The sequence below is a fragment of the Hyperolius riggenbachi genome, chromosome 5 (assembly GCF_040937935.1).
Source record: "Hyperolius riggenbachi isolate aHypRig1 chromosome 5, aHypRig1.pri, whole genome shotgun sequence".
Lineage (NCBI taxonomy): Eukaryota > Metazoa > Chordata > Amphibia > Anura > Hyperoliidae > Hyperolius > Hyperolius riggenbachi.
The window spans coordinates 73,369,554-73,439,553 of NC_090650.1; the positions used below are offsets into that span (position 1 = coordinate 73,369,554).

Here is a 70,000-nt window from a genome sequence, read left to right on the forward strand (position 1 = left end):
TTTTTTTCAGTGTGTTATTTAAACCCCCTCCGTTTTGCATTGTGCAGATATCCGCTGAATTAAATCCCCCATGGCAGCCGCCTGTCCTATTTCTGGCCCTGCTGCAGGATTAGGCAGTGAAATATTTAGGGCGCCTGGTGACTGTCAGGCCGGGTGAGGTCTCAGGACTCTCTGTACGCCCTAATGATCTCATGTAAATGCTCCTCAGTCAGTCAGTGGGATTCTGCTGACCCGCACTCTGCTGCTCGCCTTGTTACAGAGGGGGAGAGAGCGGCACTAAAAACTCACCCAACCCTCCCCACTGGAGGCTACAGCACTGCAGTCCTGTTCTGGCCAGCCTGGGAGAGGATCTGAAGGGAACTCGCTTCCAGTTAGATGCTGTAACGGGCAGTTAAGTTATGATGGACTCACCGTTTGGGAATGGTTAGCATAGATGGTGACTATAGATAACTGATAATAATACTCAGATTCCACAAAGATTAATGTAACTAATATAAAGAAAGAGAAAAGACAGATAGGACAACCTTCCAGGGACTACAAAACTTTCTTCTCTAGTGCTTTTAGTAGATGGCTAAAATCTTGGTCCTAAATAGCTATCGTGGACAGAGAGGTCTTTCTGGTTGTATTTTATACATCCACACATCTATCAATCCAATATCTATCTATCTATCTATCTATCTATCTATCTATCTATCTATCTATCTATCTATCTATCGCCTTATATATCTATATAATGAATCTTTTAGTGAACAATTCTATACAAAAATGCTATAGAGACAGACTGTCCTTGATATTCTTCAGTAATAGGTTTTGCAAGGCTAGCAGGCTATACAGGAATATACAACGTATTGTTAAAGTCTATCCTTGAGCAACAAGTAGCATAGGATGCTTCTTCCATAGAATCTGCGCTGCACTTACTTATTGGCTTATGTCCTTGCCCCATGGAGCTGGACGCTTTCCCACAGAGCCTGAAGAGGTCCCTTGGTGGCCGGCTCCGTCCCCTTTCCCCTCCCCAGCTCTGCTCATTAGGAGATTGCTTTCACGCTGCTGACTTTTTGCTGCTATCTGCTGCTGGACTGTAAAGGTCGCAGAAAGACCTCTCATACTTATCAGCCTTGCACGGGTCAGTAACTGGGAGCTGGGCTGCCCTGGCTGAAGCTCAGACACAGCATCACTCACAGCTCACTCTATTAGGACACTTTCACTTCCCTGGATTTACAGCCGGGATTTTCACAAGTACTGCAAACTGGCAATTTAAAACTTTGGATAAAAAAAGAAATCCCACACACATAAATGGCACCCACAGAAAATACTCCTCCTGGCCATTCAGGATGAGTGACTGGAGAGAGCAGGGGATGCTGGTGTCCTGGGAGAGCAGGGCAGAAATCACAGTGGCACAAGGACTGCTAGAGAATGTTGTTAATTAAGGCAAATGCCCTCATTATATTTTTGGTACATTTGCAGTTTTCCCAGTGTATTGATGCAAAATAGTACTTATCCACACTACTTTTACTTTATTTTTTTTGCAACCTAAGTCTTTCCAGATAGTATGAAACTCTACATCATCTATGCTGGCAGGAAATTCTGGGTCTTGTAGTTCATTAATTGTAAAAGACTTAGGCCACGCTCACAGTGTAACGTTGTGTTGCAGTGGCTGCTCTGTAATGCAGCTTACCACACTGCAATGCACCACCTATGGGTCTTTCACATTGCGGCGGGTGCGTTGAGGTAAAACAGGTTGCTAGCCGTGCTGCTCGACCCAGGCAAACCAAGCGGCCGCTAGGGGCCTCACCCACAGCAGGGGCCTCCCTTAGTGCCAGGGTCAGCCTGTCTGTGTGGCCGCTGCTGCCTCTCAGTCACTCGACACAGATCTCAGATCAGCAGCAAGGTGAACAGAGTGGGGAGCAGCACAGTGACCACGGAGTACACTACAGATAAGGAAGTGATGTAATTGCTTACTTCCTGCATCTGAAGTATGGCGCACAGTGTGCGCTGCTCTCCTCTTTTTGGGTAGTTGCTAATCTGCAGGTCTCTAAATGTTTGTGATAGCAACATTCAGAGACCTACAACTGCTCTTTATGTTGAAGGGGGCACATGTGGCTAACTATACAGGTGTGATCTATCGTGGGGGACACCTTGACTACTTATACTGGGGATGGCTCCTTTGGCTACCTATTATTATGGGAGAAAGGGCCTCTGACTGGGGAGGTGGATTCAAACAATATGCTGCTTGGGTTCACAAAAACCTTAGCGGCACCCCTGCAGGTTTCGCTATGGTAACGCACTGGATGTACTGCGTTACAGGCAAATTTGCATGCAGTAGAAGTGAAGCATACTTTTGACTGACTGTATGCTTCACTGTACCGGACGCAATGCAACGGATCGGGGCAGCGCTGCTGCAAGTTATGCTGTCACAGGGTATGCAATGCAAGGGCCACTGTGGATGTGACCTATTGCAAAGGTGTAAAAGAGATTTCATTTTATCATTCAGTAAGGTTAAAAAGAATTCAAGGGCTGACTGGTTGCTATGGGCACCAGCGCAATGTTTTGGTTCATCAGTTTAGATAGATTAGGCCAACTAAACCTTGAGCACAGGGTAAATCCACCAAATATTGATATTTCTACTGATGATGAAAACATACAAATGACGTAAAATCAACCTATGAATCTCTTAGGAACTGGGAAAGTGAACATTTATTATAAACTATGATTTTTTTTTAATCAGTACATTGTGCGTGGGTGTTGAGAGCTGTTGTGCAGGGTGCAGAGATGTCAGAGGTGATCAGAACTGCTAGACTAATGCTAACACTAGTCTTCAACTCACTCTGACAGCAAAGGCTGGATTTACCATAAGCACTGTAGGCACGTGCCTACAGGCGCCTGATGATGGAAAGGCGGCTCACTCCTCTCCTCGAGTGTGTCCTTCCTTACCATCCAAGTAGACCATAAATGAGTGGTTATTCATCCATCTCTCTGCATTCCACCTTCAAGCTCTCCCTTCAGTTGGGGGCACTTCTAGCTACCTAATACCTGGGGGCACCTCTAGCCAGAGCCGGATTAAGGCTATATGGGGCCCTAAGCAAAGTAACTGATTTGGGCCCCCCATCATGTCGTAATAGAATCAGAAGATGCAGCTGCACAGCAACATGCCGCACACACCGGGGCAGCCGAGCAACTGGTTGCTATGTGCAACAGCCCGCTTTCCTCCGTGGGTGCACAATGCAGAAAATAGCAGCGGCAAAATGCAGAGTGAGAAATGAATGACAGGGACATTTGCACTCAGGGGCAGTGCAGGGACAAGGTCCTCCAGCACCCAAGGCTGAGACACCAAAGTGCGCCCCTCCATCCCTCCCACCCCAGCCGTCACACACTGACTGCTATTAGACTAAGAGGGCCACAGGGCCCACAACTTCCCCAACACCTTAATATCTAGTTATCTGGCTTGCAGTCACTGCTATGTATCCCCTTTTCTTATTTCTTTCTGCTTCATACACAATTAGGAATGACAGCTGAATGAATTGTGCGCCCCCTCCTACACTGCGCCCTGAGGCTGGAGCCTCTCCAGCCTATGCCTCGGCCCGGCCCTGCTCAGGGGCTGGGGCACCCCTGTGAAGAGGGCGCCAGATATCACAGCAGCAGCACTTTCCCCCTGCATCTCCAGCCTGGCAATAGCAGAAAGCTCTGGACACCGCCAAACCGGAAGCCGTTCCCCAGACAGAATTACATAACCCCCGCCCCAGCGAACAACCGATTTCCTCCCAAATTAGACAGCCACCATGCAGCCTCCATCCCAGTGAATACGATAGTCCAGCAGAGAAGGCAGCCGCAGCGGGGGAGAATGACAGCACGAGATGACTCACATTCACCTATTGCGATCCAAAAGCAATAGAGGTCCCGTCATCCGGAGCCCACCTGTCTCCTCTAGACTGCTGCCGCTCTGTTACTACTACTATTACTACTTCCTACTTCATCTGAGAATCAGGAAGTTCAGAGTGAGCGGCTGCACTGTAGAAGAGACAGATGGGTTTCAGATAATGGGATCTCTATCGCTTGGATCATGGATAGGTGAGTGAGCGTTTGCCATCTGCTGCTATTATTCTTGCTGCAGCTGTGGTTCTCTGTGGGAAGGGAGGGCGGAGTGGGCAGCGGCAGAGTGCACAGTAGCAGGAGGGGGACCTAGGAGGAGAGCCTGGCTCTGAAGACAATCAGCAGCGCACGGCATCATTTGACAAGACAAGACAAATAACATTTATATCGCGCTTTTCTCCTGGCGGACTCAAAGCGCCAGAGCTGCAGCCACTAGGACGCGCCCTATAAGCAGTAGCAGTGTTAGAGAGACTTGCCTAAGGTCTCCTATTGAATAGGTGCTGGCTTACTGAACAGGCAGAGCCGAGATTCGAACCCTGGTCTCCTGTGTCAGAGGCAGAGCCCTTAAAGGGACTCCGAGCAGTGCCTGTGGGTATGCCTTTAAAGAGACACTGAAGCGAATAAAAAATGATGATATTATGATTTGTATGTGTAGTACAGCTAAGAAATAAAACATTAAGATCAGATACATCAGTCTAATTGTTTCCAGTACAGGAAGAGTTGAGAAACTCCAGTTGTTATCTCTATGCAAACAAGCCATTAAGCTCTACGACTAAGTTAGTCGTGGAGAGGGCTGTTATCTGACTTTTATTATCTCAACTGTAAGTGAACTGTTTACTTTTTCTCTGCTAGAGGAGAGGTCATTACTTCACAGACTGCTCTGAAAGACTCATTTTGAATGCTGAGTGTTGTGTAATCTGCACATATTAGAGAATGATGCAATGTTAGAAAAACACTATATACCTGAAAATAAAAGTATGAGAATATTTTCTTTGCTGCTAATCTTCTAGTAATTATTCATAGTACACAACCAATTCACTATATCATATTTTTTTTTCGCTTCAGTGTCTCTTTAAGCATAGCCACAACTAATTAATTACATCCTCACACCTACCAGCATGATGTTTGTAATTATATCCCCCTGGGTTCCTTATATTTCATTGCATTGTGCTGAATCGAGCTGCCGACTTTGGAGAAAAGTGGTCCTGTGGCCGCGATTTCGATCGCGAAAATAGCGAAATGTAAAAGGCATAGGGCGGCCGTTTATATATCATTGGAAAGAGGAGAAAGAGAGCTTTAAAATGATATGCATCTTTCCATAGTTACTGCACTGCTCAGAGTCTCTTTAACCATTATACCATTCAGCCACCGCTGACAGGATGGCGAAGGCTGGTTTATGTGCTGATGGGGCCCCTTTGACTCTGACTGGGGCCCCAAGTGACTGCTTTTGTTGCCTGGTCGGTAATCCGTCCCTGCCTCTAGCTACCTAATACCTGGGGGCACCTCTAGCTACCTAGTACCTGGAGATACCTTTAGCTACTTAATACTAGGTAGCCAGAGGTACACTCAGTATTGTAGGACACCTGTGGCTACATACCCCAGGCAGGGGAACTAAGGGAGAAGTGACAGCAGGGCCAGACAGCACACTTGTGGTGTGGTTTGGTGGGGGTTTGTAGGTTCATGGAAGGTGAAAGGTAGGGTGCAGGAACATCTGTGCCTATAGGCTCCTGTAATGTAAATCTGGGCCTGCTGACAGCTGTACGTTTAGCACACAGTTTAGCCTGTGATCTACTGGCCATTTAGTGTCATGTGACTGCAATGTAATGCAGCTGAATGGTATCGCTTGACACATGGTGAGGGTTCACGGTAGCAAAGAACCATGTCATGTCTCAGATGTGTCTGCATGAAATGGAGGCCCTCCTTCCCAACTGCCCATACAGAGTACTTCCCAGCGACCAGTGGGTGCAACAGAGCAGATTAGAAATAGTGAGTATACCGCCTGGAACTGCCCATGTGAAATAGGCCTAATTGTATGCTCACCTGAGCACTTCACACTAACGCTATGTACAGGTGCTAGATTTTCCTTGCCCGAGGAAATAATTTAAGATCGTCTTGGGTGAAAATCTAGCATAAGTAGATTTGTACTCATATAGGGACCTGCTGTGATGGTCCGGATCACAAAATGACCACCATGAATCATTGTTATAGTAAACATTGCCTGCTCATCTTACACTCCTCATTCTCATCTCCAGCAGTCCTTTCTGAAGCTGATACCCCAAACTATCACCAAGCAACTACTGTTGGGTATCTGTGTGGGCCTGTAATGCCTTCCAGCATGGACGTTAGTGTTCATTGGCTAAAACAGGAGTTTGTGAATGTTTCAGTCCTTTGACAGTTGTGCATGTTTGACTCATGTGAGTTGCATGTCATGTTCTATGGTAGACACTTCTGAATTTATACTTTTTGTGCCCCTAGGCCAAGTATGTTGTGTCTCCCCCTTTCTTGTGCAGCAGTGCCCCTCCCATTCCATGTGCAGCCCCCTTTTCCATGTGCATCCTCAGTGGCATAACTAAGGAACTTGGGGCCCTGGTGTGAGTTTTACATGGAAGCCCAAGCACTCTATTGATATAGAGCCCCAAAACCTGCGAAGGACAGCTGCAGTGTCAGGGAGGTGTAATTAGAGTAAGGAAGGATTACCACTATATAATGTACATATAGAGGTGTTTATTATCAGCATAGCACCAATGAAAAGCAAATAAGATGAATGAAGGAGGGCCCCTCTAGTCCAGGGGCCCCGGTGCAGTCTCAACCTCTGCATCCCCTATTGCTACACCACTGTGTATCATCCATGCACAGCAACCCCTTTCTTTCATTAACAGCTCACTTGAGCATCAGTTTCCCTTTTTCATGTTCATGCTCTCCATTTTCAGCCTCCTCTTTCATATGTAGCAACCCCACTCATGTCCAGGTACCCCATTGGGCTGCAGCTGCTCAAGGTCCGGGCCTTTGTGGCCTTTCCAGAAATCCAGCCTTAGGGTAGGTGTAGGAGAAGAGATGCAGGAGGCTTCCTTCTGCGTGAGAACCGATACATTGGGCGACCACCCATGCTGGATACTTGTAGCCGCCGGGAAGTGCCTTGCAGATAAACTGCACCACTGTCACCCTTCCAGGCGAAAGAACCCTTCGGTCTATGCCTGGCAGGGCCGGGCCGAGGCAGAGGCTGGCGAGGCTCCAGCCTCAGGGCGCAGTGTAGGAGGGGACGCACAATTCATTCAGCTGTCATTCCTAATTGTGTATGAAGCAGAAAGAAATAAGAAAAGGGGATACATGACAGTGACTGCAAGCCAGATAATTAGAGATTAAGGTGTTGGGGAGGTTGGGGGCCCTGGGGCACCTATTAGTCTAATAGCAATCAGCGTGTGATGGCTGGGGTGGGAGGGATGGAGGGGCGCACTTTGCTGTCGCAGCCTTCAGCACGAAGGACCTTGTCCCGGCTCTGATGCCTGGAGATGGGTTTTAATAGCCGCCAATCTGGATACAAAATTAACAGGTAGGCTTTCTTTATACCAAGATCTTATCAAGAAGATTTTGCTCTTTTTGAATTCTCTTATGGTGCATCCACACATGTATAGCAAATTCCACAACACAAAAAGATGAAAGCTCTGCCCTTGTAAGCTTACAATCTAAAACCCATCTGCAACCCATCTTGCCAAAAAATCCAGTACCCCACCTTCAAAGTATCTATGTGGGAAATACTTCTTCTCAGGTAAAGTCTCCTCTGTCAGTTCCAGCACTCAGTCTACAGCATAAACACCCAAAGGGGAGCCGAATAATGGATATAACCTAACACCATGACTTGACTTCAAGAAAATTGGTCAAGATGATATCTCAAATGTTCTCTTAAACCAGAAAAACTGTTAATTAAGATGTAATACCTGATACTTAATAAGGGCCTGCCATAGACCACAATGCAATTTGTGGCTATGGCGGAGCAGAGTGAGTAGATTCAATGCCAGCCAGGATACCGGCAGGGCATGCGGCGGGGGTGTGTAGTCAGCACACAGACATTGGCAATCACAGATGCAGGTGTTATAGCTGTACAACAGATTGGCTGCAGTGCTCGGCTGTAGCAGCTGGAGTTAGGCATAGGTAGGGAGAAGTCAGTGATAGGCGTAGGTTCAAGGGTTAGTGTTAAAGGGGCACTATGGCGAAAAAAATTTAAAATTTTAAAATATGTGCAAACATACAAATAAGAAGTACGTTTTTTCCAAAGTAAAATGAGCCATAAATTACTTTTCTCCTATGTTGCTGTCACTTACAGTAGGTAGTAGAAATCTGACAGAAGCGACTAGTCCATCTCTTCATAGGGGATTCTCAGGGATTTATTTAGCTTCTTTGTGACCTAATCTACACTGCCTACTAATTACTGAAAAGTGTCATGCTGTATGGAGAATCCTTTTCAAAATTGGCATGCTAACATTCAAATCCCTACATTACCTAGGCCCTGGATACCTGAAGGATTTGTTGCAACTGCGTCACACCTCCCACAAACTCAAATCAAAAGATAACTGATAACTTGACCACCCCCAGTGTCCAGCTAAAAACTTTTGGAGCCAAAGCTTTTGTCATGCTGCCCCTGCCCTGTGGAATGCCTTGCCAAACTTAATCAAGACAGCTCCAAACCTGGATACATTTAAAGCAATACTGAAAAGCCACCTGTTTATTCTGGTATTTGTGATCACATAACGTTTTCTGCTGTACACATCACTATGTACTGATCTGATACAAGCTTAAGCAGTTTGGGTCCTACAGGAGAAAAGCGCTTTACAAATGTTTAGTTGTTGTTGTTATATGATATTATAGGATTAGTGCTATAATAAGCATTTTACCAATATTGTTGTTGATACTTACATTGACATAAATGTTCAGCTCACTTAAAGGGGCACTACAGCGACAAATTGTAACATTTAAAATATGTGCAAACATATACAAATAAGTACACTTTTTCCAGAGTAAAATGAGCCATAAATTACTTTCTCCTATGTTGCTGTCACTTACAGTAGGTTGTAGAAATCTGATAGAGGCGACAGGTTTTGGACTAGTCCATCTCTTCATAGGGGATTCTCAGGGATATATTTATTTTCAAAAGCACTTAGTGAATGGCAGTTGCTCTGTCCAACTGCCAAAAAACTGTGTAAGGAGCAGGAAAGCTGGCCAGCATTATTGTTTAAATCCTTTTTAGGGAATATCTTTATAAAGAATAAAAGCCTTGGTGAGAATCCCCTATGAAGAGATGGACTAGTCCAAAACCTGTCACTTCTGTCAGATTTCTACTGCCTACTGTAAGTGACAGCAACATAGGAGAAAAGTAATTTATGGCTCATTTTTTTACTCTGGAGAAAACGTACTTCTTATTTGTTTATGTTTGCACATATTTTAACCACTTCGCTGCCCGGGTACAGTATATCTACGCTCCTTTGAACTTCAGTTCCCCGCCGGCGCGTAGATATACACGCCCCCCGACGCTGCCGCCACTGTCCACGCTCCCGCTCTCTTGGTGGGGAGAAAAGGGGGGGGGGATCACTTGTATGCTGTGCTGTGCGGCCCTGCAGCTGGGCCTTAAAGCTGCAGTGGCCAATTACACAAAACACAGCCTGGTCTTTAGGGGGGTTTACCACTGTGGTCCTCAAGTGGTTAAACTTTGCAAAAGAAACAAAAAGAGGGACACAGAGAGCCCAATACAGTGTAGTATGCACTGGTAAATTAAGGTGCGTGGAAAGAGTATGTGCAATATACTCACAAGTCAGGGTTATTGCATAGGCAACCACTGTATAGGCAGGTGGGGAGATTAGACCTGTCCCCACACAGGATTAAGAAGTCGCTCTCTGTAGATCAAGGAAAAAAGGGGTAACAGCCCTCCACCAAGGGTGGATATGTATAATGTAGTATGGATACAGAGGCGCCAGAAGGATAAAAAGATCGACTCCAGTAAAATACAACGCGTTTCGCGTATACAAAAACAGGTGTTTTTTACTGGAGTATGTAAAGAAATTGTTTTGCTGAAAATTGATCGGTATCTTCTTGCGTCTGCCCGGAGGAGATAAGTCCACCACTACCTCCTCACTTTTAAACGTTTAAGATCTTTTTATCCTTCTGGCGCCTCTGTATCCATACTACGCTAATTTAAACGTTCTTATCTATGCCTAACATGAAAGTACCCCATCTACACCTAGTGTTAACCTGTAGCCGCTAATGGTAGTCAGCTAGACCTGCATCACAGCCAATCTTCGGCTTTATAATAGCCAAACTCTGGCACCAAAATCTAGAGTTTAGCTGTTTAATATAATAGCTAAACAGCCAACCCCAGAACCGATTATAAATTCCCGCCGCCTGCGGCATCAGTAGCCAGACTTCGGCTAGTAACTGTTAGTAACTGCTAGTGCCCAATTTCCTCAGTGGTCACCACCATAACAGCAAACATACATTGCAGTCTATGGCGACTCCTAATTTAATGAATGACAAAGAGGTGCCCAAGGATATATGAAACGGTGTTAAAAATAATTAAATTAGAAAAGAGGAGGTGGCTTACCTCAAAATAAAACAATTAAAATATAATATAGGAATATGGGAGACTCTTGCCTACTGTACAGAGGTTAGCCCAACTAGTGAAGGATGAAAGGGGTTCTCTCTCCTTACATATGAATGTTTAGGGTTATATTCCATTAAAACATACTTGAAGGGAAGGTCCAAGCAAAATAAAAAAATGAGTTTCACTTACCTGGGGCTTCTACCAGCCCCATGCAGCCATCCTGAGCCCTCGTAGTCACTCACTGCTGCTCCAGTCCCCCGCTGACAGCTTGCCAACCTCGGAGGTCGGCGGGCCGCATTGCGTACATTTTTACGCATTCCCGCTAGTGCAGGAACAATAACACATACGTTTTTACGCATTACTGGTTCAATGCGTAAAAATGTACGTATTGAACCAGTAACGCGTAAAAATGTATGTGTTATTGTTCCTGCACTAGCGGGAATGCGTAAAAATGTACGCAATGCGGCCCGCCGACCTCCGAGGTCGGCAAGCTGCCAGCGGGGGACTGGAGCAGCAGTGAGTGACTACGAGGGCACAGGATGGCTGCATGGGGCTAGTAGAAGCCCCAGGTAAGTGAAACTCATTTTTTTATTTTGCTTGGACCTTCCCTTTAAAGGACATCCAAAGTGAAAATAAACTGATGAGCTTTTTTTTTTTTAGATATCCCACAGTTTTATTTTATATTTAAATAAAGTTTTTAAGTTGCTGTTCAAGGTTGTCTCTGCTCAACGACACCTTCATTAAAGTATGCTAGAGCTCAAATCTATGAATCATTGACCCTTTTAATCTCTTTCTTGCTCCAAGAAGCCATGTACTGACAGGAAAGTGTTTAATGGTTGTAAATACTTATCAGTGAGGGTTATACTATAGTCTGACCCAGTCCAACCCGGTCCCGACCCGGACAGAAACTGTCACTTGCATACCTGATGTTGAACTCTTTCATGCTGAGAAAGAAAAAAAGGAACACAGCCTAGTTATTTGTGTGCTTGGCACTGTACATACACATGTCTATCCCATCATGTCACATGTCACTTCAGTTTTCCTTTAAAGCCTTTAAATCTATTCTGCATATTCAATTGGAAGAAATCAGTACCTTGTGAAATGAATGATTTTTATACATGCTACAATAATATTTTCTCACTAACTCGATTATCTATCATACAGAAGGTAAGAAGTTTTTATAATCATTTTTAGGCCTCTTTCACAGTAGGACGTTGTGTTTTGATGCAACGTTAAAGTCGCAACGCAAATTACAACGCAATGCCCCAAAAAAGTTGCAGCGCATCTTAATGCCCCGTTATGGTCGCATACAGTAGAGCATACAGGCAATGAAAAGTATGTTTCCAAGTCATTACTGAGCATGTGCAAACAGTCAAACGCAGCTAATAACGTGTATAATGCACAGCATGCAGTACTTTCACTTAACGTGCAGCGTTAGACACCAACGCAACGTGTGCACTGTGAATGGGGCATTGATTTTTTATTGCAGTGAGTTATTCTGCGTTAAATGTTGTTTTAACGTGCAACTTTAATGTCGCACTGTGAAATGGGTACTTCTTCCAAACAGCCCACAAAGTTGTATGTCAATCATTGTCTCTGAGGGTGTTACAGGAATACAGGTCCCAGTCTATCCAAAGAAAAATAAGGAAGGGCTGGTTCATACGGACGTCTGCGTGGCATCGCGTTTGGGGGCGTTGCGGCGGCTGCGTGGTCAGGCTTTCAGTAGCCTTCGCGTCGCGTTCCGATGCGGTCGCGTTTTTCCTTCCCCTAGGGGGACATTAGCCGTCGCGGTTGGCCGCCCCCTGGAAGCTACATGTCGCTTCCAGGGGCAGCTCGAACGCTACCAAAAATCGTGACCTGAACGCCGCGAAGCTCGGTGTAAACGCTCCCATTCACTTGAATGGGAGCGTTTACCGCGATGTTCCGAACGCTTGCGGTAAACGCTCCGCAAAAGTCCGTCTGAACCAGCCCAAAGTTGTGACTCAACATCTTTTTTTTTTTTTAAATGTGAAGTTTTTCATTACTAGGCTGTAAACACACTATGAGCACTTTCTGAGAGCTTTTCTGACCATCAGAGCTTTCTGAGCATTTTTAAAAAAATGCTCCCATTGATTTGCATTAAAATCGCGGTAAAATTGAGGTAAAAATCGTGAGTGAGGCAATTTTACCTTGGTTTTAATGCAAATTAATGGCAGCATTTTAAAAAAAACGCTCAGAAAGCTCATGGTCAGAAAAGCTCTGAGAAAGCGCTTGTAGTGTGTCTACACAGCCTAAAATGACTTCATCTGTCTAAACCAGGTGAAGAGAATGCTTCAGATATTTAAAATGATGAATAATTTGCTTACCTCAGGCAACAAAGAGTCTAGCCTACTTGACACTCATTAGGCAGATGTTAAAGCATACCTGAACTGACATGTGATATAATGACATAAACCGGTACAACCAGTCCTAGTAAAAACTTAAACTGAACTAAGGTTTTGTGGGATGTCCCAGGGCTCCGAGGATACCAGAAAAAAAACAAAGGGAGTGCAAACTGTAAATAACACCATAGGGTGGGGGTTAGGTGTTATACTCATGTCCCCCCCCCCCCCACTCCTCTTGGTGGTTGCTCTCCAGATGATTAGGCTCCTCGATGTAGGGAGAAAGTACAGACAGACTCTCAAACAGGGGGAGAAACTAAACAATGCAACCTTAACTACTTAAAGACCGCCCCACGCCAATGGGCGAGGTTGCGGCGGCAGCCCCAGGACCGCCTAACGCCAATTGGTGTCAAGTCCTGGGGCTGGGATTTGCAGGAAATCGCGCGCAGACTGTGTGCACATCTCCTGCTTGAGGGGCGGAGCTCCGCCCTGACTTCAGTCTGTTAGACGGCGAAACCGCCGTCTTTACACATTGTACAGCACTGCGAGCAGCAGCAGCGCTGTACTGGGGACAGCCGTGTGACACAGCTGTCCCCTCCTGACTGTCGGCGGTGATCGGCTGTCATAGGCTGAAGCCTATGACAGCTGATCACATGGATTGGCCAGCGGGGAAAGGGAGAGAGTGGGGAATATAAACAAATAAAAAAATAGCAAAATGTATTTAAAAAACAAACATTTATTGAAAAATAAATAAACAAATAAATATCCGGGGGCGATCTGACCCCACCAACAGAGAGTTCTGTTGGTGGTGAGAAAAGGTGAGGGAAATCACTTGTGGGCTGTGTTGTGCGCCCCTGCAGCTCAGCCTTAAAGCTGTAGTGGCCATTTTCACAAAAATTATCCTGGTCTTTAGGGGGGTTTTCCACTGTGGTCCTCAAGTGGTTAAAGAGGAACTTCACCCATATACAAACATACTGTCATTAAGATACATTAGGTATGTTAATTAAAATAGATAATATAATCTCTTACCAACCCTGTTTTAAAAGAACAGGCAAATGTTTGATTTCATGAGGGCAGCCATCTTTTTGGTTGAAAGGAGGTGACAGGGAGTATGAGACACAGTTCCAACTGTCCTGTGTCCTCCCAGCTGCTAGGCAATGTGAATGAGACACAGTTCCAACTGTCCTGTGTCCTCCCAGCTGCTAGGCAATGTGAATAACAACATAGGAAATCCCATCATGCTTTGCACAGCATCAGAGAAAAAAAGCCCGGGCAGTTTTCTTTGATGGGTGGAGCTTACCTAAAAATGCAGCTAATAATAATGCTTTGGTAAGAAAAACAAAGTTCTGATGCTGTGAAACTGTTAAAGAAACACCAAGCCTTTTCAGTTCTGCTGAGTAGATTTTTAGTCCGGAGGTTCACTTTAAGACTAAGGTGTAGATTACATCTACGTTTGGGTGGAGGCCCACAAAGAAAGATAATACATTAAAAAAAATAGAGAGTAATAGGTTGGCCTACCTCTCTAGAAGAATGCGCCTCTTGGGTGCATGTTGGTATAAACAAATAAGTTTATTGAAACATTTAAAAATGACAATTTTCAAAACATCATATAACACTACAAAAAACCCCAATACTCAAAAACTGTGTAATGGGAAATATATTTATTGTTCCGGAGAAGAGAATGCATTACGTAGGTTGACCGTGCTACCTTAAAGAGACACTGAAGCAAAACAAAATGATGATATAATGAATTGGTTGTGTAGTACGGATAATTACTAGAAGATTAGTAGCAAAGAAAATATTAGATATTAGATAGTGTTTTTTAAATAAAACTGCATCATTCTCTAATATTTGTAGTTTACACACTACTCAGCATTTTACATGTTTTTACAGAGCAGTCTTGTGAACTATTGACCTGTCCTCTGGAGAGAAAAACAAATTACAATGACTGACAGTTGAGATAACAAGCTTCAGAAGACAGAGCCCTCTGCGACCTGAACGTCGTGGGGCTCAATGGCTTTTTTGCACAGATAAGAAATTGAGTTTTTTAACTCTTCCTGTACTGGAAACAATATTAGACTTATGTCTCTGCTCCTAATGTTTTATTTCTTAGCTGTACTACACATGTAAATCATTATATCATATTTTTTTCTGATTCAGTGTCTCTTTAAGTGAGTAAAAATTTGTGACTAATAATTCAATGGTAAAATATCCATACCTTATAAGCTGGCCTATATTTTTCTCATAACACACCACCTTAATTGATACAATCTTTTCCAAATATTCACATACTTCAAAAACAAACATATTAAAATAGGATATTAGAATTAAAAAATAAATATTACAACTATTACCGAGACTCTTATGAGTCTAAAACTATTATTTTACGTATTTTATTGTTCTGCATGTCTTCTCCCAAAAGTTGCTGAACAGAGCTATACTTTCCTTCACCCATAATTTCCTGACCTGCTATGAGGTATCAGACCTCTGAAACAGTTCCCAGAAGCCTCTGTTGTCTGGAAATGACAGTTCATGCAGTAGTGTGGCAGCTTCTACCTCCTTTCTACTAAAGTTTCCTCCTAACTAGACGCCATTTGGAGTTGGGAAGGATTTTATTTCCCTTTTGGAGCTAATTGGACCCTTGTAAGGCTTTTTCGCCTTCCTCTTTATCAACATGGATATTTGAGGGAGCAGGCTGGTGTTGTACTTTATTTTCTGGTTGTTGAACTCGATGGACATATGTCTTTTTTCAACCCAAATAACAATGTCAGATGGAGTATGTACAAATGACCAAACAGATTTCCCTGTTCTCACTAAAATATGGTACATTTATAACATACATGAGCTGCCATGTAGCAAGGTGAGATAAAATTGGGTCTATAGTAATGAACCTTTTTAATATTTCCCTGCTTTCTCATTTTTTATTGGCTGCGATGATTGATAACCCAGTGTTATAAATACAATCTTGGTGCAGTTCTGTATTAAAAAGTCTTAAAACATGAAGACATGTGACTGTGACAAGGAATCCCAATGACAAGGAGGGGAAAGATTTCCTGTACTCATCATGTATAGGACCTCAATATTCTCTCTACTCCCACTGCACGCGATTATCATGCGATCAAAGTGGGTTTCCCTGTAGAAGAGAAATGTTCAATCAAATCTGGTAAACTATTTCAAAATGGAAGATCACAAGAAACTTGCATAGCACTGCTTTCGCTAAGCGATATTTGTGTACTCCCATTGATTTAACTCAAATACAAATTCAGAAAAAATGTTGCATGAACTGTTTGCATTTGGTTAAAAATCAGATTGGACCAGTAGAAAAAGAGCACGGCAATTACTAACTTAAACATGGTGCACTTGTGATTAGAGCTGAAAGACGGATCAAAGCACAGCCGGTAGAAAAGGGTGCTAAGCAAAGAGTAGCAGTGGACGAGACAGGTAATTATGGTGCACACTCGTGCCTGGTAATTTTGGAAGCCGATAGAATTATATAGTGGTGCCAGCTGTGCCATTATGGAGCACGGTACTTAGTAGTGGCAGTGGTGCCAGCGGGATTCATCAGCGAACGGACCAAATTATTGGTTTCAAAAGTGGTGCACTGGGGGTTTGTTTTAGGTGTAGGTGGGTGGGTAGCGTTAGTTGTTGGTAAAGGGGTTAGTGTTAGGTGTAGGTGGGGGAGTAGTGTTAGGCATTGGTAGAGTGGTTAGTGGTAGATGTAGGTGAGCGAGTAGTGTTAGTTGTAGGTAGAGGGGTTAGTGTTAGGTGTAGGTGAGTAGGTAGTGTTAGTTGTAGGTAGAAGGATCAGTGTTAGGTGTAGGTGAGCGGGAAGTGTTAGTTGTAGGTAGAGGTGTAAGTGTTAGGTGTAGGTGAGCAGGTAGTGTTAGTTGTTGGTAAAGGGGTTAGTGTTAGGTGAAGGTGAGTGGGTAGTGTTAGTTGTAGGTAGAGGGACTAGTGTTAGGTGTAGGTTAGCAGGTAGTGTTAGTTGTAGGTAGAAGGGTTAGTGTTAGCTGTAGGTGAGCGGGTAGTGTTAGTTGTAGGTAGAGGGGTTAGTGTTAGGTGTAGGTGAGCGGGAAGTGTTAGTTGTAGGCAGAGGGGTTAGTGTTCTGTGTAGGTGAGTGGGTAGTGTTAGTTGTTGGTAAATAGGTTAATGTTAGGTGTAGGTGAGCGGGAAGTGTTAGTTGTAGGTAAAGGGGTTAGGGTTAGGTGTAGGTGAGCGGGTAGTGTTACTGGTTGGTAGAGGGGTTAGTGTTAGGTGTTTAGTTGGGGGGATAGTGTTAGGCGTTGGTTGGGGGTTACAGTTAGGGTACGCTAGCTGATAGAAGACTATTGGTAAAATCTGCTATTGTATTCATCCAGCAATAGTTCATCCGACACAAAAAAAATTAATTTTGGCTTTACTGAACGCTAAAATTACCAAGCGCTTGTTATTGCAGGTATGCACAGTGGATGCCAATGGCAAAGTCTAAAGGCTCATAGAAACGCGGGAAATTCTCAGCCAACACGCTCATTCTAGGAAGTCTTGCCTGAGAATCTAGCACTTGTACAGGTGTCCGATTGTTAAGAGCAACACCATGTGTACAGGCCAGGGCTATATATTCAATTCTAGAATAAAATCATAATAACAATGTATGATTTCAGGAAAGCTATATTTAGAACTATCACTATAGATACACATATTTATCTCATCATGCTATTTTCAGTTCATGTTTACTTCAACCGGTTCTCAGAGAGCAACAGATAAAACGTACTACTATTCCTTAGGCGCAAATGTGAGTATTGCATTATTTACGATCTCCCTGGACATGCCTGAGGACACGGTCCTTGTGGATGCATGTAGTTCAGTTTGCACATGATGACACCAAGATTTCTGCTAAAGCAGGCTCTAATTTCTGTGTTTAAGGTATTTTTTTTCTAAACTGAACTAATTTACTTACTATATCTCTTCCTCACACCCAGTATCAAGCCTGCAAACATTTGCTAACACATTTTTTGACCTGAAAACCTGCTCATAATAATATAACATAAAACTAATAGTTTTCTTCCTTTTAAGAAGTTAACATATAAATACAGATGCTGTACTCAACTCCCTTCCCCCAAAAAATAAATAAATAAAAGAAAATAAAGATGTAATGTTATGGCATGATAAACAATACAGTCCCAAGCCTAAAAAGCACTAGACTACATTTCCTTTTTCTCAGTGTGAGGGTTAATAATTCGGGCGCAGATTTCAATTAGCCGCTGCTGCGCGCATCCGCCGTTCCCGTCGCTGCGATTTCGCCGCTGAATCCTGACGTCTCTTGCCTGCCGCTCACTTGCTCTGCCTGTCTCTATGACGGCAGAGCCCTGTGAGCGGTTCTGGAGACGATTTCATTGGCTCCTGGCCCTGTCTTTCAATGTAAGCCGCTCTCATTGGCTTACATTGAAAGATAGGGTCAGGAGCCAATGAAAGCGGCTCCTGACCGGCTCACAGGAACTCTGCTGTCATAAACACGGCAGAGTGGGTGGCCCAGGTTCCCGACGTGCGACGGTGACTGCGGTTGCGGCGGGTAAGTTTGGCAATTTATCGTTTTCCATCAGGATTCCGACGTTTATGTACCAGCGGTCTCTGGTCCTTAAGGGGGCAGAGACCGCTGGTACTTAAGTGGTTAAAATCTAATGTCAAAATTATCCTGAGTATTTTTGTTTTTTGCCTGTTGCTGCCTTAAAAGGTATTTTATTGATAAAGTGTAAAAATATCACCAAGGATAAAACCTAGAAGAAAAAAGGAATTGCATTAGTGCCATTTTCTATACAGGTAGGGCTATAGCAACTCTCAGTGATAAATAATTGTAAGCCATAAAGCTCCTGCCTGGCAATGAACTGATCCTGAGTACAGGGAACAGACTAAAAAAAAAAGGTGAAGATTGTAGCTGCGGAGCATAAAAAGACTATCATTCAGCTGAGGCAATTCAAGTATTAACCTTACTTTTTTAACTTTTGAGTGCAAGATAAAACTGGGGGATTCTAGGAAAGTCCTATTTATGAAAAAGACTATAGATAAGTGATAGAGCTAGAGGTGCAGCTAGTAGGTAAGCAATGCCTGTTACTCAGACCTCCCCAATGGCACACTTTATCATGAACTTCACCTAATGGGGAAGCTCATTTTATATTTTTTCATGTACAGGTCCCTTTAAGCACTCCCTTAAAACTCAACAAGGATATGCCCTAACTTAGGCCATTCCCCTCTATCCTCTGGCCAAGTTGTGCTCCTTACTAAATATAAACTAAAAATACTCCGTCTCTAAGTATACATATTGTCTATTAACCCACCTAAGTTTCTCTCTATTCCTTCAGAATGTAAGGTCACAAGGGCACGGCTCTCTCACCCTTTTGTGTCTTGGAATTTGTTATATATTTTGATCATCATGTCACATTTGTCACTGTGGCTACTATGTCTACCATTTCTATACTATGTGCAAATGTCTATATTCATGTTTGTTTGTTACTCTGTACAGTGCCATGGAATATGTTGGCACTTCATAAACTAATAATAATAATAATAATAAGGCAAGCTGGAATCTGCACTGTCTTTGTGGATTGCGGACTCCCTACAAACCTCTCATCTTGCTGCAGGAGTACCTAGCGGCACAGAGTAGGAGCTTGTTACTCATTTTCCACACCTGTACTAATCCACTGATCATCAACGAACTTTAACACTCCCATTCCAGAGTTTCTGTTAGGAACCTGTTAGCTTAAAGAGAACCAGAGATGAAGCACCCTCTTGTATTTTACCTTATAAATCAGTGGGAACATGACAGTAAACACCTATTCTGCCCTTTGTTTCATTGTTCTCTGTGTAATCTGACTGTTATCACCTCTGATAAGAACCCCCGACTGAGAAGTCAGGCTGATCTGTCTAGCTTTGCTACAGAAAGATTATAGCTAAGTCTGTCTTCTGTGGTGTTATTTCAAGCCCAAGCCTGCCCCCTTGTGGCTTTGCTATAATGACTCAGCAATAATCATTCCCAGCAAAGCCAGATTTAATTGCTCAGTCTGGGATTCTTGTGACTGCTGATAACAGACACTTTTAGCAGTGAGGACGAAACAGACAGCATGGTAAGTGTTTTCTCTAATGTTCTTACTGATATACATGGTAAAATACACAAGGGTGCTTCCTCTCTGGTTCCCTTTAAGCACTGCCTTTCTGTTAGTAATAGTAAAGTTTCACTTTTACAAGTGAGTAGGAAAAAAAATGTAGTTTTCAACTTGTAGAGTCCGCTGATGTAGAGGTCTACTGGACTCTTTTTCAATGCATTGTGGTTTTCCAAAAATGAAAGAGACCACATTCTCCTTTCTCAGGTGTTCATCTCTCCTTCACCCAGTTTTAGGTTGTTTTTTTTTTTCAACAGACCCATCAATCAATACTGCCCAGAGTTAAACCATGCGATGTAAACATGGGAGTGACCCATTCATGAGAAAATAATTACTTCCTATATTTATGGAGAAAATAGAGATTATGCAAGCGAATCACTGTGAGCAGCTGCAACCTTGTCTGACATATTCTGTATTAGTAGTACCTACAAATCATTGAACCCATAGCAGAATTTTGATGGGACAATCAAACCTTAAAGAGACTCTGTAATGGAGGGATACTTACCTCGGGAGCGGGAAGCCTCAGGGTCCCAATGAGGCTTCCCCCTCCTCTGTAGCTTTGGGAAATCCAGCGCTGGCTCCCTCAAAAGGCCCTCGACAAGGCTTGACAAGAGAGCGCAGGCACGGGCAATATTTACCTATCCTGCTTAGGCGCACTAGCCGCTCTTTATTCGGGTTAAGGCAGAAATAGCCAAACCCGATCAGCCGCTGAAGAAGCAGGTCACATACCTGCGAAACAGCTGTCAGGCAACCCCCTTCCCCCCACTGCTAACCACTCTGTAACCCGGCCACAATAAAAGGACTTTTATGCAGCAGTGCCCATTTCTCCTTCTCCCGATCAGATCCGGGTTCCGCCTTAGACCCGAACAAAGAGCCGCTAGTGCACCTGCTTAGGATTGCCTCGCTGCTATTCGAGGGGTCTCTGCACTGGATTGCCAGGACACCGGAGGAAGGGGGAATCCTCATTACGAACCAGAGGCTTACCCACAGGGGCTCTTTTTTTGATACAGGTTTTTTTAAAGGACATGTATCATGAAAAATTGTAAAATTTTAAATATATATATATATATATATATATATATATATATATATATATATATATATATATATATATATATATATATATACACATTTCTCTTAGAGTAAAATGCACTATAAATTACCTTTTTCTCTATGTCATTTTTACTTACAGTAGGTAGTGAAAATTATCAGGTTTTGGACTAGTCCACCTTTTAATGGAAGATTCTCATTTTTTTTTTTGTTTTTTTTTACAAAAGCACTTACTTAAAGTGGACCCAAATTAAAAATACAAGATTTCAGAAATAAAATCTATTTTCTAAATTATAATAATAAATAGCAGCCTTTTTTCAGCTGCATGATGACAAATATAAAATATTTTACATTTATTGGAGGAACCCCTCCCTTCCTTTCAAATTGTCGGGATTTTTCCGGCAAACTGGTGGAGTAGAAGGTGTCCGGCAATGGAGGAATTGCTAATGGCTGCCCCCAGTATAACCCTAGCTATGAAAAGAGAAGCGTGAAAAGCATGCACTGAAATGATCATAGGTTTGAAGGAGTGTTTATTTATCTTTGTATGTGTCAGAGTGGTGCAACTAAATATTTTTAATTAAAAAAATGTTTGGTTTGGGTCCGCTTTAACTGCAGTTGCCCAGTCCAACTGCCAGAATACTATGAGTAGGGAAGCTGGTTGACATCTTAGTATACAAGTGAGATGCGAAAGTTTGGGCAACCTTGTTAATTGTCATGATTTTCCTGTATAAATAGTTGGTTGTTAAGATAAAAAATGTCAGTTAAAGAGAACCAGAGACGAAACACCCTCATGTATTTTATTACATTTATCAGTGGGAACATGACAGTAAACACCTACCCTGCTTTTAGTTTTATTCTTCTCAGTCTAATCTATCTGTTATCAACTGTTATAAGAATCCACCGACTATTCAGTTGAGGTTTGACCTGGAATCATTATAGCTGAGTCACTCTTCTGTGGAGTCTTTTCAAGCCCAAGCCTGCCACCTCCTGGATCAGATTTCATACTCAGAGCTGTTGACATTGGAGGGGCTGCTGCTGCCGAGAAAGAAGCTCTGAAACAGTGTATCTGTGTGCAGTGTGCAGCCTGTCATTATCTACTGTATGCAGTTTCATTTCTATGAGAGACACTTCCTACAGGCAGCCACACAGCATACCAGAATAATAGTTGAAAGCAGACAGATGAAAGGCTGCAGCAGCAGCAGCCCTGCTTGTCTATAGTCTCATAGAGGATAGACAGCACATCCAGAACAACGTATAACCCGGAAGCAGAACAGGTATGAGCCGGCGGCCATATTGGATATTTCCTGGCGCAATAATGGATAAAAAAAACACTCAAAAAGGCACACCAGAGTGGCGAAATTATCAGGTAGAGCTTTTTTTCTTTACAAGCTATCAACTGATATGTTTATTTTGTGTGAATCGTTCATCTCTGGTTCCCTTTAAATATATCATATAGGAGACACACACAGTGATATTTAAGAAGTGAAATGAAGTTCATTGGATTTACAAAAAGTGTGCAATAATTGTTTAAACAAAATTAGGCAGGTGCATAAATTTGGGCACCACAAAAAAGAAATGAAATCAATATTTAGTAGATCCTCCTTTTGCAGAAATTACAGCCTCTAGATGCTTCCTGTAGGTTCCAATGAGAGTCTGGATTCTGGTTGAAGGTATTTTGGACCATTCCTCTTTACAAAACATCTCTAGTTCATTCAGGTTAGATGGCTTCCGAGCATGGACAGCTTTCTTTAACTCACACCACAGATTTTCAATTATATTCAGATCTGGGGACTGAGATGGCCATTCTAGAACGTTGTACTTGTTCCTCTGCATGAATGCCTTAGTGTATTTTGAGCAGTGTTTAGGGTCATTGTCTTGTTGAAAGATCCAGCCTCGGTGCAGCTTCAGCTTTGTCACAGATTCCTGGACATTGGTCTCCAGAATCTGCTGATACTGAGTGGAATCCATGCTTTCCTCAACTTTGACAAGATTCCCAGTCCCTGCACTGGCCACACAGCCCCCCAGCATGATGGAACCACCACCATATTTTACTGTAGGTAGCAGGTGTTTTTCTTGGAATGTTGTGTTTGTTTTCCACCATGCATAATGCTCCTTGTTATGCCCAAATAATACATTTTAGTTTCATCAGTCCACAGCACCTTATTCCAAAATAAAGCTGCCTTGTCCAAATGTGTCTTTAGCATACCTCAAGTGGCTTTGTTTGTGCTGTGGGCGGAGAAAAGGCTTCCTCTCCATCACTCTCGCATAGAGCATCGCCTTGTGTAAAGTGCGCCAAATGGTTGAATGATGCACAGTGACTCCATCTGCAGCAAGATGATGTTGTAGGTCTTTGGTGCTGGTCTATGGGTTGACTTTGACTGTTCTCTCCATTCGTTGCTTCTGTCTATCTGAGATTTTTTTTTTGGTCTGCCACTTCGAGCCTTAACTTGAACTGAGCCTGTGGTCTTCCATTTCCTCAATAACTGTGGAAACAGACAGGTGAAATCTCTGAGACAGCTTTCTGTATCCTTCCCCTACACCATGATGGTAAACAATCTTTGTCTTCAGGTCAGGTCAGGTGTTTTGAGACCTCCATGTTGCTACTTTTCAGAGAAAATTAAAAGAGGAGGGAAACTTACAATTGACCCCCTTAAATACTCTTTCTCATAATTGTATTCAATAATTATTTCTAAAGGTTTTGGAGTCAATAAAATGACAAATGCACCTACCTAATTTTATTTAAACAATTATTGCGCACTTTCTTTAAATCCAATAAACTTTATTTCACTTCTCAAATATCACTGTGTGTGTCTCCTATATGATATAATTAACTGACATTTTTTATCATAACAACCAATGATTTTTACAGGAAAATCATGACGATTACCAAGGTTGCCAAAAATTTCACATCCCACTGTAGATCCTTTGCTGGGAGTACTTTTGTAAACAATTAAGTTAATATGGAGAATCTCCAATGAGGAGATGGACTAGTCCAAAATCTGTCATCTTTTTACTGTCTACTGTAAGCGACCACAACACAGGTAAAAGTAATTTATAGTGCATTTTACTCTGGGAAAAAGTTACATTTTATTTGTCTGTATTAACCACTTAAGCCCAACTGGACGAACATTCTCGTCCAGTTGGGCTGCACGCACTCCCATGGGCCGTGCGCACTCCCACCGCCGGCCGTTAGCCCGGCGATCAATGAATGGGATTATAGATCCCATTCATTGATCGAAGTCCCCTGCATAAAACCAACAGCCTCTAATCAGAGGCTGCGTTTTTTCTGAGTTACAAAAAGTTCCCCGTCTTCATTCTTCTTCCTGGAAGTGTACGACCACGCTTCCAGGACTTTTTCACTGTGGCCATCTTGTGGCCAAATAGTAAAACTACACACACATCCATTTTTTTTTATAAATTTATAAATTAATACTTTTTTTTACATTTAAAATTAGCTGTTTACCTCCCACACCAAAAATTACCCACATACAATTTTTAATACGAAAAAAATACCATTAAAAAAAAAACATAAATAGTTACCTAAGGGTCTGAACTTTTAAAATATGCATGTCAAAGGAGTATATTAATATATTTTTTAAAATGATGGGCTTGTAAATAGTGATGGACGCAAATTGAAAAAATGCACCTTTATTTCCAAATAAAATATCGTTGCCATACATTGTGATAGGGACATAATTTAAATGGTGTAATAAGTGGGACAAATGGGCAAATAAAATACATGGGTTTTAATTACGGTAGCATGTATTAATTTCAAACTATAATGGCCAAAAGCTGAGAAATAATGATTTTTTCCATTTCTTTCTTAATATTTCTGGAAAAAAGGATTTAGAATAAAATAATTCTTCGCAAAATGTATCACCCAAAGAAAGCCTAATTGGTGGTGGAAAAAACAAGATATAGACCAATTCATTGTGATGAGTAGTGATAAAGTTATTGGCAAATGAATGGGAGGTGAAAGTTGCTCAGATGCAAAAAATAAACAACCCTTCGGGCTTAAAGTGACTCTGTAACAAAAATTACAACGTTTTTTCTACCATGCTACAAGTTCCTAAACCTATTCTAATCTGTTCTGGCTCACTGCAGCACTTTGTACTATCACCGTCTCTGTAATAAATCAATGTATCTTTCCCCTGTCAGACTTGTCGGCCTGTGTCTGGAAGGCTACCAACTCTTCCATGCTGGTCTGTTCCTCTATGCACACTCCAGTGTGTGTTTTATTTACATAAGCCAGCAGCTTCTCTGCTATCTTATCAGTGATAGAAGAGAGCTGGATAAAAATCCTCCTATGTTAGGCTGTGAAAGTAGCTGGCTGACACATACTGAGGAATTACAAACACAGGCAGAGCTGTCTGCAGGAAGCCTGTAATGTTCAGTGCATGAGAGAAGAAGGGGACAGAAGGTAAACACACAAATGATCTTTTGAGATTCAAAAGGAAAGCTGTATACAGCCTGCTTGTGTATGGATGTATTTTCTATGTGTGGACATATTGTACATCAATCTACTTCCTGTTTTGGTGGCCATTTTGTTTGTTTATAAACAAACTTTTTAAAACTGTTTTTGACTACTTTTAATGCGGCGGGGAGCGGCGAAATTGTGACAGAGGGTAATAGGAGATGTCCCCTAACACACTGGTATGTTTACTTTTGTGCGATTTTAACAATACAGATTCTCTTTAAGTGGTTAAAAATTCTGCAATTTTTCACGATGGTGGTCCATTAACCACTTGCCGACTGCCCACAGCCAATGGGCGGCGGCAAAGTGGACGCCGAAAGGACCGCAATACGCCCAAGGGCATTGCGTCCTTTGGGCATGCCGAGGGAGCGATCGCGTCATTGATGATGCACGCTTCCCCCGGCAACTGGCTCCGCCCACCCGTGACGACAAACCGCCGGCCGTTCGGAAGCACTGGCGGGTTGTTAACCCCACGATCACTGCTACAAAGTGTATAATACACTTTATAATGTATACAAAGTGTATTATACATGCTGCCTCCTGCCCTGGAGGTCCCAGTAACCGAGGGATCACCAGGGCAGGCTGCAGCCACCCTAGTCTGCACCCAAACACACTGATCTGCCCCCCCTGCCCCCTGATCGCCCACAGCACCCCTCAGACCCCCCCTGCCCACCGCCCAGACCACTGTTTGCACCCAATCACCCCCCTATTCACCCATCAATCGCTCCCTGTCACTATCTGTCAATGCTATTTTTTTTATTCCCTAAACTGCCCCCTGGGGACTCCTGATCACCCCCACCCCTCAGATTCTCCACAGACCCCCCCCCTGTGTACTGTAAGCATCTATCCCCCCTGATCACCTGTCAATCACCTGTCAATCACCCTTCAATCACCTGTTAATCACCCATCAATCACCCCCTGTCACTGCCACCCATCCATCAGACTCTAACCTGCCCCTTGCGGGCAATCTGATCATCCACCCACACCATCAGATCGCCTGCAGACCCGACGTCAGATCACCTCCCAAGTGCATTGTTTACATCTGTTCTCTCCCACTAATTACCCATCAATCACCCCCTATCACCACCTGTCACTGTTACCCAACAGATTAGACCCTAATCTGCCCTTTGCGTGCACCCAATCACCCGCCCACACGCTCAGATTGCCCTCAGACCCCCCCTTATCAATTCGCCAGTGCATTTTTTACATCTGTTCTTCCCTGTAATAACCCACTGATCACCTGTCAATCACCTATCAATCACCCATCAATCACCCCGTCACTGCCACCCATCAATCACCCCCTGTCACTGTCACCCATCCATCAGCCCCTAACCTGCCCCTTGCAGGCAATCAGATCACCCACCCACACCATCAGATCGCCTGCAGACCCGCGTCAGATCACCTCCCAAGTGCATTGTTTACATCTGTTCTCTCCTCTAAACACCCACTAATTACCCATCAATCACCCCCTATCACCACCTGTCACTGTTACCCATCAGATCAGACCCTAGTCTGCCCCTTGCGGGCACCTAATCACCCGCCCACACGCTCAGATTGCCCTCAGACCCCCCCTTATCAATTCGCCAGTGCATTATTTACATCTGTTCTTCCCTGTAATAACCCACTGATCACCTGTCAATCACCTATCAATCACCAATCAATCACCCCCTGTCACTGCCACCCATAAATCGCTCCCTGTCACTGCCACCCATCAATCACCTCCTGTCACTGCCACCCATCAATCACCCCCTGTCACTGCCACCCATCAATCAGCCCCTAACCTGCCCCTTGCGGGCAATCTGATCACCCACCCACACCATCAGATCGCCTACAGACCCACCGTCAGATCACCTCCCAAGTGCATTGTTTACATCTATTCTCTTCTCTAAACAAGCACTAATTACCCATCAATCACCCCCTGTCACCACCTGTCACTGCTACCCATCAGATTAGACCCATATCTGCCCCTAGGGCACCCAATCACCCACCCACACCCTCAGAATGCAATCAGGCCCCAGCCCTGATCACCTCGCCAGTGCATTGCTTGCATCTATTCCCCCCACTAATCACACCTTGAGACACCCATCAATCACCTCCTGTCACCACCTGTCACCCCCTAGCACACCTGCCCATCAGATCAGGCCCTAATTTGCCCCGTGTGGGCTCCTGATCACTCGGCCAAACCCTCAGATCCCCCTGAGACCCCCTTCCGATCACCTCCCCAGTGCATTGATTGCATCTATTTTCCCCTCTAACCACCCCCTGAGACACCCATCATTGATGGGCCATCAATCACCTCCTGTCACCCCCCTGGCACTCCTATCTATCAGATCAGGCCCTATACAACCTGTCATCTTAAAGGTAACCCTGCTTATGACCGGTTCCACAAAATTTGCTCCCTCATAGACCACCTGTCATCAAAATTGGCAGATGCTTATACCCCTGAACAGTCATTATGAGACATTTGGTTTCCAGGCTACTCATGGTTTTGGGACCGTAAAATGCCAGGACAGTATAGGAACCTCACAAGTGACCCCTTTTTAGAAAAAAGACACCCCAAGGTATTCTGTTAGGTGTATGACGAGTTCATAGATTTTATTTTTTGTCAAAAGTTAGCGGAAATTGATTTTTATAGTTTTTTTCACAAAGTGTCATTTTTCACTAACTTGTGACAAAAAATAAAATCTTCTATGAACTCACCATACACCTAACAGAATACCTTGGGGTGTCTTCTTTCTAAACTGGGGTCACTTGTGGGGTTCCTGAACTGCCCCGACATTTTAGGGGCCCTAAACCGTGAGGAGTAGTCTAGAAAACAAATGCCTCAAAATGACCTGTGGATATGACGTTGGGCCCCTTAGCGCACCTAGGCTTCAAAAAAGTGTCACACATTGTATCGCCGTACTCAGGAGAAGTAGTATAATGTGTTTTGGGGTGTATTTTTACACATACCCATGCTGGGTGGGAGAAATCTCTCTGTAAATGGACAATTGTGTGTAAAAAAAAAATCTAAAAATTGTCATTTACAGAGATATTTCTCCCACCCAGCATGGGTATGTGTAAAAATACACCCCAAAACACATTATACTACTGCTCCTGAGTACAGTGGTACCACATGTGTGGCACTTTTTTGCACCCTAAGTGCGCTAAGGGGCCCAAAGTCCAATGAGTACCTTTAGGATTTCACAGGTCATTTTGCGACATTTGGTTTCAAGACTACTCCTCACGGTTTAGGGCCCCTAAAATGCCAGGGCAGTATAGGAACCCCACAAATGACCCCATTTTAGAAAGAAGACACCCAAAGGTATTCCGTTAGGAGTGTGGTGAGTTCATAGAAGATTTTATTTTCTGTCACAAGTTAGCGGAAAATGACACTTTGTGAAAAAAAAACAATTAAAATCAATTTCCGCTTACTTGTGACAAAAAATAAAATCTTCTATGAACTCACCATACTCCTAACGGAAAACCTTGTGGTGTCTTCTTTCTAAAATGGGGTCATTTGTGGCGTTCCTATACTGCCCTGACAATTTAGGGGCCCTAAACCGTGAGGAGTAGTCTTGAAACCAAATGTCGCAAAATGACCTGTGAAATCCTAAAGGTACTCATTGGACTTTGGGCCCCTTAGCGCAGGTAGGGTGCAAAAAAGTGCCACACATGTGGTATCGCCGTACTCAGGAGAAGTAGTATAATGTGTTTTGGGGTGTATTTTTACACATACCTTGCTGAGTGGGAGAAATATCTCTGTAAATGGACAATTGTGTGTAAAAAAATCAAAACATTGTCATTTACAGAGATATTTCTCCCACCCTGCATAGGTATGTGTAAAAATACACCCCAAAACACATTATACTACTTCTCCTGAGTACGGCAATACCACATGTGTTGCACTTTTTTGCAGTCTATTTGCGCTAAGGGGCCCAAAGTCCAATGAGCACCTTTAGGCTTTACAGTGGTGCTTACAATTTAGCACCCCCCAAAATGCCAGGACAGTAAGCACACCCCACAAGTGACCCCATTTTGGAAAGTAGACACTTCAAGGTATTCAGAGAGGAGCATAGTGAGTCTGTGGCAGATTTCATTTTTTTTTTGTCGCAAGTTAGAAGAAATGGAAACTTTTTTTTTGTCACAAAGTGTCATTTTCCGCTAACTTGTGACAAAAAATAAAATCTTCTATGAACTCACCATGCCTCTCACTGAATACTTTGAGATGTCTTCTTTCCAAAATGGGGTCATTTGGGGGGTATTTATACTATCCTGGAATTTTAGCACCTCATGAAACATGTCAGGTGGTCAAAAAAGTCAGAGATGCTTCAAAATGGGAAAATTCACTTTTGGCACCATAGTTTGTAAACGCTATAACTTTTACCCAAACCAATAAATATACACTGAATGGATTTTTTTTTTTATCAAAGACATGTAGCACAATAAAGTTGGACAAAAATGTATACAGGCATTTTACTTTATTTGAAAAATGTCAGCACAGAAAGTTAAAAAAATCATTTTTTTGACAAAATTCATGTTTTTTTTGATGAATATAATAAAAACTAAAAATCACAGCAGCAATCAAATAGCACCAAAAGAAAGCTGTATTAGTGACAAGAAAAGGAGGTAAAATTCATTTAGGTGGTAGGTTGTATGACCGAGCAATAAACCGTGAAAGCTGCAGTGGTCTGAATGGAGAAAAAGGCTCTGGTCCTTAAGGGGTAGAAAGACTGTGGTCCTCAAGTGGTTAAAGGGGAACTGAAGAGAGAGGTATATGGAGGCTGTCATGTTTATTTCCTTTTAATCAATACCAGTTACCTGGCGGCCCTGCTGGTCTATTTCTCTGCAGTAGTATCTGATTAAAACCAGAAACAAGCATGCAGCTAGTCTTGTCAGATCAGACTTATAAGTCTGAACCACTGAAACACCTGATCTGCTGCATGCTTGTTCAGGGGCTATGGCTAATAGTATTAGAGGCAAAGGATCAGCAGGGCTGCCAGGCAACTGGTATTGTCTAAAAGAAAATAAACATGACAGCCTCCATATACCTCTCTCTTCAGTTCCCCTTTAAACAAACGTTAGCAATAGCAACTTCCCTCATAAAAATGAGTGAGTGCGACAATAACCAGTCTATAAAGCAAGTGGAGACAGTGATGATGTTTGATGTTTTTGGAGGAGAACTGAACAGCAGGAGATGCTTCCAGTAACATTTTACCGGCTGCACTACATGATGGAATTGAACATGCACTGTAAAGTTGCACTTTTCAATGCATATTTTCTTTCTCTTTAATTGGCATCTGCCGAAACTAGAGTGGGTTTGTCACTGATCATATCTGTGCATAGGAAAATTAGATTGTAAGCTCCTTTGGGGCACAATCTGATGTACCGTAAATGTTTTTATACCCTGTGATTAAGCATTATAAATTAAAAAAACAAAATAATAAATTCAATTTAAACATTAACAAATGACTGGTCATGCTTAAAACAATCCTCTAGCAATTATTTTTATTAATTCCCCACCCTTCCCTCCATCCCCTGAACATCTGTTCATTAGCAAGAAAATTACAAATAGAGATGGGACGAAACCCAAATTTCCTTGAATCTGAAACCCGAATAGATTTTCAAATTTTTTGAATCTCTCGAATCTCGTGAGTCCTCCTTTACATAAGAGTTGTGTGATGCGTGTAAGAATAGTAGTTAGACGTAGAATACACTTTTGGATCACACAATTCTTATGCATAGGATTCACGAGATTCGAAAAGATTTGAGGATCTTTTTGGGATTCGGATTCGAGGAAATTTGGTATTCGTCCCATCTCTAATTACTAATACTAAATACCCATTTTTTTAATCTCCCTATTTTACAAGGGTTGTCATTGGAGCATCCATGTGCCTCCTGCTCAGAAGACATAGATGGTCCGCACTTATACACTTGACACAAAGCCGACATGTTTCGGACTCAGAGGTCCTTACTCATGGCTAAAAATTACAACACTGCACACCAACTATATATACATATGTACATAACCCCACCCCAGGCTGTGGGATGGGCAAAGGAGGAGGATCCCACACTCCACCCATGGTAGAGGTAGGAGAACACCCATCTGTTACAGCTGAGCTCATATACAATCATGTAAAATCAATGTGAATGACATAGTAATACATATGACCAATTAAAATTATTATAGACAATCAGTGTTCAAAGCTCAAGGCCATTAGGGACAAAAATTATACAAAAAAAATTATACAAACAGGAAGAACAGGGGGTACACATAAAGACCCCTTAGTGGGTGACAAGGGCAAGAACCCACCATGAGTCCAAAGCTTCCTGCTCAGCTACAGGAACAGGTGAGGCCCAAAAAGCCACTCTCTACTATTGGAGAGCACTTTGTCAAGTCTGCAACTCACCCTTTCTCTGCTTAACCTCATGGGAGATTAGTGGGGCCAAAGCTGCAATGCTCTCAATGAGTGATAGGGGGCATTCTACTTCTGGAAGGAGCCTAACTACACATTTTAAAGAGGAACTTTAGCAAAACGGGGAAAAAAATAAATCAATACATTGCAAAGTGAGAAGTTAAAAAATAGAGGAGAGATCACAAAATGATTGATATTCGCCATGTAATTTGTTCATGTTGTTTGATTCACAATCAGGCTTCAAAAAGGCTACATTTCCACTAGTGCAGTGGTTCCCAACCTTTTCCGGCCCGGGGAACACTTTCTGACCAAATTTTTCTCCGGGGAACGGCGGGGGGGCAGGTGCGGCCCCCGGGTGTTTGCGCGAACAGTATGGTGCCCCAGTATAGCCAGTATAGTGCCCCAGTATAGCCAGAATAGTGCCCCAGTATAGCCAGTATAGTGCCCCAGTATAGCCAGAATAGTGCCCCAGTATAGCCAGTATAGTGGCCCAGTATAGCCAGTACAGCCAGTATAGTGCCCCAGTATAGCCAGTATAGTGCCCCAGTATAGCCAGTATAGTGCCCCAGGATAGCGCCCCAGTATAGTGCCCCAGGATAGCTAGTATAGTGCCCCAGGATAGCCAGTATAGTGCCCCAGTATAGCCATTGTGGGTAGGTGGTGCCCCCCGCTGTTATTACCTTAACAGCTGCCGCTCTCCCCTCTCCGGCGCATGTGTTTATTCAAGCAGCGTATCTCCCGGCTGCTCTGTGTGATCCGGCAGGAAGCATGGCAGCGGCTTCCTGTAGTGGCGATATGTATCGCCGTTACTATGGTAACCGAGCCCTGCTTCCTGCGCATCACACACAGAGCAGCCGGGAGATACGCTGCTTGAATAAATACATGCGCTGGAGAGGGGAGAGCGGCCGCTGCTAAGGTAATAACAGCGGTGGCCGCGGGGATGGGCAGGAGGGGGAGAAGAGGACGGCACACCAGGCAACGTCCCGCGGAACACTAGTGTGCCGCGGAACACTGGTTGAAAAACGCTGCACTAGTGCATAGGAATGTATGCGAGTTTTGAAGCTAAAATGCATACATTTTCGCGTATTTTTCTAAATATGCGGTTTTTATCCATATCAGTGCCTGTGTGCTTATCTATGAAATTTTAAGCGAAAACGTATGTGAGTTCACATGGAAATTTGCATGGCGAAAACGCAGGCGGTTTTCCTATTAATTACATTACATGTGAATTGCACACTATGCGTGCGGTGTGTTAATTCAGATGGCTCTGTTGTGCAAAATTTTTCTGCACAGTTTGTAATGGAAACAGGCCCACTGACTTGAATTGTCATGCAAATCTGCATGCAGAAAATGCATGCGGATTCGCATTAGTGGAAACGGGCCCTTAGACATGAAAAAAAAAAAAATAGACAACACCAACTGCCATTATCTATAACCACACCCACTAACAATGTGATAGGCTAACAGGTTGTCTTTTTTATAGATCTACCTATGCACAGAAGGAGATATTGATTGCTTGGCAGTTTGAAACAGCCGTTATTGCTCCCAATGCAACAAGGCTCCCACAGTGTGATGTCAGGACCTAGGTCCTGACATCACACCGTGGGAGGGGTTTCACCACAATATCACAGTCATGCAGGCTCTCCTGATGATCTATACAAGAAAAGGTAAAGATTTCTCATGGGAAAGGGGGTATAATTTAGTGATTGGGATGAAGTTCAGTCCTTGTTTACAGTTCCTCTTTGTCTCAGGATCATAAAAAATATACATATAAAATGTATTTATCTTTTTTTATTTTTAATAAGTGGAATGTGTGGGGGATGGGAAGAGAATAGAGGAAGTAAAATAATTCTTCTTAAATTGGAATTTGTATCCAAATAACAATAAATCAATTCACTTAGGCATAAGGCACCGGATTGGGATATGTAAATCGATAGGCAAATGTGTTGGCTACAGCCAAATCCTCAGAAATAATAATAATTAAAAAAAAAATCCATTCTGTAGTAAACTACTTACATCCAAGTTTTGCTGTCAATCACTTAACTTGAAGACGCTATGGTGCCATATACACTAATCTTAATTAGGCCAATTACATGAGTAAAATAGATGAAGTTAAAGACTCCGTAACTAATAGGTTTGTAGCTTAAAGGCAACTTTTCTCTGGCTGAAGAGCTTGAGTAAAGGGTGGCAAAGACAGGCGATGGCAATGACGGCCAGGCTCCCCATGACCAGAGCCAGCCCCGGCCCCATCCCGTCACTGGCATACAACTGACCTTTAATTAAAACAGACAAGGGTATTTAAACTAGACTGCGTTTGGCTTCCAGGCCCCCCCTCTCCTCTTTTCTCTTTGCTCTTTTTGATGCCTTTAGTGTTTCAGAAGGTGGAAGTTGCCATTGTGTGGCATAGGTCAGACATAGGCAGTGTTCTGCAGAAGGCTTTAACGCTGGCTGAGCACACAGAAAGGCTCTACTGGAGAGCTCAAGGCCTTTGACAATCACCATTGTTATGAAAAGGAACAGAGGCTGCTTCTGGCTGAAAATACCAAGTTCACTATCCAAAAAGCGACCTGTATAATAAAATCTGTGAATGACGGAGAATAAAGGGATGAGTGGGAGAAAAAGAGAGAGAGGGAGAGAGGGAGAAGGAGAGAGAGAGAGAGAGACAGGCAGAGGTTCATCATTATAGCAATGCACCGAGGATGCTCTACTCAGCAAAGCTGCACCAGAATCATGCTGTTGCTGTTTAGCGCGGGATTTGTGATGGTATTCCTCTGTGTTTTTGGCCATGCATTAGACAAGCCTGCCGTATCAGTACAATAAAGATCTGAGGCAGAAAACAACCAGATCTGCAACAGAGATAGCGCACCTGCGATAAGGATATGGGATGATTCCTGGTGGTTGTGCTTCCAACCGCCAAGGTTCTATAGTGAGATAGACCAGGAGCCCGATGGTGCAATATCGTTAGGTGAAGTTGGTGCGAGTAGGGTAGTGAAATATACCCACCAGGGTGGGTTGCACTCCTGAGTCCTGTAACCACGACAGAGCCTACGGGAAATTAACCATTCCCATTCAGTATCCCAGATCTGCTTGGCAGGTACTAGTTGGTCGCTCTCCTTAGGTATTTGGACACGTGATGTACCATATACTACCCCGCCCGGGAGGGTTGGACTATAGCTGAGAAAAATTGTAGGAGGCACCAAGAATATAACTAACTTTAATTATAAGGTATTGCACACTCTAACACCCATAACTGCTACAGACTTAGGCTATTTGTTATCAACCTGAGGAAGCGGGCCAGTACCCGTGAAACGTGTTGTCTTTTTTGTGCATCATTAAAATTATTTCTACCCATGTGGTTTGTCCATTCATAGATGTAAGATCTAATTACTCCTATACCTTATGATTTAAGTTAGTTATATTCTGGGAGCCTCCTACAAGTTTTCTCAGCACCTGCTATTAAGATTTTAAATTGATTCAGAGCAAATAAATCTATATAATACAGCTAATAAAGCTCTGTTTTGGGCTTGATGAATATTGATGATGACAGTTGAAAAATAAGAGCGTGGTCTTGCATGGTGGTGATCCTATACTAACTGCTGGCAGCTGCTGGTTATTCAAGTGTGAAAAGGTCAACATTATTGTAAAAAGTGTGTGAGTGTGCCTGAGTTAAGCGTGTGTTTGAGTGCTTATATACTGCATGCGTGCATGTATATATGTGTCTGTGTATGGATACCTGTGTGTACGTGTATGTTTGTGTTGCTAGACTGTTGCTATGAATGGAGGTGGAGGGGCGACAATCGGTGCAGACTACTGCAAGCAAGGGGAATGGTGAGAACAAGGCATTTGGGGGCTACTCAGGTGTCGCTAAGGATGCAACATGTCAGATCTTTAGGCATCGTCGGGTGCCCACTGTACACACACCAGATGCAAGCACAATTCTCGCCTGAGGTGTAATTTAATCTAATGTGTGTATATAATTTATATGTGTGCATTTTGCAAAAACAAACTGGACCTGATGCAATTCACTTTTTCTCTTTAGTTTTCTCCTACGAGAAACATTTTAATCTTTTGTTTAGAATACCTTTTTTAGCACTTAGCAATTGAAGAAGTGTCAAAAAGTAGGTGAAAAAGTACTGTCAAAATTATTCAGAGCATTTTGTTGCTTGGTGGAACTTAACCACTTGAGGACCAAGGGTTTATACCCCTCTAGTGACAACGCCTTTTCTTTTTTTCTTTTTTTTACGGTTTTGTTGCTCAGTCATACAACTTAGCTCCCAAATTAATTTTACCCCCTTTTCTTTCTTTGGGTGCTATTTCATTGCTACTGCTGTTTTTTTGTGTTTTTTTATTAATTAAAAAAGACCTTTATTTATTTATTTTTACTCCCCACCCCCCAAATTGACCCTAGAGTATGCTATATACTTATATACATACATACATATATAGTCATAAGGCTATGTCAGGGATTAGATTGTGAGCCCCTCCGAGAGACAGTTGGTGATAAAACAATATACTCTGTACAGCGCTGCGCAGGATGTCAGTGCTATATAAATATTTTATCAAATATTTACCTAAATAAACAGCCTGCCAGCATGAGCTCTCGTCTAATCTCGCTCCTCACGAAATGACGCCATATGGCGGCGCGGAGGAACATCAGAGCCTCTCTGCCACCGCCATATGGCGTTAGGCGGTTGGAAAGAGGTTACAAGGCATATTATTGATAAGATGTGGAAATATCACCTAGGAGAAAGCTTAGGAAAAAAGGTGAATCTGATCAGGCCCAATGCTTTTAAGATACTTACAAAACTTAAATTACTGTCACCCGCTATGTGGGTGCTTGTTTTTTGCTGTATCTCACAGGAGATATTTCTTATCTTCCTGTCCGGCTATAAAAAAAATTACAACTTACACAGATAGGGCACAGGACAACAATAAAAAACTAACAGGCTCTTAGCCCACCAAAAACTGGGCTTCATAATTGTCTGTTTATAGGTATCTACTGATCAAAACCATCACCTGAATCATACCACGCCAAAAAGCAGGAAAGCAGGCAACTCAGGTCTAAAGATCAGCTGAAATTCCTGGTGACACTTTGGACATGATATTATTTGCAGTGTAGATAGTTTGGTAGACAGAGAAAGGCCACCGTTTATTTGAACAGCAGTAGGATCCGTTAGGAATGCAGCCTGAGCCTATTGCAAAGAACGCTCAATTTTTACTTCTGAGGCAGCAAAAATAAATAGCCCTGAAAGGGCAGAAAAAAATCAGGAAATTGTTTTTTTTCCTTGAGTTAAGTTTCCCTTGAGTGGTCCCATTTTGTTGCTGTCTAGCCTTACAGCATGTAAAGTCCTAAGGCCTTCAGCTTGTTAGCACGACCCAACTCACAGATAGCAACTCGCTCTATACCTATGGCGACAGGGACACCCAAACAAAATGATTGTCATGTAAAACATTCGCCATAGGAACAAAATATGTCATTTCACAGTCATTGTAATACACGAAGAAATAGGATTAGCAAAGAATATCAGCAAGGTAAGTAGGATTAATGGCTACGTGCAGGAAATTGTGGAATTCTATCAGAACTGGGCATATGTCTTGTCTTCTATGTTACAGGTTCCAGCCTTGTTTGCTCTGCTCTACCAATATCAGCCATATAAATATAACTTTTATAATTGTTTTAATTTGTTTTCAACACCCTGTGATTTCAGAATGAGTCCTCCTAGGGATCAGAGACACAAGCGTGGCGATTAAGCACACAATGCTGTTCCAGTTTCTCAGCTCCCCCTCGTGGCCTCTGCCAGTGATGCAAGTAAGTTTTGTTCTGAAGGTTTACCATTTAGGTCCTCGTTTTTTTCACGAGAATTTTGTTGTAGATTGATTAAATGTATCTGGCTAATTACACAGGCTAAAATGCAAAAACATAACAAACAAAAAACAAAACTAATATTCAAATATTTAATGTGTTAAATGTATGACTTATAATGACAACAACAATAGTATAAAAAAATTGTTTATTATTATACATTATCATTTTTTGAACATTCAAATGTATTACGTAATGCAGAAATAATATTTAATTTGATATAATGCAAAATAAATAAAACCATGCCATCATTAATTATTTTTTTTTATAATAGGAGATATAGTAAATAAATAAATGAATTAATATACTAAAATAATAAATATACAATGTTGGGAAGCAATGTTTTATAAATAAGTAGCAAACTTTTTAGATAACTTCCAAGCACCAGAAAAAAAAAGCAAATTTCCCCGTTACCGGGGAAAGTATTGACAATTATAGATATAAATTCCCTGTATTATTAATGGAGAAGCAGTCTTGAGCCATTTTATCTAACCTGCCTAGCAACTAGCAAGTTGTTGTTTTAAATATATATATATATATATATATATATATATATATATATATATATATATATATATATATATATATATATATATATATATATATATATATATATATATATATATATATTATACAGTGAGTGGAAAAACGTTTATTCACAAGATTAAAAAAACAAAAAGACACTCAACAATTATCTAATAATATGAAGTGTAGTGAGACAACAAAAATAAAACACGCTCACACACACAAATTTGTAAATGCTAGACACGTAATTCACTCACACACACACACAAATGCACACAGGGCATATTAAAACTTGGTACACACACACATCCAATCTTAAATAGGAACTCTAGTGAAAATAACGTAATAAATATTTTTTATTTTTATTTTTTACAATATTCATTTATAAATTATTTAGTCAGTGTTAGCCCATTTTAAAATCTTTCCTCATCCTGATTTGCATAGTAAATTTTATCACAGGAGGTAATATCTTTAGTCCTGGCTGGCGATCTCCAGGTAATATTTGGCTAATCTGAGTTCTAAAGCCAGTACAAAATATACCTGACCTCCCAGAATGCTTATGCCTCAATGCTCATGCATAAGCTATACATTGCTAGGAGGGCGGGGCTGCATTCAGTATACAGCAATATATAGATACAGGGAGTTTTCCTGATACCGAAATCAGGAAAATCAATGTAAGGCTCCCTGCACACTGCATGCGATTCCGATTTTTAATCAGTTTTTACATCCGATTAGGATTTTTAATCGTTACTGCACGCTGCATTTTTTTCCTGCGTTTTTCTGTTGATTGCATTCAGGGAAAATCGGAATTGCAAATCGGAACCGGAATCGCAAAACGGATTTGCAGTGTGCAGGAAACCTAAAAGTGTGTATCCTGCTTAATTTATTACATTCTGCTATGTGTCATTACAATGCCTCTTTAATTGCCCAATTTTACCACCTCCATGTGGTATGAGGTCCAACAAATTGCGAATACTTTGAACAGATTGTGTAGGTTAGCTCTCATAGTACATGGAAGAGGTAAAACTGACCAACAAATTGGACGTGCGGATTGCACCTTAACACACTGTACAGTCTTGACAGTGATTCATTAGAATGTGAGATCTTAATGTTGACTTATAATACTTTTTTTTACATACCTATATTCAAAGAAAATCTGTGTGTACTTCAATATACACTTTATATAATGTAAGCTGTAAACATAATTGATTTTCTAAAGGAAAGCTGGAGCTGGTTCTATGCTGGGCATACACGGGTCGTTTTTTTTGTTATCAATCGAGCCGCTGATGGCTCGATTGATAATATCTGACATGTCCGATGACCCGGCGGATCGATTCCGCGCTCGATCCCCGTGGGCGGACAATAGCGGAAAACGAGTGGAAGATAAGCAAGCGCCCGCGGGGACGAGCGGGAATCGATCCAGGCGCGTGCGGGAAAAGCGGGGACGCGCGGGGACGCGGCGGGAGTCGATCCAGCGGCTAATCGAGCCGCAAAAATGACCCGTGTATGCCCAGCATTACAGAACTAACATGAAATGCCGATTATGTTACTTCTGTAAACCCTTTGAGGCAGGGTCCACACCTATTACAATTATCATGTGCTTTGTGCGAAAACTTTTTCGCTGCACCTCCAATGAAAGTCAATGGAGAATCACGCTCTTCTAAAATTCGTATTTTCACGTTCACGTTTTTGTATATGTGAAAGAGAAATATTTCTTACAGCATATACTGTATTTGCACATCGCATGCAAATTCCCATTGGCTTTTATTAGCTGCACATACGAACACAAATTAGCTCTCATACGAACACAAATATTGATGCGAAAAACCGTTCAGTTTTCTGCAATGATAAGTGTTAGCCCTGCCTTAAAGTGCACCTGAGGCGACATGTGACATGATGAGATAAACAGGTGTATGTACAGTGCAAAACATATCAATAGCCAGGCTGTTTTACTTGCTTTATGTGGCTTTCCTGAACAAGTTAATCTTTCAGGCATGCTTCTGTCTTGTCGGTACCTTGTCGGGAATATAGTAGACTTCACTGATAAGCAAATTACAGCCATAAAAGTTTTCCTGGCAGAATACAACTTCTGAGCACAGGGAGAAGTAGAAAAATGTCAATAGTTCATATAGTTTAACTCTGGAACCAGGGGAGTAACTAGAAATCACTGGGCCCCCTGCAAAACTTTGGATGGAGAGCCCTAGACACTAAAACATAACTACGGTACAAAGCATTTTGGGGAAGGGCAGAAAGGTTGGGTGTAGAACAGGACTGTTCACAAGACCCTGCTGAACACTGAATAGGGACTGTCTACAAATCTTTGTCTGTAAATTTTTGTATGATTCCTTATCAGTGGTCGAGCAGATGCAGTCATTAGAACAATTGTGCAGAGAGCAGAAAGCTTTTTCTCTCAGTGCCCTTAGTTGTCAGTCTCTCAGGACAGGGAAAAGAAACTTCTCCTCCACGGGGCCCCCTGTGGCTTCTGGGCCCCCCTGCAGCTGCATCCCTTGCAGGGTCTATTGTTACACCCCTGTCTGGAACACTTAATAGGCTGCCACTGATTAGAGGCAGTAAAACATTCAAATACTTTCTAAATGTTTAAATATTAAAGAAAACCATGGGCTACTTAAAAAAAGTCATTTTTGGGAGTAGTTAGTAGGACTAATATAATTGTTTATATTATCAGTTTATTTTCCCCTCAGGTTCACTTTAATGTTCCTTTAAATTGATTGGTTAAATGTTGTTCTGTCTTGTACACTTTTAATGACTCCATTCACCAGTCAGTCAGTCAATTCTCTTATTCTTGGTCTTTCCATCTTTCTATGTGAGGAGAGAGGGTATGCAGCGCTGTGCAAAGCCGCAGATATACCTGTTGTAAGTGGGAGACATCAGACAGTCATTCATCTCCAGCTATCATCATGCCCCTGATCACGCTGTAAGTTGAATACTATATGTGACATGTTAATTCTGTGTGCTGCGAGTGTATCAGTAGGACTTTGACCATTGGTGAGGATGTGGCAGGAGGTGAGCTGTGCTGTCTGTCAGCGTGATGATTGACACATGTCTCTATCGCAGCAGCTGCTGGTAGCCCCACTTACCTGACCTTTTATTACATTTCTCAGTACCTGACAAGCCAGCCTGACAGCAGAATAACAAACAGGCGGCTTGTAATCCATCCTGTGCTGGACAAGGAGATGCAGAGTAGTCACAACTCTACACGAGAACAGAGTCAGTGCAAAGCACACACAGTGCTGGCCTGTTATATGATTAGGAGTGATAACCTGCACTGCCAGCTCACTCTGGCCTGGTCACATGTCTCTATCGACTGCTCTGGCCTTTTCACAGGTCTATATCTACATTGTAGACTAGTCACACTACTATATCTTTGGACTAATCACATGTCTCTGTCTATGCTCTGGGCTTGGTCACATGTCTCTATCTCTGCTTTGGCCTTGTTACAGGTCTATATCTACACTGTAGCCTAGTCACATTGCTATATATATACTGTGAACTGATCACATGTCTGTATACTGTGGCCTGTTCACAAGTCTCTGTATGTAACGTGACAGTGTAATGGTTAAGGGCTCTGCTCCGGACATAGGAGACCTGGGTTCAAATTCAGTAAAAGCCAGCACCTATTCAGCAAGGAGTTCTTGGGCAAGACTCCCTAATACTGCCTACTGAGTGCACTCTAGTGGCTGCCTCACAAGTGCTTTGATTCCGACGGGAGAAATGCACTACACGAATAATAGAATTATTATTATTATCGTGACCTGGTCACATGCCTCTATATGGCCTGATCACAGTCTGTGTCTGTGCGTGGATACGTTGTGCCCGGCGCCGCCCCCAGCCATGACATCACGGCCACAATGCCTCTCTCCTCTCCTGATTCCCTATTGGCTAGCGGCGGGCAGCAGAATTTCATAGGAGCTGCCGGCAGCAAAATGTTATGTGACGCAGCCACATGGCCGAGATCTATCAAATAGGCGGTCGCGATCTATCTATTGGGCACCCCTGCTCTACATGGAGGTAGTAAAATTGGTCAGTGATTTGACAATCATAATTGAAAGTGTGTACCAGGATTTATACCTTGTCTTATCTTTAGTCATGTGTATATATATATATGTTACGGCCAGAACCCGAAGTTTGGCCACTTCTAGTTCTGGCCGGCCACTTCGGGTTCTGGCCGGCCAATGTGCGAAGTGGCCACTGCGCCGCGGCCAATGTTAGAAACGGATTGATTCCTGCGACATTAATGTATCTTCTGGCCGCAGCGCAGCGGCCAAACGTATAACCACTTAGTTAATTTGTTGCAATTAAGCCGGCGGCAATGTAACAATTCAAGCCGCCGGCTTTTTCTCTGCCTCTCTCTCCTTCTCCTCCCCCCCCCCCGCCTCTCTCTCCTCCCCCCGCCTCTCTCGCTCTCCTATGGGCAGCCGGCGGGGACACGAGTGTCCCCCCCGAGTCGTTCGTCGTGGCAGGGAAGCCTGCCGTTCTTGCAGAGCGGGTGCTGGCAGAAGCAATGTCTGTAGCCTCCCCGCTCTGCTGCCCCTGCTGCGACGAACGACTCTCGGGGACACGCGTGTCCCCCGCCGGCTGGCCATAAGAAGAGAGAGAGAGAGAGAGGCAGATAAAAAGCCGGCGGCTTGAATTGTTACATTGCCGCCGGCTTAATTGCAACAAATTAACTAAGTGGTTATACGTTTGGCCGCTGCGCTGCGGCCAGAAGATACATTCATGTCGCAGGAATCAATCCGTTTCTAACATTGGCCGCGGCGCAGCGGCCACTTCGCACATTGGCCGGCCAGAACCCGAAGTGGCCGGCCAGAACTAGAAGTGGCCAAACTTCGGGTTCTGGCCGTAACATATATATGCTCTGGACAAATGTAGATGTCTAACCTTTGCTCTTGTCAGCACTACGTAATATTTGGGAGCTTTATAAATAAAATAAATAAATAAATAAATAAATAATTGTACTTCTATAAGATACTCCAGTCTTTGTCATCTGTATACATTGCCCTTCCTTCACATATGTACATATCTGTTCTTTATAGCCATATGTGTTTATATCTACAGTATACACTGGTCTTTAATATGGTGCTCTCTGAAGTGTATATGTATACCTTGTCATATTTTTTTTTTGTCTTTACTTTTCTTCTTCTGTCCCTTACTAGATGCACTTTCGATATACGATTTTATGTATACGATTCGATACAGATTGTTAATCGAATCGTGATAGAAATGCCAATGTGTCGTGTAGAGACCGCGATTGATTCGATATGCGATCTTAGCAATCGTATTCGCATATCGATCGCATATCGAATCGGGCTAACAATTGTACCGTGTAGATTAAGCTAGAAGCCTAATCTACACGATATGATTCTTTGTACGATTCGATTACGATTCTATTTACGATTCGATTAAATCCGACATGTCCGATCGGGATTCGATTCCATTCAGTTCGATTTGCAATTGCAAAACAATGGCAAATCGAATTGCATTGAATCGAATCCGAACATGGTGGATTTAATCGAATCGTAAATAAAATCGTAATCGAATTGTACAAAGAATCGTATCGTGTAGATTGGGCTTTAGGGAAGCATACAAACTTATTATTGCCATGATTATTGTCTAGTGTCCCTGACAGTCAAAGGTCTATTTCAAGGAAACTAATCATCTTACCAGTATGTTTTTGGGATGTGGAGGAAATTGAAGTTTCCAAGACAAGACAAGACAAATAACATTTATATTGCGCTTTTCTCCTTGCGGACTCAAAGCGCCAGAGCAGAGCAGCAGCCACTAGGGCGCGCTCTATTGGCAGTAGCAGTGTAAGGGAGACTTGCCAAAGGTCTCCTACTGAATTAGTGCTGGCTTACTGAACAGGCAGAGCCGAGATTCGAACCCTGGTCTCCTGTGTCAGAGGCAGAGCCCTTAACCATTACACCATAAGCCAACTGCAGAGGAAATCCTCACAAACATGGATGTAACATACAAACTCCATGCTGTAGTGTCATGGCTGAGGTTCAGACTGACCATCAGTAAGTAATATTTATAGTGGATAGCACTCTTGCCTTTCAGCACTGGTGTCCTGGGTAGAGATGTCGCAAACATAGAATTTTCCATTTACGAACAGCGAATGCGAACTTCCAAAAATGTTCGCAAACAGGCGAATCTGGTGAACAGCCATAGACTTCAGTGGGCAGGCAAATTTTAAAATCTACAAAGACTGTTTCTGTCCACAAAATTGATGAAAAAGTTGTTTCAAAGGGTCTAACACCTGGACTATGGTATGCCGGAGGGGGATTCATGACAAAAGTTTCACCAAAAGTTAGGGAGTTGACGCAAAGTTGGGTTTTAATTCATAAAGGGCAGAAATCACATTATGCACAGCTTTGGGTGTCAATGGGCTGTGGAGTGTCTCGCACAGAGAAATACAATAGTACTATCAGAATACAGTGAAATAATAATGCAAAGGCGTGGTTCTGTGCCTGCAACTTAATGTAGCAACAGCAGTAGAGTGCACACAGCTCTGGGTGACAGTGCGCTGTGGAGTGTCTCAAATGAAAAAAAAAAAACCCCATAGGGAACCGATGTGCTAGGGGTGCTTTCACAGCAAGTAAGGAACAAGAACACAGGCCTAGCTAATGCTTTCCCTCCCTATCAGCAGCAATTCTGACCCTGCTCTCACTAACAGTCTGCAGCCAGCGGAGAATGAATCCAATATGGCCACTGCTACTGCTTTTTGATAGGGGGGTGGGGAGGAGGTCCAGGAAGGGGTGCTAGCTGATTGGATACCATGTGTCTGCTGACTGTGAGGTAAGGGATCAAAGTTTAGCTCAATGATGATACATAGGCGGCGAATCGAACACACCAAATGTTCGCTGTTCACCGCGAATGCGAACAGCGGATGTTCACAGAAAACTGCTCACCGGCAAACAGTTCTGGACATCTCTAGTCCTGGGTTACAATAGTAGAACATTATGTGCACGGAATTTGTATATTCTCCCTTGTATGACTATATGCTACGTGTAAAGCTCTACAGTACACTTTGATTGTAACTTGTTGGAGGAATAGTAAGTGGCATGACTATACTGCAGAAAATGTACATTCATACCCTGCCTTGCCATGGGTCTATATCTATACTCTGACTTTGTCATATAAGTACATTTTACCATTGACACATAAGTGTTGACTTTGTGGCCTGTGTGTCGTCACATAAAGTAAGCGGAGAAATGTTTTATATTTTGTATTTAGTTACATAATACATTTGTAGCATCTATAGATCTGTATTCATATACAGTATATCTGCATTTATCCCCAGTTCGAATCTCAGCCAGGCAGTGACGTAGCTAAGGAGCTATGGGCCCCAGTGCAAGTTTTACATTGGGGCCCCCAAAGCACTCTATACATAACAATTGATACAGCGCACCAAAACCTGCCAAGGACAACCACAGTATCAGAGGTGCAAGAGCAGGAGGGGGAACTGTTTGTTAATTGATTGCTACTATTCAATAATCTATAGAAGTGATTATTACCAGCACAGAACCAATGGAGAGCTAATTCTGCGGTTGGGGGAGGGTACCTCAGGGCCCCTCTGACCCAAGGGCCCCGATGCAGTTGCAACCTCTGCACCCCCAATTGCTACGCCATTGCAGCCAGGGCACTATCTGCACAGAAATTGTATGTTCTTCCCATGTCTGCATGGATTTCCTCCGGGCAATCCGGTTTCCTCCCACATCCCCAAAACATACAGATAAGTTAATTGGCTTCCCCTAAACTTGTCCCTAGACAAGGCATGGGCAAACTTGGCCCTCCAGCTGTTACGGAACTACAAGTCCCACAATGCATTTGCCTTTATGAGTCATGACTGTGGCTGTCAGACTCCTGCAATGCATTATGGGACTTGTAGTTCCTTAACAGCTGGAGGGCCAAGTTTGCCCATGCCTGCCCTAGACTATGATACACACACTACACAATATAGACAAATGACTATGGTAGGGATTCGATTGTGAGCCCCTCTGAGGGACAGTTAAAATGACTAGACATTATACTCTGTGCAGTGCTGCGGAAGATGTCGGTGCTATATAAATACTTCTACTATCTATCTATCTATCTATCTATCTATCTATCTATCTATCTATCTATCTATCTATTTATCTATCTGTCTGTCTATCTTTGCATCTCTCTCACACATACACATTTTTTACTGTCTCTGTCTGTCTGCTTGTGTACCTATTTGTAAGTATTAAATCATTTCCTACTTACAAGAGTCTAATGCATTATTTATTTTGTCAGTATATGGGAATGTACATCATATATACGGTAACTCTTGCACATACCTGCATGCAGCATGTGAAATAAAATATGGATATCTGTTGCCTTGTATCCCTTATGTTACATGGTAGGTTTCCCAAACATTGCTGTGTCAGTTATGACAATGATTACATGTGTAGTCAGCTCCAGTTTCAGTGTTTATTTTGTTGCCCCCTCTGGTAATTGGTGGCTGGACAGACAACAGGGCGGACATTGGAAACTACATAAACTTTGGGGAAGTTATTAGCTCCGGGCTGGATTAGTGTAAATAAGCAATGGAATTTTCATTTTTATGTTTACAAATGACTAGACCGAATCAAGATTACAGAACACGATTAATGCTTAATTATTAAAGATGATGTGAAAAGTAATTATGTTTGGATCAGGAGTTTAAGATGAAATCAAGTCCAGAATAAAAGCAGGAAAATAAATATTTGTATTTAATTTTCTTGTTAAAACTGTAACAGAGGTGCATGTTACATCTGCAGAAATAGCATTCCAAATGAATGAAATGATCTGTACTTTAGTATTCTAAGCATCTAAGTATCTGTTCTTATTCTTTACTTTAAAAAAAATCTATCTCTATCTATCTATTTATCTATCTATCTATCTATCTATTCATGCTTAGAGCCTCATTTTTTATATTAAATATATATAATGGTTTGAGCCTAGACTTGTTTGGAATTTTACAATTTATATGTGTATATATGTTAAACTGTTAAAAGGGTAATATGCTTAGAACAAATCAGTTTTCTTTACAGTGGGGGAAAAAAATTATATATATATATATATACATTGTATATATTGTATATTGTATATATATATATATTACAGCTTAGTTTTTAGTTTTTATTTAATAAAGAAAATATGAAATATTAACAATTCATATTTTTAAGGCACCACAAACTGGTGTACACTAACTGCTGTAGGTGAATACAAAAGCATTTACCTGAAAAAATCCAACCTGGTAGACTTCTATTTCCAGGCTCAAGAGAATACCTACCGACTCATCAGACACCAGAAATGAAAATAAAACAAATAAAACAAATAAGTAAATCTGAAATATGTATAGACATTTACTGAATAATATAATTTATTTATATGCTTGTTAAAAACAACAGGAAAAGCTATAAAACATAGTAATTCGTAAACGTTATGATTATTTTTTTAATATAAAAATTAATACATAAATAAAAATTCATATTGCAAAATATGCTCCCTTTAATTAAACTTTTCTCCTATTAATATTTGTCTGTAAAAAATATGCATTTTGTAAGTTCAAAAAAAAATTGCAAATATTATTCTTGTTCATTATTGTTGTTGTTGTTGTTATTATTTTACATGTATCATATTTCAGTGCTGATTTGCAGCATTTTTTTTACTGTGATTTTGTGATGACTCCCACCACTGTTCAACGTTTTTAATATATACAGAATTTGCATATTATGTTACATGTGTAACAAATGATAGAACATCTCTCTAGTTTTCAGCTTAATCAAGTGGAATGAAATAGTGTAAAGTTCAGGGAGTCCATACATTTATAATATTATCTTGAAGATACAGTTATATTTCACAAAGAATTCTCCTTTGGCTTGATTACATCCTACAAATAATACAGTGTATCCCAAGTCATAGCACAGGATTTGTGTATTGTCCTTTTCAAAAGCTAATTAATGTTTTGCCTTGTGATTATTGCTGGGAAACAATTGCTAGTTTGGGGTGTATTGTTCAGTGTAATTATATGATATTGATCTGAGCCAAACACCGCCAAAAGGGCATCTCATTTAGCGTAGAAAATGAGCTAAGGGTTTAATTATTGCACTGGATTCACTGTTTATCATTAGCAATACACATTCTGAATCTTCTCTTCATATTTCAAGCGAATCTGTCATCTTTCCTATGTGAGGCAATGTTACAGTGTTTTAAAGCAGGATAATTTAGGGCAGAAGTCCCTCTTACGTTGTACTTGCATACTGCCAGTCTGGAGTAATTCATCATGGAATATCATCTGTATAAGCACCTATTACTTAAATCTGCATCATTTAGGCAGCTAACAGCCTATCAGTTGCAAAGATGCTGCATGCAATGTGGTTGCTCCGCCCACTGCACAGAATCAGTCAGCATGGCTACTGTGCTCAGGTAAAAAAAATACCACACACACACACGCAATATAGTTAAATATACTTAAAATGTCTTGGAACTCAAGCCTGTGCTATTAGAAGCCGAGAAACAATATTATTATTATTTTATTATAGTACATACATACATATATATATATATATATATATATATATATATATATATATATATATATATATATATATATAGTGCTGACATTTTTAAAAGTACTTTTCATGTCACTTAACTATATCTCAAGGGGATTTTAAAAAATCTAATGACATTTTGAATATTCCTTAAAATAGTAAATGCCAGTGAACAGTAGTGGTAATAAAATCTTATATTGAGATCACAACGCATTGCATTTTCCCTAGTTGCATTGATATTTATAGATTTTAGCTCACTTGTTGCACAGAACTGGTTCTTTGGAGTACAATAAGTCTACTGCAGCCAAGCATATCTAAGTCTACTTGGTGCTTTAATTATCTATTAACTACTTACTGATTTCAATTTACAGTTTGCTAGAGTGGAGTACAAGACTGTGTGGTGGATGATAGCGAAACAGTAAAAAAAACCAAAAACAGTGTGTAGAAAAAGAGAGAGAGAGAGAGAGGGTAGATAAAAGGTATAAAAGGCATAAGAATGTAGAATAGTACATATATATACATATATATATATATATATATATATATATATATACATATATATATTGTTTGTCAAACACCTGCGCCAGTGAGGCCTGTCAGCTGCTGGATGGATAACAGTATCTATCTATATATATATATATATATATATATATATATATATATATATATATATATATATATATATATATATATATATATAAAATTATTATTTAGTATATATATAGCGCCGACATATTACGCAGCGCTGTACAGTGTATATATATATATATATATATATATATATATATATATATATATATTGTCTTGTCACTAACTGTCCCTCAAAGGAGCTCACAATCTAATCCCTACCATTGCCATATGTCTATATTATGGAGTGTAAGTACTATAGTCTAGGGCCAATTATATATATATATATATATATATATATATATATATATATATATATATATATATATATATATATATATATATATATATATATATATATATATATGTTTTCACTATGATACCCAAGTTTAGTGTGGATTTTGTGTAATATATGGAAACTGAAAACTTGGTCTGCATTCATTTAGGTATTCATTTGACAATAGCAAGGGTTGATGGTTTATCTGCTGTGTCAGTACAAATGCATTAACCTACAGCAAGATTTGTTTTAATAAATTACATTCTTTTTTGGATGTACTATAGAAGAAAATCTCCCTACAAGGGCCTGTGCGGGACTCAAATCCCACAGCCACGAATAACTCACTAAGATCTGAGCATCCATCATCATCGTTTAATATGACCCAAGTCTAAAAACATTTGCTACCTATTAGAAAGTTGTTTTTTAATATATTTGGGCCAGGTCTGCTGTGTCTCCAACGTTCTCTAGTGAATTTCACTTTCAAAAACCAAAGCAATTCAGGCCCACAAATCTTTATATCATAAACTTTGGTTGGTAAATGTCTTTTGTCTCGCTTCATTTGAATATATCTTCTTACAGTTTCAAAAGAGAAAAAAAATGGTTTTATGAACAAAAAGACAGACTGCAGCCAGTCTTGTATTCAGTGTCATATAATGTGTGTTAGTGTGTCAGTGATTCTCTGGTGGAGTCACACGCCCACAGATAATGATTCCATCTCTCTTTAGACACCAAAAGGGATATTGAAAGCTGACTGAGACAGGATGTGACACTTGACCTTCACCTTGTACACCCTGGAGGACGCAGATAGGTTTCAGAATATTACTGATCTCCCCCTCTCCTCGTCTGCTGAGCCAGGACTCCCATCTAGGGACCTTACTGCTTCATTTCCATTAACACAGAAGCAGGCAGCCAACTACAAGAGAACTGACTTCACAGAATTAGTCCTCGGCTTCTTCCGCTAAGACCCAACCGTTCCAGGTGAATAATGATGAGACCCCAGTTTCAGCGCAATTTCCACAGACAAATTCGCCTCGCAGGCTTGTAGGTTCTCAGAATCCAACATATTAAAGTGGGGTGGACAAAAAGTTTGTGGCTAGTTTCTCAGAATCATCATATTGCATATATCGATTTCATTTAATAAAGATAGCTAACACATGGTTGTCTTCTGCTTCTTGTAATACAATCGTTATATAATGCCTTGTCTATATTATGTTTATTATCAATAAAATCAAGGGTTCCTTTATATGCATTTTGTACTAACTCATCACTAAAAGAGCTTCAAGAAGTGAAAGAAATTATTTTTTAATTTGTTTCGAGGCATCTTAAAAATATTTTGTACAGTTGAGTTACATTGTAAGAAATATGTTGACGAGTTTAATGAGAAGAAGTGGTGCTTAGAGATGTTGGGATTGCATTTGGCAACACTGTTTTGAATAAAATTACTCTCCCAGTATTTCTACCATTTTGGGGGAAAAGTTTTAAAAATGACAACACCACAAACACCATAAAGGTAAGATAAATCTAAACATAACTCCACAGTTTCAAACGAATTTTATATATATATATATATATATATATATATATATATATATATATATATATATATATATGTATTTTTTACATTATACATTGGCTATGACTCCTGAACATGCTATTTAGGTAATATATTTAATAACAATCTATCTATATAATGGCACATAATTGAATTATATATCCTTCAATAAGAAATCAATAAGAAAAATTTGCAATCTATCTATCTATCTATCTATAATATATACATATATATATATATATATATATATATATATATATATATATATATATATATAGCTATAGATATAACACACTTATGCACACTCACACATATTTGCTTTTTCCTTATAGTAAGATATATTTTCCACTTCTCAAATGTTGTCTGAACGGCAGTTTTGTAAAAGGCATAATAGCAGGGTCGCAAGAGTATCAGTGCCATAGAAAAGCCCTGATTTTACTTGATATGACAGCTCCCTGAGCTCATTAAAATATTAATCTGAATAAACTCTAGTTAGGCGATAGTCTGTTTTTCCGAGTGAAATGAATATTGATCAGAATTAAATTATTAGTATGTCAGGGAATTATTTGAATATATGCATTTAGAAAAGACGCACACCCCTTAGCTGGGAGTGCTCTGCAGTCAGGCAGCTGCCTGTTCTGTCTGGCTAGGCTGTCTGGCTAGGCTGTCTAGAGCGGTCTGAATTGCATAACTGGCTGGCCAGAATTACATATCTTTTGTCACGTGACAACGTTCCCATATATTAGAACCCCCTTTCACCTATATTAGAAATCAACTGTCTATCCAGCTACTTATCTGCAGTTTGAATTAAAATTAAACTTAAATTTTAAATTTGCAATAATTTCGCAATAGTTCAACTATAAGTGAATATTTGTGGTTACCCACAATGCACCACTACTGTATATGCAAATTATTCCTAGTGGTTTGGGTCACCCCAAGTTGCTTGGTTACTCTGTTTTACTTAAAGTTAAAGAGACTATGGCAGTGATGGTATATATGAGAAATTTTAGGAGGTATGGTTAAGTAGCTAACATTCATGTTGTAAAAGGTGTTTTGTTGGCTTTACAAGCAGAGCTATATTATACATTAATTAAAATGAAATCTGGTGATAATCCAGTATACACTAATACCTTAGCATAACTCATTGAATTTGGAAAAAAAGTAGTAATCCTAAGTAATTTGCTGAGTTTAAAGTGCACCTGAATTCTTGCACTGGACAGAAGGAAAACATATATAAATGTGCCCTTTATTATTATTATTATTATTATTATTATTTATTTATAAAGCGCCAACATATTCCGTGGCGCTGTACAATGTAAGAAAACAAACAAGGGATACATAATGATACAGACAATGATATACGTGAAATATGAACACTGATACAAGATACAGCACTGCTGATTACAACTTGATTTAACATGATGACTAAAATGTATAAATGTCTAACAGTGTGCAAGCAATTGAATTAATAACATTCCATGACACAAAAGGGTGAGAGCCCTGCCCTTGCGAGCTTACAATCTAAAGGAATGGGGTGGAAACAAGAGGTAGGGGAAGTATACAGTATATGTACAGGCAGTGCGTAATTAGGTTATTTAGTGGGTGCATGGCCTAAGCTAGAGAATATGCTTGTCGGAAAAGGTGGGTTTTGAGGGAACGTTTAAAGATTTCGAAGGTGGGAGAGTGGCGGATGTGTTGTGGAAGGGCATTCCAGAGGAGGGGTGAGGCACGTGAGAAGTCTTGTACACGTGAATGTGAGGAGGTAATTGTAGAAGAGGATAAAAGAAGCTCGTGTGCAGATCTGAGATTGCGGTTGGGTTGGTATCTGGAGACTAGTGAGGAGATGTACAGGGGAGAGAGATTGTGGAGAGCTTTGTAGGTTATGGTTAAGAGTTTGAACTGAATCCTCTCATTAATTGGTAGCCAGTGAAGAGCTTGACAGAGAGGGTCAGCAGAGGAAGAGCGAGAGGAGAGATGAATGAGTCGAGCAGCAGAGTTCTTTATGCACTTCAGAGTTTAGGCTGTCTAATTCCCACTCATCTGTGACTAAGCACAAGTTGTAATTTGATCCCTCAGCTGTTCTAGCTGACTGCCATGCAGAGAGCTCATTTGTAAACACAGGATGTTAACAATATGTCTGCTTCCATAAAAAACAGGAAGCAGACAGACTGCAGATTTATTGCAGGATTTGTATCAGCTGTAACAAAGAAATGTTTTTCTTTGAAGGTTATTATGCTGTTGCTTATCTTTTAGAGCCGAGATGAAGTTCTGAGTCCTGGTCCACTTTAAGGGGGGGGGGAGTTTAAATCTTCATTACAACATTGTAAGTATATTTTACAACTTGCGTGAGGTTGTATATTTAGAGAAGTGTCCACTATGCTGACCTGACATATACACACATTTCCCAAGACAGTATGTGTTGGCTTGGGTATATATATATATATATATATATATATATATATAATTTAGTATTTATATAGCGCCGACATATTACGCAGCGCTGTACAGTGTATATATATATATATATATATATATATATATATATATATATATATATATCTTGTCACTAACTGTCCCTCAAAGGAGCTCACAATCTAATCCCTACCATTGCCATATGTCTATATTATGTAGTGTACGTACTGTAGTCTAGGGCCAATTTTAGGGGGAGCCAATTAACTTATCCGTATGTTTTATGGAATATTATATATATATGATTCAGGTATGTTTGATGTGTCATAAGAAAAGAGGGTTTTTATCTATTTGGAGTGCTTTTTGTTGCCTTTTTATTTTTCTTCTTTTGCATTTTCTGTAGTTTTGTTAAGAACAACAGAACAAAATTTTAAAATGTACAAAATAATGGTTTTGCAGGCTCTGCAAATGCTCAGCAGCAATTGGAAACAATCGTAAGTTAGCGTGACCAACCTAAAGATCCCCATAACGTATTTTCTATGCTGAAATGGATTCGTATTGGATAGAGCTATGTACAGCTTACTTCTCAGCATGATGTAGGAGACAGGTTGGGCTTGCCGAGTTGCAGTAAGGTCCTACCTCATTTACCCAGCAGGAGGCAGCTCAGTCCAATTTATACTGAGGACAATTACCAGCTCTATCTAGCACCTTAGCAGCTGATTGCCAAAAACTCCACGCATGACTTGTTATTCATGAAAAGTCACTGGCAGCTTCTGCAGACAAAGGGATCATTGTTCTGTGAATAGTTACAGGCAGCATTTTACACTGACTCGTCCGTAAACTGCAAAGTCTGATCATATTATATTACATTTGTATTTAATTTATTATTCATTTTGGGAGATTTATGAAATATGATCTTTTGCAAGCTCTGCAGAGAAAATGAATTTCTATTTTGTGTAATCCGCTGGTATGAAGGGTACCCTAAAAACCTTCATAAGATATACATGTGCATGTATTCAGCATATACATGATTAAAGTAAGTGTTCTACAAATTACTGCATAGTTTACTGTATGATAATACGATAATGTTTCCAACAACAACAATAATATTAATATTAAATTAAATACTTAACATTGGCTTTATTGCCAATTTGGACCTGTGTGGCAATATATATATATATATATATATATATATATATATATATATATATATATATATATATATATATATATATATATATGTTATGATTCAAGAAATGCTGGGCCTACCCCTAATTCACTAAGATTCTCTTGGGCTGGGGTTCACCATGGAACAAGCAATGAGGCCAAACTGACCTAAGTTCTGATTGCTGTAAGCGCACCTTACACTTACCTTACACTTTAGAACCTTACACTCAGAAAGAAATTCAGATAAATATAGGGAGAACAAATAATGTATTTTTTTTATTTTATTCTGGCCCATTAAGTGTGGAAAGTTGGGTATGCTTTAAGGTATTAAAAGCATTATAACACTAAGATATTAAAAAGATATTAAAAAGATAAGACATTAAGGTATTAAAAGCATTATAACACTAAGAGAGGGCTCTCTCCCCGTTTTGTGTCTTGGAAATCATTATACATTTTATTCATCATGTTATTTTTATCACTGTCATTACCACTTCTGTATTTTGTATTCTGTATGCTGTATCATTTGTTGTATTTTGTCACTAATTATTCATCTTGTATATTAGTGTACACCATTGTCTGTATTATTATGTACCCCATGTTTGTTTCTTACTTTGTACAGCGACACGGAATATGTTGGCGCTTTATAAATCAATAATAATAATAACACTAGCATCCCCCTACCCCCCCCCCCCCCGCTTTTTTTTTTTTTTACATAAAAGCCAATTAGGTTTAATTATATTACAATTCATCATTCAGATACTATAAGCATGACAGCTGTCTGTGAGCAGGGAGAAATCTTACAACTTTTGTAAAATGTAAAAGGATAAAAAATGTCAAATATTAAGTTACCAATGCTACTCCTATCTAACATTGAATTGGGAGATCATAGAAGTAATTCTACTTTTGTTGAAAAGTTGCTTATGTATCTGTGTTACAGAAGTCATTTAGTAATATAGTGTTATTAAAAGTTATTATTACATTTTGCATTTCTGACTACCATGAAATTAATGGTTCATGTTTTTGAAACAATGGCAACAGCACATATCATATATCATATATATTCATATAACTTGCCTCCAAATTCCTATCTTTCTGCATGAGTTATAAAGTGCACTGAAAATGAAAATTGTTTTTTGTTTTTGTTTCTTTCTTCACAACTGGGACTGATGCAGTAATTACAATATTTTAATGTAGCATTTGTTTTTCATGTAAAAACAAGGTAACAAACAAATGCATTTGAAGTGAAAGAGCTGACCTGGAAGAAATTTTACTTATTTCACTTTATATGAAAAAAAACCCTTTTGTTTTGGAATTTGAATGTAACCACTTCAAACCTAGATCTGATTTCCCCTTATAGACTGGAGCAGTTTTGAAGTTTTAGATATGCCCTATTTAACCAGCAATAACTTTAGCACTATAACACCTTAGTGATATGTATATTTGTTTTGTTTTTTTCAAGACAAACTAGATTTTTTGGGGTTGCGTCCCCTCCCAATTTTTTTTTTAATTTCCTCTGCATTTTAAAGGGAAAAATAATACAAAATACACAGTTTCTCAGTTTTCACCTTTCATTGTATTACAATAGTAAATGCTACCATAGATACAAGTAATAAACACTAATTGAGTTTGGTTATTTATCCTATTTATTATAAAGTTTAAATGTTGTTGCTGGTACAATGTATTATCTGCATTATGTAGTTTTTTTCCTCCTAGTCCTGCAATGACAATTAAAACATGTTTAAAGGTAAACAAGGAATAAAGCCACATCTACACGAGTAGATGCGGCCGCGATGCTCCTTATCAATCGAGCCGCTGATGCGGCTCGATTGATAAGATCCGACAGGACGGATCTCCACACCGCCGATTCCCTTCTCGCTCCCCGCGAGAGGACAATGGCAGGGAATCGTGCGGGAGATAAGCGGCGCCGGCGGGGACGAGCGGGCACGAGCGGGGAATCGAATGCGGCGCACGCGCGGCGAGTGGGGACGCGGCGGGCACGCGGAAGAGGCGATCCGCCGGCTAATCGAGCCGCCGGATCGCTGCAATATGGCATGGTGTAGATGGGGCTTAAAAGGTTTATAGAAAGCATACTTTGTTGCTTAATTATGCAGGGGGTGTGGTTTAAAAAGTAGGGGGTTTTTAAAGGGGGTAAAACAGTATTTTAATAGTAATAGCCCCCTCTTTTTGTTAAAGCTTGCCCTGATGATCTAGGGGTCTCCCCATCTTATTTATAGCTTTTTCTGAGATCTAGTGGAGCTATCCTTGGATCATATATTTTTCAGGGGTATTTTAGTGGTTTCAACTTCCCCTTTAAGGCATTCCCTGGTAGTCTAGTGGTACCCTTCACATCCCCTTGTAGTTTAGTGGAATCCCCCCTCCCCCTTTAAGCATTGCCTAGCAGTCTAGTGGTATCCCCTTCACCCTTTCAGGCTTTCACCCTTAAGAATTCTCTTTTAGTGGTTGCCCTACCCCTTTCCCTTTAATGCCCTTTAGGTCTAGTGGCACCCATTTCTCGGGCAGTCTATTGGTCATCCCGGTTTCTCTGGCAGTCTAATGATTGCTCACCCCCCCCCCCCCCCCCAGAATGGCTGGTATTTCTCACCCCTCCTGGTTCCTGCAGCGATCAGCGCTCCCGCTCACTTGTACTCATGCCAGGCCTCTTGTGTCTGTATGTATGTGTCCTGGCTTGATGATGTCGCCAAGGCAGGACCTGTACATAAAGACATAAAAGCTTGGGGCTAGTACAATCAAGGGGGAGAGCTGATCGCCGCAGGAACCAAGGAGGGTGAGACACACAAATTCAGTCATTCTTCTAGCTTGCTGCCTTTCTCTGCCAAATATTGGGGGAGGGAGCAGGGGGGATCGGACACCAGGGTAATACATACTGGATAGTGCCCTGCTTGTTGCCTGCTGTGATGAGCACAGGCGTGTGTTCTTCTTCACACCATATGGACTCAGTGTACCATTCTTAACCTCTATAGTGCCCTTGTGTAGCATTGTTTAATTGTACAGTTCTGTGTAATACTGTATGTTAGCACTTTATAAATAAAGTTTATTAATAGTATTACAGGTTCTGTATGCTTGACTGTATGCTTTGCACCGCAGGCACTAAGTCCAATGCAACTTTTCACCTTTATTGTGTTGCGATCCTGTTTTTCCGAGGAACACAACACAGCTCCCCAGCGTGGAGGTAGCCTTACAAAACAGATGTAGATGTGGGTTGTACCCGGGGCAAACCCAGGATTTTCAAGAGGTGGATTCCTGAAAGGTCTCACGGCAATGGCCCCGGTCTGAGGGGGGATTCTGGGCAGCTGTAATCCCCCCCTGCATTTGCCTATGGTACCTGTACCTTCTAGTTGTCATCCCCACCATGCAAAATAGCTGTGGGGCCCTCTGGTATCTAAACTCTTGCCCCCGTAACCAATAATCACCAATGGCCCTGACATGGCACTCGAGACATTGTGGATTAGTGCAGGGATTGTTGAGATATTTATCTGCTTCAAGTGCTGCAAGTCACCTTCATACTTCCCGGCAGCCTTTCGCTCAGTGCTTCCATCCTTTGGCTCCTGATCAAGTGACTTGCATCGGTCATGTGATCAGGAGTTAATGAATGGTGGCAGTCTGGCAGAGAGTGTGTGGCTGTGAAGCATGGAAGAGACCCACAGCACTGGAGCAGGAAAATATCTACTCTGCATGCGGGTTCTGGGGAGGGAGGAGAAGCTGACCTCATTGTTTCTGACCCCCCCATGATCACGGGAGTCTCGGGGGCTATTGGTAGGCCTCTGCCTTCACTGAAGTGTCTCTTCAGTCCACTCTGCAGGAAGGATACATGAAGACATGGAGCTGCAAATAACAGCAACATAATGGAAATACAGTCAGCGTGGGAGAGGGGAGGTAAGCTGTACATAACATGTGCAAGTAGATATGTAAACTTGTTAAACTCAGGAAGAAATGTGGAGCAGTGCACTGTCTCTACTTTGTATAGTGTTGTCTCTGTCTTGGCTGCTGGATGACCATGTACCAGCCCGGATGGGGCATGATCAGAATTTGAATCAAAAATTCCCCCAAAAAACTAAAAGTTACCCTAGTTCAAATTCCAACAAAGCCAGCGAAAAGGTTTGTCTCTAAAATTATTTGCAATAAACAAAGATTTTAGTTTCTGCATATAGGACCACAGTTACCGAGACAGCTTTGGTAAGGTGGTACAGTCAGGGGCGTAAATAGAAATCACTGGGCCCCCTGCCAAACTTTGGATGGGGCTGCCCTACCGACCCCCCTCACTTTCTGCACAGGTAAACTGACATCAGTAGTTGAGCAGATGCATTCATTAGAACAGACGGGTCCATCTGAAAATGGCGCAGGGAGAAAAATGCCGGAGAAAAATGGCGCAGGGAGAAACGTTCTGCCGATAAATATATCATAAAACGCTGTTTACCGGTTTAATGTAAATACAATAAAACGGTAAATTTGGTTTTATGATACATTGATTGCAGAGCGGTGCGCCATGAAAAACATGCAGTGGGCTGCTAGTATAGGCAGCGGGGGCTGGGGGAGAGAGGCAGCGGGACACTAGAGGGCATAGGCTTCGGATGTATGCAGAGGCATACATTACCTTGTCCTGGGCCGGCGATCGCTCCTTCCCTCCGCTCCTTCCATTTGTTTGCTGTAGTCCTGCAGCCGGCCAATCACCATGCGGAGACTGAAGCCACATGGTGATTAGCCGGCTGCAGGACTACAGTAAACAAATGGAAGAAGTGAAGGAGCTGAGGGAAGGCGCGATCGGCGGCCCAGGACAAGGTAACGTATGCTTCTGCACATCCTCCCCCGATGCCTATGCCCTCCAGTGTCCCGCTGCCTCTCTCCTCCCCCGACCCCGCTGCATTTTTGAACATTTATAACGCTTTTTAGCGTTATAAGTGTATGGCACACTGCCTGCGCCATTTTTTAACACTTATAACGCTAAATAGGGTTATATGATGTAAGTCTATGGGGCGCCCTTTGTATTCCCCTGGCGCTGTGCACCATTTTTAACTGTCACGGCCCAGACTCCTCAAGCATCAATACAGTACACAGCACTTGGAGAGGGGTAGAAAGGCTGGGGGAAGAGCAGCACCGTACACAAGACCCTGCTGAACACTGAATAGGGACTGTCTACAAATCTTTGTCTGCAAAACTTTGTATGATTCCTTATCAGTGGCTGAGCAGATGCAGTCAGTAGAACAATTGTGCAGAGAGCAGAAGGTTTTTTTCTCTCTGCACCCTTAGTTGTCAGTCTCTCAGGACAGGGAAAATAAACTTTTCCCCCCATGGGGCCCCCTGATGCTTCTGGGCCTCCCTTACGACTGCATTCTTTGCAGGGTCTATTGTTACGCCCCTGGTTACAGTTTCCTATATGTATGCAGATATATGCAACAAATATTTCTGTTTCTATATACTTTTAGAGTCAGGCAGTTTTGAAGACTTGGCTGAAGTTTGAACTAGGGTAGCTTTTTGTTTTTGAGATTATCAAATGTGTGCCAACTTCACATTAGACATGTTTTTGGGCCCATCATGCAGAGCTGGTTGTGCAGCAATTTTTATATCATGATAATAGATGGAGCGTGATAATAGGTTGTGAACATGGAAACAGTGGCTCAGGATGGGACAAGGTTGCACTGTAGATTGGAGGCAGAGTCCAGCCAGAGGCCCATGAACATGGGAGAGCCGGTGTAATACGTTACTCTATGCCTGATATTAACCACGGGAATGTGAGTGCAATCTTTTTTATACTTAATAAAATTGTACCGTGTTACACTATATCAGTCTTTTCACTCGAGGTATTGTGGAACAAGATTTAATACATACCATTATACTAACCACTGCTGAGGAAGATGGATGCAGAAGAAAAATTCTATTTAAAACACTGGGGGATTGCAGAGGATGCCAGGGAGGTGGGGATGACCCTTATAAAGGTCCCAATGTGCCAACAGACCTATTGGAGGTCATAAGGTGGCCATACATCAGATGACTTAGTGGCCAATAGACCATCCAATTCGATTATTATAATCGGAATTGGATGAAAACCGGTGCCGCCAAATGCATGCCCAATCGACGATGCGACCGATTTCGGGGGCCAGTTTGGTTGCATTAATCGGTCTGACATGCTGCAAAATGTAGGGCCGTCTTGCTTGATCAGGTGAATGGCAGTAACAGCTAGCGATATCGGATAAATATAGAATAGTTCAGCCCTAAGAAATGGCACTACACCAAAAGTATATATACAAATACAAAAATATTTATTCATCAATATGCAACACTACAATACATTAAAACCAATTAAGAACGGAGAGGCACCATACCAATTAGGCACATATAATCATAATACATAATTCTATTTGTATCCATATATCATTAATAATATTATGAATGATCAATGTCTGAGCTGTCTTGGGCTAAGAACCCGGGTTCTGTATCAAGGCTAAAGAAAAGTGCATATAAGTGCAAATAAACATACACAACAACATATAGATCAAAATGTAATATATATAAAAAAAACCACAAGCATATCAATTGGTGACCAAACAATATATTAATCTAAAGTGAGAGCAGACGTGACCATGGTGAAGCACAAAGAAAATAAGGTAGCCGAGATACTTAGCCGGACCAGAACTGCTAAAGAGGCTTGTGGTAGGTGCCAAGAGGGAGCCTCTTTAGCAGTCCTGGTACAAATATTTCCCACTTGGGAACTTATGAGGGACTCAAAAAAAGTCTGGGAAGAAGGCCTAGCAAAATGCTCAGTCATTATCATTGATATGCTGATTGACCATAACCAAAAGTTATTGGCACAAATCAAGACTGGCATCTTGGATCTGCAGTCAAAAATGGCTACCTTGGATAAAGACACTGTTATTCAACCCTTTGTTGCTGCTTTTAAAAAAGATATGAATAAAATGGAACAGTCAATTATGGAGGGTAAAAGGAAGAAACTTGAGCGAGACAGACGTGATTATGATTTGGGCACTGCCTATAGGTGGACACATAGAGATAATAGTAGACGTTTTAGACACCGGCCAAGACCTAAACCTAGGGGCAAAAACCCTCCACAACCAGCTGGTGGTAATAACCCAAGACCCAATAGGCCACATCCCTCAGACAATGGAGCCTCCGGCAGATCCTCTGATATTCAGAGTGATGATTTTTTATCCAGCGACACTGATGGCGAACTAGACAGGGAGGGTGGCAAATCTAGACAGACTAAGAGACCTATTGAGAACCCTACATGTGAAACACAAGAGACTTTGGAACCAGCAGAATCCCAGATATTGAGCATAGTTAACCTTTCTGAATATACACTAACAGAAACTGAGGAAAATGTACTACGTAAGGGACTTACCTACTCACCATCTAGAAATCTAGATAAATTTGAACTGGTTAAAGACATTTATTTTTTTTTGCAGAAAACTAGCCTTCAAAAAGCACTTCGATTCTCCACCAATGGTTGATCCGAGCCTCACTAACATGGATAGACAAGCCCTAACGGATCTTCTTGATCTTCTGGCAGAATCATCAAATGAGCAGGATATGGTGAGTCAACGCAACAGACGGTTTAGAAAGCCTTCAAAATACATGCCACAGTTTCACAATTATCCATCTATTAGAATTTTTTTTTAAATCATTTTTAAAACTTATATAGGATATGAGACCACAGGACAAAACTCATAATAATTTGAACCAACAGGAACGTATGGCAATTGAGACTTTAAGGAATAATCAGGATCTCATTATTAAAGAGGTGGATAAGGGGGGCAATATAGTTTTATGGCTACGTGATATGTATTTAAAGGAGGCCTATAGACAGCTTAATAACATCACCAACTATGTTGTCTTACCGGGTGACCCTACTGATTATTATCAAATACAATTGGAAACCATTTTGTTCGATGCCAAACACCAGGGCATTATTTCTTCTAAGGAATTTGAGTATCTGCTCCCCAAGACCCCTACTACAGCAACGTTTTATATGTTACCTATAATTGCTGGTATCAACAGCCTTACTGCTCCTGCCTGTTCATTCATTGACTTTTTTTTACAACCCCATGTTACAGCTCTTGACTCTTACCTCAGAGACAGAATGGATCTGCTTAGGATCCTGGATGTGCTAAAAGTACCTTCTGGGACATTACTAATCACCTGCGATGTTGAATCATTATATACAAACATCTCCCATGAATGGGCCTGGACAACCACTAAATACTTTTTGGATATGGAAGACAACTCACAAAGCGATCTAAATACATTTCTTCTATAGCTATTGCAGTTCATCCTGAGCCACAACTTCTTTTTATTTAACGGTAAATATTATAAACAGGTGTGTGGCATTGCCATGGGAGCAAAATATGCTCCGGCAATAGCCAATTTATTTTTAGGGTATTGGGACAGGAAATTGTCTTTGGTGAACAGTTCTCACCCTATCACCCTTATATATTAGCCTGGCATCGTTATAGAGATGATCTCTTAATATGTTGGAATGGTCCAATTGAGCTAGCAAAAAGTTTCATTTCTGAATTAAACCAAAATAACATGAATATCTTTTTGACATCACAGATTTCTACGGAGCAGGTGGAGTTTCTGGATTTATTCATACAAATACAAGATGATAGTTCATTGGCCTCGGATCTTTACTGTAAGCCTACATCTGTCAATAGTTTTTTACATGACAAAAGTGCACACAATAAATCATTGAAGGATAGCACTCCTTTTAGCCAGTTTCTGAGACTGAGACGACTGTGTTCTAATGATACTGATTTTTATAGATAGGCACAAACTCTGAGTCAACATTTCCTGGATCAAGGATATCCGAAAAAAAGTCATCAAATCTGCCTTCTACAGAGCTAGGATGAAGAATCGAGAAGAACTCTTAAACAGTAGACCCAAAGCACACGATAATCTGGTGAGACTTAGCACCACTTTCAACAATGGGTGGTCCAGTATTTATAAAGCCCTAGACAGAGCCTGGCCAATTCTACAGGCCGACCCTGACGTTTCAAAACACATCATGCCACATCCTTCCTGCCTGTTCATTCATTGACTTTTTTTTACAACCCCATGTTACAGCTCTTGACTCTTACCTCAGAGACAGAATGGATCTGCTTAGGATCCTGGATGTGCTAAAAGTACCTTCTGGGACATTACTAATCACCTGCGATGTTGAATCATTATATACAAACATCTCCCATGAATGGGCCTGGACAACCACTAAATACTTTTTGGATATGGAAGACAACTCACAAAGCGATCTAAATACATTTCTTCTATAGCTATTGCAGTTCATCCTGAGCCACAACTTCTTTTTATTTAACGGTAAATATTATAAACAGGTGTGTGGCATTGCCATGGGAGCAAAATATGCTCCGGCAATAGCCAATTTATTTTTAGGGTATTGGGACAGGAAATTGTCTTTGGTGAACAGTTCTCACCCTATCACCCTTATATATTAGCCTGGCATCGTTATAGAGATGATCTCTTAATATGTTGGAATGGTCCAATTGAGCTAGCAAAAAGTTTCATTTCTGAATTAAACCAAAATAACATGAATATCTTTTTGACATCACAGATTTCTACGGAGCAGGTGGAGTTTCTGGATTTATTCATACAAATACAAGATGATAGTTCATTGGCCTCGGATCTTTACTGTAAGCCTACATCTGTCAATAGTTTTTTACATGACAAAAGTGCACACAATAAATCATTGAAGGATAGCACTCCTTTTAGCCAGTTTCTGAGACTGAGACGACTGTGTTCTAATGATACTGATTTTTATAGATAGGCACAAACTCTGAGTCAACATTTCCTGGATCAAGGATATCCGAAAAAAAGTCATCAAATCTGCCTTCTACAGAGCTAGGATGAAGAATCGAGAAGAACTCTTAAACAGTAGACCCAAAGCACACGATAATCTGGTGAGACTTAGCACCACTTTCAACAATGGGTGGTCCAGTATTTATAAAGCCCTAGACAGAGCCTGGCCAATTCTACAGGCCGACCCTGACGTTTCAAAACACATCATGCCACATCCTTCAGTTACTGCCAAGAGATGTCCTACATTGAGAGATCGTTTATGCTCTAGCCACTATAGGTCAGCATCCACCCATACACAGGGTGTATGTATTTGTGGCAGTTATCCATGCGGGTCCTGTAATGTCTGCCCCTTTATGCAGAGACAAACTAGTAGACAAACTAGTAGAATATACTCTTAAGCAATACATTAATTGTCGCACCAATGGGGTGATATATGCCCTTAGATGCAGCTGTCCTAAAATCTATGTGGGTCAGACAAAAAATGCCCTGAAGAAAAGAATACAACAACATTTATCTAATATTAGATTAGCTGAGAAACATCATAAGGAGGGTTAATCTCTTACTTCAGTGGCCTCACATTTCCTGGAACATCATGCTGGATCATATAGCCAATTACAGGTCTACGGCCTGGAATGGGTCAGAACCTCTGTCAGGAGGGGGGACATGGTGAATGTCCTCCTACAGAAAGAGGCCAGGTGAATTTATAATCTAAACACGAAAGCCCAGGGCCGGCCCTAGACTTTTTGCCGCCTGAGGCAAATTTTTAAAAAATTGTCACCGCCGCCCCTCTGCCGCGCTCTGGGGGGCCGCCGAGCTGGAGGGGTAGCTGGCAGGACGGGGGTATTGGGCCAGTGGCGGGGAGGGGGGTCGGACCCCCCCCTCCCTCACCTGGGTCCCCCGTCCTCCGCTCCCCTCCAGCCTAAATAGAAGCAGCCGTATGTGTAAGAGGCACGGGCGGGGAGGACACTCACCTCTTCCCAGCCTGCGCTCCACTGACGTCACTTCCTGCAGCGTCCTGCAGGAAGTGATGTCATTGGAGCGCACGCTGGAGCGAGGAGGAGGTGAGTGTCTCCCCGCCCGTGCCTCTTACACATACGGCTGCTTCTATTTAGGCTGGAGGGGAGCGGAGGACGGGGGACCCAGGCGAGGGAGGGGGGGGGTCCGACCCCCCTCCCCGCCGCTGGCCCAATACCCCCGTCCTGCCAGCTACCCCTCCAGCTCGGCGGGCCGGCTCCCCGCACCCACGGACGGGCGGGTGCCGCCCCTGGAAATTTGCCGCCTGAGGCAAAAGTTTCACCCCGCCTCATGAGCGGGCCGGCCCTGCGAAAGCCCCTATGGGTCTCAATGAAGAGATTGATTTTTCTGTTTTTTTATAGGATCCTGTATGATATAGCTTTATATACTGACATTTCTTTTCTTGTTTCAGAGTTTTGCCATGTTTTACTTGCTCATGATGTTATTGTCATTATATGATACCTTTGCTCTATGTTTGGGACTACTGTATGGACCATGGATATGCCAATATATAGTTTGGTAATATGGACTACAATGGATGCCCTATGGACTTACTCTTTTATTTACTTATGCGACGCGTATTTTGACTTGTTTGCGCCGCTGTTGGGACTCGCTAATATAATGCAGGAACTAAATGGACTTCCTTTTATCCTTTTGTTCCTAATTGACTGTATTGTATTTATGTATTGTATTTAGATTATTGTCAATTTTCAATAATAACCATGCTTACTGTATAATTGTGTCATTGTACTGTATTAAATGGGTTGACTCAGTGTTTACAAGGGTGAGCTTAGACGTGACCTATATCAATAATTGTAGCCCCCTATATTACCCTACCAATTTGTTTTGGCGATTTCCAGCCTTATCTTCCATTTTTGCAGAATTAATTTTTATTCCTTTTTCTAATTTACACAACGCCTTATATTTACCTTATTGATGCACTCCAGCTTGGTTCCGCTATGCGGGGACGCTCATAGGTTGTCTCCATACAGCGGGTCTGGTTGGTGGAATACTTACTTCCTTATTTTGCGCTCCAGCGTGTTTCCCTTCCCTCCGCTGACTTCCGTCTAAGCCTACGTCGGGACACGCGCTGACGTCACTTCCGGTGATGTCACCCCCGCTCTACACTACTTCACTTAGCGCACTTGCGGCGGTTGGATGCACGGATCCCCTTCGCTCTTTGAAAAAGCGTCGTGACGGCCGCGATTACAGTAGAGCAGTCCACCGGGGGCTCCCTCTTGGCACCTACCACAAGCCTCTTTAGCAGTCCTGGTCCGGCTAAGTATCTCGGCTACCTTATTTTCTTTGTGCTTCACCATGGTCACGTCTGCTCTCACTTTAGATTAATATATTGTTTGGTCACCTTGTGGTTTATATATATATATATATATATATATATATATATATATATATATATATATATATTAGATTTTGATCTATATGATGTTGTGTTTGTTTATTTGCACTTATATGCACTTTTCTTTAGCCTTGATAGAGAACCCAGGTTCTTATCCCAAGACAGCTCAGACATTGAGCGTCTTGATGGCTATCATTCATAATATGATTAATGATATATGGATACAAATAGAATTATGTATTATGATTATATGTGCCTAATTGGTATGGTGCCTCTCAGTTCTTAATTGGTTTTAATGTATTGTAGTGTTGCATATTGAGGAATAAATATTTTTGTATTTGTATATATACTTTTGGTGTAGTGCCATTCCTTAGGGCTGAACTTTTCTATATTTATCTAGTGTTTACTTACAGCCTGGGCACACACTGATGAGGCAAGTGTGCGGATATCTCTTTCTTTTTCAGCTAGCGATATCGGGACGAGCTATAAATGCGACAAAACCCCCAAGGCTGCCCCCCTAATGTGCAATATACCCCCTGGTGCCTAGTGCACTATACATTACCTGTCCACAGCCGCCAATTGTCCTCCGTTTGCTCCGGGCGCTGTCCTCCGTCCATGCGTGCACGCCACATGGTTGCCAGAGTAACACGCGCACCTGTGTTTCTCCAACCATGCGGGAGCGTGTATGGGCGAAGGTCAGCGCCCGTAGGCGACGGGGACAATGGACAAGTAATGTATAGTGCACTGGGCACCGGGAGGGGGGGGGGGCAGTACATTGCACATTAGGGGGATCGGGAATCGGCCTGCGGTGTGTGGGTCACCGACAGATCCCTCTCTAATCAGATTCAATTAGAGTGTGATTTGTCTCTTGGTTGAATTTGCCCATCATCGCTAGATGTACGGGCACCTTATGATGACGGCAAGTCTCACGCGTTGGGGTATTTGATTATAGATGTTAACCTTTCTGACTGATGACAAGATTAAACTGTGTAATTAAAGTTGGACTTCAGTAATTGTGTGGCGCCATACCTCTTTTTTGTGCATGATACAAATTTACTAACTGGCCGTATAACAATTCAACAGCATTGCATGTAGAAATGGCTTTTCTCTGCCAGACCCCACACTTAATTATTAGCCTACTCTATGGCCTGTCAACAACGGTTGGATGTGACAAAATTCAGGAAGCTATTGCATTAGGTGTTTTTATCCAGCGCACGCGTTACTAGTATGGATGTTAGACTCTCATCAACCGCTAATCTGGAGTTTAACAATGCATTACATATACATTGTGTGTGATACACATTAAGACTAACACCTGCTTGTGTTTGCATGAGGAAAGCATAGGCATGTTTTGTGTTACTCGACAATCGTAACCCAGCAAATCTAGATAGAATGCTTTTTAGTTACAACATTTACATAACCTCTGCGCCAGACAGTATGATTCCTATTAGTCGTGGATTAGCAGTCACTTCCTGGAATGTAAAGCCACATGGACAATAAAGAAGTGACCTGCTCTGGAATGCTAGCAGCGTCTGACTGGCAGCTGTGGTCATTCTCCTAGCAGGAAAGGGAGGATGCCAATCTCTCAAAAGTTCCGCTTTGTTAAGGAGGAACTCTATTCAGGTCTATTAGCTTCAAGACTGGTCATGATTTCAAAGATTTTTAGAATGCAAAAAAAACAAAAACAAAACAAAACAAAAAAACCCTCCGATTTGACGGTTTAATGGTCAGAATTGCCAAATTCTCAATCAGGCCCATTGTAAGTTATTGTGAATATATTTTCACACTAACCATAAGGTTAAAAAAGGTTAGTGCAAATTTGCAAAAATATGTTCACAACTTTTGTGTATAATTTTTGCCTAGAATTTTTGCATTCAATGCCCTTGAGTATACTCTGTAGACATTTTTGTGCTATTTAAGCAACAATTAGAACTTAAAATGCCTACTGAGCATGCTAAAGGGACATGAATGTGAAAATTCTAAGATGAAATGCAAACATTTCGTAATCTGACATTCAACTTAAAATCGTGAAATTCTGATTCGCAAGTCGGAATTCAGAATTCTGCTAAATCTGTGCGCTCAGGCCTACTCAGGCGCTCAGACACACAGTTTTGCAAAATCAAATAAAGAAGAACAGGACATTGTGCATTTAGAACATCACAATGCTCACCAATATGATGCAGGAGGTGGGCATAGCCAAGCTGCCGCTCATCTCTCCTATCAGTCAAGATACAAGAGAGGGGCCAAGCTGCCACTCAACTCCTTTGCCATGGTGCCAGCAGTAGGGGGTGATCAATGAGATGCAAATAATTCCAGCCTCATGCAGGGTTATGTAAATTTTGTATGCAAATGTATTCAGCTTGAAAATCGACCAATCAAGCCTCACCACTGTTTAATCTAATTGGTCCATTTTCAAGCTGCATATATTTGCATACAAAATGTGCATAATCTTGCATGAACTCTGAATTATTTACATCTCACTGATCATCCAAAGCCTGCAGTGAATGGCTCTTGGAATCACCGGGGAGGATAGTCATATGAATGCTTATGTTTTCTTCGAAATTAAGGTATTTAGAATAAAAAAAAAAACAATTGAATAGCCTATTTAACAATACAAGTGGGAGGAAGCAAGATTTGTAAATACATTTGAGGGTGGAAAAGGGCTTTAAATGGGTCCCTCAGCACATTCTTCATGGAACATTCTTCTTTTTGGCATTAGAATGGGTAAAATCAAATAAACAGAGGCTTGAGAAAAAGACAGCGGCACAGAGAAGAGCACAGCTGAACCACACACACTGTCCAGCTTCATGTAAAACGATTACTGTAAATGCTTACCTGTGTAATCTCAGATGTGAACATATAGGTGCCATGCCCTTCTTTGTGGCTGCATGCATAGCTGAATTTCTCCAGATAAGGATCTTGGAGA

The 70,000-nt window shown here is 41.4% G+C and overlaps 1 long non-coding RNA gene across 1 annotated transcript; it reads left to right on the forward strand.

Annotated features, from left to right (window-relative positions):
* The first annotated feature begins 9,071 nt into the window (after nt 1-9,071).
* LOC137519640 (uncharacterized) lies at nt 9,072-50,807 on the forward strand. Its single transcript, XR_011021057.1, has 4 exons — nt 9,072-9,209; nt 37,578-37,678; nt 41,087-41,192; nt 50,464-50,807. It is a non-coding gene; the product is annotated as an uncharacterized lncRNA (long non-coding RNA).
* The last annotated feature ends 19,193 nt before the right edge of the window (nt 50,808-70,000 follow it).